The 72,089-nt window shown below is 32.9% G+C and overlaps 6 protein-coding genes and 1 long non-coding RNA gene across 11 annotated transcripts in view; 5 read left to right on the plus strand and 2 right to left on the minus strand.

The window, feature by feature from the left end:
- Window positions 1-4,608: 4,608 nt before the first annotated feature.
- LOC133667918 (sucrose transport protein SUC8-like) lies at window positions 4,609-8,515 on the plus strand. The gene is made up of 4 exons (XM_062087629.1): window positions 4,609-6,210; window positions 7,089-7,152; window positions 7,262-7,305; window positions 8,105-8,515. The coding sequence occupies exons 1-4, from the start codon at window positions 4,891-4,893 to the stop codon at window positions 8,282-8,284; spliced, it is 1,608 nt and encodes a 535-aa protein (XP_061943613.1). The 5' UTR covers window positions 4,609-4,890; the 3' UTR covers window positions 8,285-8,515.
- Window positions 8,516-11,600: 3,085 nt separating this feature from the next.
- Window positions 11,601-18,697, plus strand: LOC133706190 (uncharacterized). 2 transcript variants are annotated; one of them, XR_009844466.1, is made up of 4 exons: window positions 11,601-12,479; window positions 13,078-13,175; window positions 13,270-13,355; window positions 18,504-18,697. It is a non-coding gene; the product is annotated as an uncharacterized LOC133706190 (long non-coding RNA). The 2 variants fall into 2 exon arrangements; XR_009844465.1 differs by lacking the exon at window positions 11,601-12,479 and having other exon boundaries at window positions 12,792-13,175.
- Window positions 18,698-25,732: 7,035 nt separating this feature from the next.
- LOC133668806 (GRAS family protein RAM1-like) lies at window positions 25,733-27,410 on the plus strand. The gene has a single exon (XM_062088815.1). The coding sequence runs from the start codon at window positions 25,933-25,935 to the stop codon at window positions 27,322-27,324; it is 1,392 nt and encodes a 463-aa protein (XP_061944799.1). The 5' UTR covers window positions 25,733-25,932; the 3' UTR covers window positions 27,325-27,410.
- Window positions 27,411-29,661: 2,251 nt separating this feature from the next.
- On the plus strand, window positions 29,662-32,073 carry LOC133667842 (uncharacterized). The gene is made up of 4 exons (XM_062087517.1): window positions 29,662-30,003; window positions 30,097-30,202; window positions 31,456-31,604; window positions 31,699-32,073. The coding sequence occupies exons 1-4, from the start codon at window positions 29,863-29,865 to the stop codon at window positions 31,798-31,800; spliced, it is 498 nt and encodes a 165-aa protein (XP_061943501.1). The 5' UTR covers window positions 29,662-29,862; the 3' UTR covers window positions 31,801-32,073.
- A 4,387-nt stretch (window positions 32,074-36,460) lies between these two features.
- LOC133667843 (putative 1-phosphatidylinositol-3-phosphate 5-kinase FAB1D) lies at window positions 36,461-40,141 on the plus strand. Its single transcript, XM_062087518.1, has 5 exons — window positions 36,461-38,121; window positions 38,229-38,262; window positions 38,350-39,049; window positions 39,228-39,372; window positions 39,456-40,141. The coding sequence occupies exons 3-5, from the start codon at window positions 38,823-38,825 to the stop codon at window positions 39,750-39,752; spliced, it is 669 nt and encodes a 222-aa protein (XP_061943502.1). The 5' UTR covers window positions 36,461-38,121; window positions 38,229-38,262; window positions 38,350-38,822; the 3' UTR covers window positions 39,753-40,141.
- Window positions 40,142-54,595: 14,454 nt separating this feature from the next.
- On the minus strand, window positions 54,596-56,724 carry LOC133706341 (protein SENSITIVE TO PROTON RHIZOTOXICITY 1-like). Its single transcript, XM_062131852.1, has one exon. The coding sequence runs from the start codon at window positions 56,312-56,314 to the stop codon at window positions 54,794-54,796; it is 1,521 nt and encodes a 506-aa protein (XP_061987836.1). The 5' UTR covers window positions 56,315-56,724; the 3' UTR covers window positions 54,596-54,793.
- A 10,566-nt stretch (window positions 56,725-67,290) lies between these two features.
- Window positions 67,291-72,089, minus strand: part of LOC133706228 (tetratricopeptide repeat domain-containing protein PYG7, chloroplastic-like) — a 4,829-nt gene continuing 30 nt past the window's right edge. Inside the window, exons 1-6 of one of the 4 annotated variants that reach the window (XM_062131714.1) lie at window positions 71,790-72,089; window positions 71,436-71,522; window positions 70,099-70,141; window positions 68,700-68,992; window positions 68,289-68,435; window positions 67,291-67,764 (exon numbers count right to left, since the gene is read on the minus strand). The exon at window positions 71,790-72,089 is cut by the window's right edge and continues 30 nt beyond it. In XM_062131714.1, coding sequence (XP_061987698.1) covers window positions 67,483-67,764; window positions 68,289-68,435; window positions 68,700-68,992; window positions 70,099-70,141; window positions 71,436-71,522; window positions 71,790-71,912 — 975 coding nt within the window. In that variant the 5' untranslated portion in view covers window positions 71,913-72,089 and the 3' untranslated portion in view covers window positions 67,291-67,482. Of the gene's footprint in view, window positions 67,765-68,288; window positions 68,436-68,699; window positions 68,993-70,089; window positions 70,146-71,435; window positions 71,523-71,789 lie in introns of all 4 variants that reach the window. The other 3 variants (XM_062131713.1, XM_062131715.1, XM_062131716.1) reach the window with 3 other exon arrangements.

The following is a 72,089-nucleotide window of genomic DNA, read 5'->3' on the forward strand; positions in this document are numbered from 1 at the left end:
TAATGAAAATATTCTCCCACATAAAAACTTCATTTGTAATGAAGTGGAGGAGGAATATTAAACCCTGATGTATCATCACTTCGATCAAAGTTAATTAAAAAACATTAATTAATTATTATCCTGATAATTAAATTTGTCATTAATTGATCATTTATTCTGAGGGTGATTATCATCAGTACCCAAATTAAAAAAAAAAAGCCCTAAGAATTAAAAAAATAATTAATGTTCTTGTAAGTCGTCACCATATTCAGCACTACATAACAACACATCCATCGAAGGTCCACAAGTAAATATCAAAGAAATTAATCAAAATATATACACACGTAGTTAGTCAACTATGGTATATAGCTTGCATAAACAGTACCAATTTGTCTTCACCTTTGAAGAATGTTGGTCAGAATCATCAAAAGAAAAGGAGAATGTGGGCTACATGGAATAATTTTTTTTTATATACAATATTCTTGCTGAAGAACATTATTGAAGGGAAATCTCTCCCACTCGAGCACCTCGTGGCATGAAACTATATATAAATAGCATGGGCGCATGGAGAGATTTGGTTTTGTAGGGTCTAATTAAGATGGTTACATTTCTTTTTTTTTTGCCATTATTAAACTATAGCCAGCACGTGTGCTGTAAATCTATTTGTTCTAGAATGTATCTAGATCATTAACCCGTGCTATTTGCAAGTCGGATTAATATTTTTTAACATAAAAAATATTAAGATATTAGTAAGTTTTTTTAGTAAAAAAAAATTAAATCGTATGAGGGTTGACTTGATGTTATTTGATTGACTTAGCAAGTCTTAAAGCAACCTGAACGGCCCATAACAATATAGTTTGACTCAAATTTCTTTTTAAGATGACATTTTTTTTAACATTAAGATAACAACATATTAGATTGACTTGGATCAACCCGAGTTAACATGTCAAACCCGTAATCTAAGTTATGAGATTATGATAATCCATATAAAACAAATCAAAATAAATTATAAAGTTTAAGTTTCAATCAATCCAATGTTGAAGGATGAAATAAAAATTAAAAAATCAATTAAAAAAGAACATAAGAAAGCAACCCAGGTTAACCTGTCAAACTTGCGACTCGGGTCATAAGATCAAGATAAACCTATAGAAAGAAAATCGAAACAAATTACAAAATTCAATTCTCAATCAGTATAATATTAAAGGATGAGAAAAAAAATTAAAAAATTAAAAAATAACCCAAGTCAATCCACCAAATCCATAACCCGGGTTATGAGACTAAGAAAACCTTATAAAAAAACAAAAAAAACAACCTAATTTAATACGGATTAACTCGCCAAATCCATGACTCTAGCAATGAGACTACGATAACCCTATAAAGAGAAAATAAAAAAATTTTTATGAAGGTCAATTCTCAATTGATCATGTTAGATCCAATGTTGAACGATGAAATTTATAAAAAAATTTAATTTAAAGATGATACAAAAAATGAGTCAAGTCAATATGGGTTAACCCGTTAAGCACTATTCTTGGGGCCAAAATAATATTATAAAAATCAAACCGAAATAAATCATAAAATTCAATTCTCAATCAAACATAATATTAAATGATAAAATTTGAAAAAAAATCAATTAAAAAAACTGAGTAAACTGGATTAACTTACCAAACCCGCAACATGGGTCATGAGATGAGAACAATCCTATAAAAAGCAAATCCAATGTTGAAGAATATGAGACCAATATAACTTTTAAAAAAAAATTAAAAAAATAACCTGATTTAACCATGATTAGAATACCAAAACTCGCGACTTAGATCATGAGACCTAGATATCCCCATAAAAAAATCAAAATAAATTATGAAACTCAATTTCCAACCGATTCAATAGTGAATAATAAAATTAGAAAATAAAATTAATTAAAAAAAACACAAAAAAGCAACTTGAGTTAACTCGGGTTAACTCGTTAAGCACTATTCCGGGGTCATGAAACTAAATTAACCTAATAGAAAAAAAATAGAACAATTATGAAGCATAATTTCTAACTAATTCAATATTAAAGGATAACATTGGAAAAAAAGTTAAATAAAGAAAAAAAAACCTAGCTAACCGGGTTAACCCGTTAAACTCGTGATCTGTATCATGAGAGTGAAATAAACAAATAAAAAAAATCTAATATTCAAGGACAAAATAAAAATAATAATTAAAAAAATAAAAAATAAAATAAAAACAAAAGTATTATTCATTGCTACAGTACTTTAAAATTTTAATGTATTGTTAATGTTTTAATGTGCTGTTAATGTTAATTAATTAATTAACAATAATGGGTAACAATGTAGCATGTGTGTAGAACTAGTAACACATTTTCCAAAAAGTGGGCACGAGTCAAGAACCAATAAGAAGCAAGTGACTCTCTCTCTCTCTCTCTCTCTTATCCGTAACGGACGTTGAATTTCTTGCTCGCAAGTCAATGAGATTTCTGACCACTTTCTCTCTCCACTTTGAATTGCTGCAATTACAGTCTTCGGGGTGCGAAACTCTCATACAAACTGGATAATCTCAAACAATTTCACCATGCTAGATCTCATCAGCATCGTCATCCATGTGCGCGCGCGCGCGCGCACACACACACTCGATGATTCTTCGTAATCCTCTACCTGCCTAACTCCATGGACAAGAGAGATATTCATCCATTTACATCGATCAGTGTTTCTCCATATTCGTTAATTTTGGTGTTGAATGAGCTCAACAAATGGATCAAAACCCTTTAATTGATTCATTTACGTCTTGGGAAATTGATTTTAAGTGTAATGGGAATAAAGCAACCCTTGTGGATAAGGCATCTGGATGCTCATATTATTGCATTAATTCGTCCCACTCTACATTACCTTGGAGGAAGCTGGAGAACTACGCATGAGAGTACTGTTGTTTACTTTGCATATTATCATACAAAACTTTGCTTCCTTCAAATCAAGTTCAGCAGGAAGAATATATTTCCCATTTAAGCCTGTCTATCATCCGTTGGATATAGTCTTTGCTTAGTCAAGTCTACTTCCTTAATCCCAAATTAATTTCCCTTAATCATTAGCAAGAGCATACTTGTATAAATATTAGTATCATATATTAATTTTAGGTTGAAAAGGTTTTTTAACATAGTATGATAGTTTTCACGATTAAATAATCACGAGTTCGAATCTTATTATCTCTATTTATTAAAATTAAATAGAAGGTGGTGTAGTTTTATGCAAGTTTTAAACTCAAAAAAATTTCACTTGAAAAAATATGTTAGAGAATTATATAAATTATATTCTAAAATTTTATTTAATAATTTAAATTTTTAAATTTAAATGATTTTTTTACATCTTAGCTTCAAAATGGAATATCATGTTTGATTTGCTGCGGTGTTGTAATGCACATAACGACGTATAAGAAACAGACAGGACGAATTAGCGAGGCTATCTTGCTCTGATTCTTCACTTCTACCTAGGATTTGTCATGTTCTACATTGGACACTTGGACCCTGGATATTGAATCTTACACCCCAAATATATGAATGAAGAAATTAAATCGAAGAAAGTTGTAAAAATAACCAAATTCAAAACAACTGTATGAACATTGAACAACACCCGTGTCAGATATGGATCCTCAAATCCGAGCAAGAGGCAAAACGTTCAAGGTATACTATATGAACAAGAATGCGTGCGATTATTATAAAATTATATAGAAAACAACCAAAAAATATTACATGATCATATGTTATGTTGCGTTTAAATTTTTAAATTGAAATAATTTTTTAATATGAAAATAAAATCTGAATAATTAAGTGATCACGAGTTCGAATTTCATTATTTGTATTTATTAAAATTACTTAATTTTAAACAATAAAAATATTAATAGGAGATTAATGAATTGAATGAAGCAGATATATTACCTAAATCGTGATATGATTTTGAATTATACCAACTCTTCTTATGGATATACATGAAAGTTGAAGCGAACAGGGTTTTTTTTAGATCTGTGATGCTGTCCATTTTACCAAACTTTGAAAGCTAAACATAATCAAGATGCTGAAATATGTTTTTTTCTTAATTATTACACTTAGGATTAAAATTGCACCTAACTATTTGGTGAACGAGACAGTCGACATACATAGTACTGTGCTAATTTTTTTAATTAACTCAAAAAATTAATTTCTAAATTAATTTATTAGAAATGTTAATAAATAGGAATTAGCAACCCCAGAAGCAAAATATCTTGAATAAAGAACAGACGTAGCTTGATAATTATAATTTAGAAATGGCAATATATATATATATATATATATATATATATATATATATATATATATATATATATATATATATAGAGAGAGAGAGAGAGAGAGAGAGAGAGAGAGATCTGATGCAAATGCTTTTGTAATCTGTTTAACGGCGAAAGCTTAATATAGTGCTGCTGTACACGTGTCTCCAAAAATAGGATTCCTCATGCATGTTCTTCCATATATCCTTACGAAAAAAGACAATAAATGACTGAAAGTCTATGGAAGAAAATGTGAATTAATGAGCAAATGACAGAAACAGAAAATTAGCAATGACTAAACCCTAATAAGGTAAAGAGAATTTAATGGCAGCAACACACTTGGCACCAAAGAATCTGCACTGTACAGTCACATACAGAACTGAGACTGGAGAAGACACGATCTTAAACGGATAAGACCATATTAATTTACCCACTCAAACTCTTCGTGCAAGTTGCCACAAGCACTCTTGAAATCACCCCTTCCTCCCCCTCTACCCCTCACTTTCTCACCTTATAAATTCCCATGCAAACCCACTTCCCTTTTCATCTTCAAAACACAATCTCAAAAACCGCTTGTTGTAAAACCAAGAAATATTTGAGAGTGAGTGAGCTAGCAATATGGAGAGTGGAGTTAGAAAAGAAGACAAATCCCCTTCCTTCTCTCTCAATCTTCAACAACAACAACAACTGCCCTCCTCAGTAAAACCTGGCCCGTTAAGAAAGATCATACTGGTTGCATCAATAGCAGCTGGGATTCAATTTGGTTGGGCACTACAGCTCTCTTTGTTAACCCCATATGTGCAACTTTTAGGCATTCCTCACACATGGGCAGCTTTCATTTGGCTCTGTGGGCCGATTTCTGGTATGTTAGTCCAGCCAGTAGTTGGCTACCACAGTGACCGCTGCACATCTCGTTTTGGCCGTCGCCGACCATTTATCGCGGCGGGGGCTGCTTTCGTCACCATTGCCGTTTTTCTCATTGGCTATGCCGCTGACATTGGCCACCTTTCTGGTGATTCCCTAACCAAAACAGCTAAACCACGAGCCATTGCTGTGTTTGTTGTAGGGTTTTGGATTCTTGATGTTGCTAATAACATGCTTCAAGGTCCATGTAGGGCATTTCTTGCTGATCTTTCAGGGACGAATCAGAAGAAGACACGTACATCCAATGCTTTCTTCTCTTTCTTTATGGCTGTTGGCAATGTTCTTGGCTATGCAGCTGGGTCTTACACTCACTTATACAAACTTTTTCCATTTTCAAGAACCAAAGCTTGTGATGTCTACTGTGCAAACCTCAAATCTTGCTTCTTTATCTCTATTGCCTTGCTTTTAACGTTAACAATTCTAGCTCTCTCTTACGTACGTGAAAAACCCTGGTCGCCGGAGGGAAGTCCCGGTGAAGGCGGTGACGAGGAGGAGGAAGAGGAGGCGATTGGAGAAGCCAAAGAGTCGGTGCCAATGCCCTTTTTTGGGGAAATATTTGCTGCTTTGAAGAACTTGCAAAGACCGATGTGGATCCTACTTTTGGTGACGTGTCTAAATTGGGTTGCTTGGTTCCCTTTCCTGTTGTTTGATACTGATTGGATGGGGAGAGAGGTTTACGGTGGTGATTCAAGTGGAAATGCTGATCAACTCAAGATGTATGATCGCGGGGTCCGTGCAGGTGCATTGGGGTTGATGCTTAACTCGGTGGTTTTGGGAGTTACTTCGCTTGGTGTGGAGGCTTTGGCTCGTGGGGTTGGAGGGGTTAAGAGGCTGTGGGGGATTGTGAATTTTGTCTTGGCTATTTGTTTGGCTATGACTATTTTGATAACCAAATTGGCTCAGTCCAACAGAAGGTACACCACCGTGAATGGAGGAACCCACCTCTTGACGCCGCCGCCTGGTATCAAGGCTGGTGCTTTAGCCCTTTTTGCCGTTATGGGCATACCTCAAGCTGTAAGTTTTTGTTGGGCTAGCTTTAATTTCTTTTCAAGTATTGTTTCGTGAGTAAACTTGACATTATGAATTGAAATTTCAACATAAATTTGACTTAAAAATTAGTTAATTCAATTTCCATATAATACTTACACTTTGATTTTTTTTTTTAAATTTGTTGTCATATAATTTTTAACAAACTGATTGCTACATGAAAGGTGTTTTAATATATTTTTTAATTTTAATTTTAATTTTTTCATAATATGTTCATTTTGAATTTGAAATACTGTAATCACAGTTTTATAGTATAACTAGATAAGATAAGATAAATAGGTTGATCATATTATCAGAGACATAAAGGAGAGGACAGTGGACAACACTCCCTATGACTGCAAGTGTGTAAAATCTTCAAAGTCTCTAGGAACCTGTACCTGCGTGGAGCCACGTTGTTTACAAATGGCTAGTTTTTGAGTTTTGATTCCTTTCAATGGCCCTCCAATGCATGGGCAGCAAACATAAACTGCCCTCGTCTGAGTTTCTTCTTGAATGTGTTTGTTTGGCTGGATTAGGCAGATTATGATGTTACCCAGCAACACTTAATTAATGAAAAGCCAAAGATTATCAATATTTTATTAGGGGCATGGATTTAGTGAAACGTCCAAATTAATGGAAATATATCCAATATTAATGTGAGTCAGTGTGCATTTAATGAAAATTGTGGTAGCTACCGCTGAGATTGTTGTTGGAAAAGCTGCAACTGCTGTTTTAATGGAACTTGAAGAACATATCTTTAATTCTTTGAAAAACATTAATTTGATCATAGTAATCTTAAGTTATTAATTAGTAAAACAAGACTCGAAGATTTTCATGATTAACCAACGATGGCTAATGTTTTGCAGATAACTTACAGCATCCCTTTTGCTCTGGCATCAATCTTTTCTAACACCTCTGGTGCTGGCCAAGGTAAATTTTTAAATTCCAACCCTTTTTAAAGAAAATGAAAGCAGTACTTTTGGTGATTCGTAAAGTACCGTCCTAAACTGTTAATTCCCTTGTTCCAAATTTATTATAGGGCTTTCTCTGGGAGTTCTCAATCTGTCAATAGTTATACCACAGGTCAGTGCTTCATGCTGTTAATGCATACTGCTGTTATAAATTCACCCCTAGTGATTGTTTTTCCAAGCATAATGCCTCTACAAGTTTATGCCATATATTTATTTGATGATGGTTTCTTGGAGTGCATTCAAATTGGATTCATCTTGAGCCCTGGCCTTGTAAGTCCTTCAGCACTGGACAATGCCACAGTAGTGATCTGTTGGCTTGAACATAAAAGGAAAACAGTATTCCACAAGTATTATGCTTCTTTAATTAGATAAAGAAATCGTAGTCTGACAACTATGACCTATCTTTTTATGTAATGGTTTATTGGAATGTATGGAATGCCGCATCTAGACATGTTAGTATGGGCTACAATGTCTGCTATTGAATTGTTGAACAAGTCCACAAACACTTCTCCACTAAAAGCACTCAAGGGCAAGCATTATATTGGTTTCGAAGTATGGGTGTAATGCTGGCTTATGAAATTATTGGAAAGGTTGGAAAGGTTGCATAAACTTTTTCCAGACAGAACAAGGTTACATCTTTGTTCTTCTCTGACTCATGATATTCTGTGAACCCCAAGAATGATAGACTGACACTTCAATTATGCGATACCGTGCACCAAAATACAGAACATGAAGAAGAGAAGAAAAGAATCTTATTCAAATCATGGAAAGGAAAAAGAAGAAAAAACAAAGGGGATATAATATGTTGATGGAAAGGAAAAAAAAGAAAAAAGAAAGGGGATATAATATGTTGATTTAGAGATGCTAAAGGATGATTTAACTCAATTACTGGTTTAATTATATTTTTGCAGATGTTGGTGTCTGTAGCAAGTGGACCTTGGGATGCCCTTTTTGGAGGAGGTAATCCACCAGCTTTTGTAGTAGGAGCTGTTGCAGCCGCAGTTAGTGGAATATTGGCATTCACCATGCTTCCATCTCCACCTCCTGACATCCCCTCAAACAAAATGGCTGTCACTGCTGCATTCCATTGACTTGCAAAAATGTAATAATAGCAGTCTGCCTTTTCTTTTTAACTTCTAAAGACCGGTGCCTGGTCTATAATGGGTCCTTTTTTTTTTGGAGATGTATCAAAGGCCAAAATGGCCAAGTGTTTGTCGTCATAGCTTAATCAAATGGGCCACAAATGGCCATTTGAGAGTCATGTCCATATGGCTGTGCGAACATGCTTGTCTAAGTGAAATATACAGTCATGGTTTATCCTATTCCCAGCTCTAATTATCTAATAACAATATCGTAGGGAAAACTTCATTTCCAAAGTTTTGTTCTGGCGTACTTATTTTTATTATTTATTTGGCGTACTTATTTTGTCGAAAACATGTACTGCTAACATAGGACAGACACATCCAGGGGGAAGCTCTGTACCATATCCAACATCTAGGCAATATTTTTTTCAGTCTACTGTGGTGTTGATGAATATTTATAACCTGTGATCGTGCTTTGAGTTCTGTTGGAACTTAAACCATGAATTTTATAACCTTTTTCCTTTCCTTTCCTTTTTCTTTCCTTTCGTTCTTCTTTTTTATTGGGGTTTGGGGGAGGGGGGCCTGTCAGCTGAACTGCTTAGTTTTTGTCTGATCAGCTTTTTGCAAAATGATGTTGCCATCATAAGAACTTGAAGAATGATTCGAAATGCTGGCATTTGAAAGATTTTGCAAGCACACTTTGAATTCATATCCATTGATGCTTCTCTTTTTCCACTTTTAAAATCTGTTCTCCCGTCTAATTTTTGTACTCATATTCCTGCCACTTAGTGCTTGCAGCCCTTATCATCTCGATTTGGGTTGATCGTATTTCACACTTTCATGTTGTTGTTTTGTTAATTGGAATTTGTCTGCTGAGATATACACACATGAGTAGCTTATATACAAGGATGGATCTATAAAAACCACAATCCAATAACACAAGCTTTTGGATTGAAAGTGGTGCCCATTAATGTACATTAGCCCTTGTGTGCGCAGGCCTGTGAAGGGACTCGCAGACTCCCCGGTGTGGATTAACTTGTTTGATGTGGAAACAGGGTTGGCTTGAAAATGATTATGTACTCCTGGAAAACATTTCATGTACCTAAATGTGATGAGTAGATGGGCAAACCCTTGTAGTCTTTTAAGGATCTTGGCTGATGATTCGAAAACTATGTCAAGAAACCAAGACTCCAAACCTGAATGCCTGAATCAGTATAAGCCTAAAAGATCTGATGGAGAGACTTTTCATTCATGGTGACGTTGAAATATTCTGGGAACTTATTGCAGCAAACTTTCCAGTGTGCACAGAAACTTGCTGCTGTTGCTGGTCTCTCCACCACAAATGAATCAAACGACTGGACTTCATCCAACACTAACATTCACTTATTAGTTATATTGCTTTCTGTTTTCAAAGTTTGTCTTCTCTCAAACAGAGTTACATGCAGGACAAGCAGAAACAGTGCTGATAGAGCCAGGACTCAATGCTTTAAAGCATTGAGCAGTACCCCTTTATCCTTCTAAATGCTTTACCAGCCTATCAGAAACTTGATATGTTAGTTTTGTGCTGTTGAAGCTTGATGGACTATGTTCAAGTATAGAGACATGGATGCATGCCGCATATTTTCGTATGCATGATTCTTGCATGCTTGTGTGTGTGTGTGAATATTCACGTGTCTGAAGTAGGACAATAATGGATCTCTTATTTGTTTTGAATTTTAGTATCTGAAGAATCTTGCCTTCAACATGGCTAAACATGGATGGAATGTTGTTGTCGGCAACCACTGAGGAGTAGGCGGTGTTTCAATTACTGCAAGTTTCTTCTCTCTTTTTTGCTGAATACTTGTGTAGAGCTGAGAAAGATGAAATATAATGTGGGATTAATATTGGTTTACTTGACAGTCGAAACTAGTTGCTATATAATCATCTTATACTTGTTGTTTTCTCAGAAATGAATTCTGTGTTGACAGCAATTACTTGCCGACTGTGATGTTTTTCTGCCTCACATATCAATTGCATTGGCCGATTATTTGCCTAAAACTATGACCATGAGCATTATTGTCTCCAAATTATTGCCGTTTTGGACATTCGTAGATGAAGTTACTTCATCTTTAATTTATCTTCTGTCAAATAAAGCTATCAAGACAAAATGTAAAGTTCCTGGTAAAAGCCTTGAACTTCTTAAGGGTCACATATATATCATGTGCTTCTATCCCTTTAGATTTTAAACATGTACTTTACATTGGAGCGCCAACAAGAAGTCAATAATATAGAACCACTGCATACGGTTGAAATTCTGTCTAAAAAGAAGCAATCTACTGGGAAAATATGGTCAGATCACATGACAACATTTTTGTGTGTTGTCTCTTGTACATGCATTCCTGCTTGCCTCCTTTTTAGCTTGCTGAAAGTTGTTTGGGCTACCATTGGTTATTCTTGCTGCTATATCCTTCCTTTCACTTTAAGTTAAGAGTGTCAGAGATTTGATTCGAGTGGTATTCTACTATGGGAATTAGAAGAATTTCCTCAAGGAATGAGATACAAGAGCCTTTGAAGGATTGAATTTATACTAACAGAGTATTTTGGCACTGTTTATAATTGGAGAAATCTGAATTCCTTGAATATCAGAGTACAAATTCTACAATATAAGGTCGTTTCTAAATTCAAATCATAATCATCAAAATTGAGATTTACTGACAAGATTAATGGTAACAAGAAAAAGAAATGCAGTTCCTCGGTTTCTACTGTCCATTCAAAGTTATCTGGATCTTCTGGTTACTTTCTGTTGTTTTCAAATCTTGTGTCACTGTAGCTAAGATGGCTCTTCTGTGCTTATTTTGTTATTCTGTAGGTCATCTGAATCTGAAAAATGCCACTTTGGTGGCCTTGAATATAGCATCCAGGTTCATGAATTTAGTACTTGGTTGCCAAATATTTGCAGTCTCAATTCTGCTTTAGATTTGTTCAACTGCGTTTTCATTGCCAAGTCAATCATTGGAGTGAAATCTGCTTATCATTTTGGTACGTTAATTTTCTTCCATGCAAGAAAAGCTGGAAAGAGATCCATTTTACCAGTAATCTGGACTAAGTTACTGTTTAGATTGCTTGCTATACCATGGAAGCAAAGAGCAGCCTTTTACTATGTAAAAGAATCAAAATTAGCATATCTGATTTCATACGCAACAAGCTTCCCTTTTACTTTTTTGTATTCTGTATGGTCAAGGATATCGCATTTCATCGTCGCTTTTAATTAATTTGGTTGTTGAACCATGGCCATTGAACAGCTTGATGTTCAGTCCTCGTGTGTTGTTATTAGTTATTTGTTTTCAGGCGAAATATCCTGGGGAAGATGGAGAGAGGACTCCTGCTGCAGGGGCTACAGCGGTTTGCAATCCGAGTAGCTATTTTGGTTAGTGTTTTTGCTGAATAAAGTAAAAATTCAAGTGATTTAATTTTTCAAGTGGAACTAATATCACGAGGGCTGAAGTTTCTTGTCGTCAGCTGGTAATTTAGTTTCCAATTCCGAAAGGAAAATGGCTATGCCAAACTTGGAAGAAGTACTTGTCATGTGGCTTCTGATACCTTTCACCTTTACCTCTCCTTAATTTTTCGCATACGCAGCATTTCACTCCTTCTCAACCAATGTTATGCTGCACAAAAAATCCATCCTGTTTCCTGTAGCAATCAAGGGCAGATTTTGCTCTGGAATAGTTGAAAGGCTTGCAGGAAGACATTCTTTCTTTTATTTCTATTCGCAGCACAGCAAGATAGCTTCAGGAAAAAAAAACATTTCACTTCTAATCTTGTTCTCAACTGCTCTATGTTGATAAAATATTATTCTGTTGTGTATTCTTTTGCCCTTCATTCTGATGTCTTTCCTCCTTGTCCTTTTATTATTTATGGACCAAACCAATGCTCTAGCAGGTGGGATTTCAAAGGCTAAGGATTCATCAAGCTTTATCTTTGGTGTTCTTTTGGCATTAAAATTTGGTTTTGTTTCATCCTACTAATTGTATAACTGTATGTCAATATTGTATGTTTCTATATCAAAATCAATAAAGCTTAACTAAAACTTGTGCTTTTGAAATCTGAAGATTCTGATAGATTATTTTGGTATTATGAAATCTAGAGTCCATGTGAGCTCAGTTGTCAAGGGGATGATGAGATTACATAAATGCCTGAAATGTGAAGAACAAAAGACGAAGAGGTAAGAACAGGGAAGCACTTGAAATGTCAGCACAAAACAATTGCATGAAATGTCAACAAATCTAAAAGAGGATAACTAATGAGATATCATCAAATAGTATGGATCTAACATTGCAACCAAATTCACATGGTTTTCTAGAGGTCGATATCATTAGTATAAAATGCCCCACTTGCCTAGTTTGGTGGTCTTACTAGAGTATCAGATAGAGCTTTCTGTGCTTATATTCCTTGGTGAAAGATCAGCATAAGAGCCATTTGACATAGTGATTTCTTGATCTAATTATCATATTTTGCATCTTAGAGTGTAGCTTTCATGTTATTAACATGTTTTACTTTGTTCTTCATTTTCTACAGCTAAAGAATTATTTCTTCTGCATAACCTGAAAGCCGATAAATTTGAAAATAGCAGAAGTTTTCGCTTTAATATGGCATTTACATCATAAATTTGTGTATAATATTTCTCCTAATGCTTTCTGGGATCATTACAAGTATGCAACCTGCCTTACTGGAAAATTTGAGGTGTCAGTAACTGACATTTGCATCTCTTCCTTCTCACTCGCTTGTCTTCTAAGCATCCAAAAGTATCATATATTTTTCAGACTACCATGTTGGGGAATGTATCGGTGCCACGACTATGCATTAGTGCTCTGGATGATCCAATCTGCACTGGAGAAACCATTCAATGGGATGAATGCAGGTGGATCCTCTTCTATGATACTGAAATAAATTGTGTCCTTAACAACCCACTTTCGTGTTATTCTGAGATTTGAATTCTCTTTTGACCATTTCAGAGAGCAAACCCAAACACTGTGTTGGCTACACCACAGCATGGAGGGCATCTAGCATTCTTTGAAGGATTAGCGGCAACCAGCTATTGGTACTTCTTACTGTTGAAGTTTGGTACCTAAGCTAGAACAGATTACTTAGCAGTAATCTACTGCATGATTATCTAGTTGTTAGCTGAGATTACTATCTAGATTAGGATATGTTTTTAATTCTTTTGTTAAGTTTATCTAGGATTAAACTAACTTGTAAACATCTCCTTAAAATAAAGGAGAAGTTGGCTGGTACGTTTCTAGAGTTTGTTTTTTCTTTATAATTCTGTTTTCTTTTCCTATAAATAAAAGGGCATGGGATGGCAGTAACCAATAACTCAATTCTGCTCTTTGTTCTTTATACTTAACTACCAAGTTCTGTGTTCTTGCTGTTTTAGTTCTTTCCATCGTGGACTTAGTTCTTTGTTCTTTTCTCTTTTATCAGCAAACATAAGGTTGTTCTTTATATTACTACAATTGGTATCAGAGCATCCTTAGGATCTTTGAAGGGTTTTTTGTGAGTGAGAAACACGAGAGTACAGTGAGGATAAATCAAAGTTTTACTTTGAGGGTTGGTGAGTGAAAAACACGAGAGAATAAAGTGAGTTTTTTTTTAAATGGATTCTGCAAGCTTTTCACCAAAAACACCATTGTTTACGGGACAGAATTTTGGTGTGTGGGCTGTAAAAATGGAAACCTATCTCAAAGCTCTTGATTTATGGGAGATAGTGGAAAGTGATAGGCAACCTACTCCTTTAGGTAACAATCCCACAATTGCACAGATGAAGTTCTTTAATGAAGAAAAGGCAAAGAGATTCAAAGCTCTTTCTTGTCTTCATAGTGCTGTAAGTGAAGACATCTTCACAAGGATCATGGCATGCAAATCTGCCAAGGAAACATGGGATAAATTAAAAGCAGAGTTCCATGGTGATGAGAAGTCAAGAAGGATGCAGATTCTGAATCTGAGAAGACAATTCGAAGGTCTGAAGATGAAAGAAAATGAGAGCATCAAAGATTTCTCTTCTCAAATTTCAAAACTTGTGAATCAAGTAAGACTTTTGGGAGAAGATTTTCCAGACTCTAGAATTGTAGAGAAAGTCCTAGTGAGTCTGCCAGAAAAGTTTGAACATAAAATCTGTTCTTTAGAAGATTCTAAAGATTTTTCTGAAATTAGCTTGCAAGAACTGGTAAATGCATTGCAAGCTGTGGAGCAAAGGCAAGCATATAGACAAGAAGGATCAAGTGAAGGAGCTCTTGTAGCAGTTTACAAGGATAAGAGTCGGGCTAAGAACAATTCCAGAAATAATCAAGAAGGAAAAAGAGAAAAAGGAAGGAACTGGAAATCTGCTAACTGGCAACAGAACATCAATAACAGCTTCATGAGGGGGAAAGAGAAGAAAGAGCATTTTCCTGCTTGCAAATACTGTCAGAAAACTAATCATCTTGAAGCATGGTGTTGGCTCAAGAATGCTCAATGCCGAAACTGCAAGCAATTTGAGCACATCCAAAGATTTTGCAAAAATAAAACAGAAGCTGGACAACAAGCTCAAGTAGCTGATTGTTCAGAAGTCAAAGAAGATCTTTTATTCATGGTCACAATTCAGGACATGTGTAATTCAGCAGAGCAAAAGGACTCATCATGGCTCATTGATAGCGGCTGCACTAACCATATGACAGCAGACTTAAGCTTATTCAAAGACTTAGATAAAAGCTACCTATCTAAAGTCAGAATTGGCAATGGAGACTTTGTGAAGGTTGAAGGAAAAGGAGCAATTGCAGTAGAAACACTGTCAGGTACAAAAATTCTTAAAAATGTTCTTTATGTGCCTAAGATCAACCAAAATTTAGTTAGTGTGGGTCAATTGATTGAATCTGGCTATTCAATAGTCTTTAATGATGGAGTGTGTGACATTAAAGATAAAAATGGAGTACTTTTACTTTCTGCAAAAATGATGAACCGAAGTTTTAATGTTAACTGGAAGGAAGTATGTTTAAGTGCCAATACCTATGAGAACAATGATTCTGTTCTTTGGCACAAAAGGCTGGGACACTTCAACTATGCAACTCTAAAAAGAATGGCTGACCAGCAGATGACTCACGGGTTACCAGATATTCAAGAACAGCAAATTATTTGTGAAGCTTGTCAGTTGGGAAAGCAAACCAGAACTGTGTTTCCTGACAATGCATATAGGGCAGTGTCAAAACTTCAGCTTGTACACACAGATGTGTGTGGACCTATGCACAATGAATCATTAAATGGTTCAAAGTATTTTCTTCTATTTATTGATGACTTTAGCAGGTACTGCTGGGTTTACTTTCTAAAATCCAAAGCTGATGTGTTTGCTGAGTTTGTTAAGTTCAAGGCAGCAGTTGAACTAGAAACAGGAAACAAATTGAAGATATTGAGATCTGACAATGGAGGAGAGTATACCTCTCGACAATTTGAAGCATACCTTGCTAAAGAAGGGATTAAACACCAGCTGACTATTCCCTACACACCACAGCAGAATGGTGTAAGTGAAAGAAGAAACCGAACATTGATGGAGATGGCAAGATGTTTGTTATATGAGAAGAAGCTGCCATTGAATTTCTGGGCAGAAGCAGTAAACACAGCATCATATCTTATAAACCGAATGGCTTCAAGAGTTTTAGCAGATAAAACTCCTTATGAACTCTGGTATGGTTTTAAACCTAGTATTGATCATTTAAAGGTGTTTGGTAGTATTTGTTATGTTCTGAAACCTGAAGTTGGAAGAAGAAAACTTGATCAAAAGGCTGATATAGGGATCTTTATAGGCTATAGTACAACATCTAAGGCTTATAAAATTTATGATATGAATTTTAACAAAGTTGTGGTTGCTAGAAATGTCAAAGTTGTAGAAAATGCTACTTGGGATTGGAAAAATTCATCAGGTGAAGGATCAAAACAGATACAACAAATTGAGTGGGATGCTGTAGAGAATATTGATGATCAACCAGTAAAGGGGACAAGATCTCTATCAGATATCTATAGCAGGTGCAATGTAGCTGAGGCAGAACCTGTAGATGTTGAAGAAGCTATGAATTCTCAAGTTTGGATAGCGGCAATGAAGGAGGAGCTTGCAATGATTGACAAAAATCAAACATGGATGCTAGTTGACAGACCACCTCATAAGAAGGTAATTGGAGTGAAATGGATTTTCAAAACAAAATTAAATGCAGATGGTAAGATCAACAAGCATAAAGCCAGACTTGTAGTGAAAAGATATTCACAAGAGGCAGGGATCGACTTCACAGAAACTTTTGCTCCAGTTTCCAGACATGAAACAATGAAGCTCTTGCTTGCTCTAGCAGCACAAAACGGTTGGTATATATTTCAATTGGATGTTAAATCTGCATTTTTGAATGGTGTGCTAAAAGAAGAGATTTATGTTGAGCAACCTGCTGGTTTTGAAAAATCAAATTCAACAAACAAAGTTTATTTACTGAAGAAGGCATTGTATGGATTGAAACAAGCTCCTAGAGCTTGGTATAGCAGGTTGGATAATCATCTTTTAAGCCTGGGATTTAACAGGAGCATGAATGAGGTAACTTTATATGTGAAGCATGCTGATGGACATAAACTCATTGTATCAGTTTATGTTGATGATTTGCTAATCACAGGGGACAAGGAGCAGCTAGTAGAGGAATTCAAAACCAATATGAAAGAGATGTTTGAGATGAATGAACTTGGTTTGTTGACATATTTTTTAGGAATGGAAGTAACTCAGTCTGATCAAGGTTACTTTCTTTGTCAAAAATGTTTTTCCTTGAAAATACTGGACAATTTTGCAATGAGCAAATGCAAGCCAGTAAGCACACCTATGATACAGGGGCAGAAGCTAATGAAAGAAGATGGATCTCCAAAAGCTGATGGGAAAGTCTACAGGAGTCTAATTGGGAGTTTGCTATATTTAACAGCCACACGTCCTGACATTCAATTTGCTGTGAATTATCTTTCCAGGTTCATGCAAGAGCCAAGTCAAAACCACTTTGTAGCAGCTAAGAGAGTATTAAGATATTTGAGAGGGACTGCAGGTTTTGGCATACATTTTGTGAAGTCCAGCTCAATCAATCTTGTTGGATTTTCAGACAGTGACTGGGGAGGAAGTGATGAAGGAATGATGAGTACTTCAGGCTACTGTTTTGCTGTGGGAAAGAGTGTGTTTTGCTGGAATTCAAAGAAACAATCGGTGGTGGCACATTCTACAGCAGAGGCTGAATATATAGCTGCTTATGTAGCAGCAAAACAACTTATATGGCTGAGGAAGATGCTAAGTGACTTAGATTGCAATCAACAAAATCCCACAACATTGTTTTGTGACAACACATCAGCTATAGCCATTTCTAAAAATTCTGTTTTTCATGATAGAACCAAGCACATGAAAATCAAATATCATGCAATCAGGCAGTTTCAGCAAGAAGGAGAACTGGAACTATGCTACTACACTTCTGAAGATCAACTAGCATATTTTTTCACCAAACCGTTGGCTAAAACCAGGTTTGAAGATCTGAGGACAAGAATTGGAATGACTAGCTTTGAAACCAAGGAGGAGTGTTGAAGTTTGGTACCTAAGCTAGAACAGATTACTTAGCAGTAATCTACTGCATGATTATCTAGTTGTTAGCTGAGATTACTATCTAGATTAGGATATGTTTTTAATTCTTTTGTTAAGTTTATCTAGGATTAAACTAACTTGTAAACATCTCCTTAAAATAAAGGAGAAGTTGGCTGGTACGTTTCTAGAGTTTGTTTTTTCTTTATAATTCTGTTTTCTTTTCCTATAAATAAAAGGGCATGGGATGGCAGTAACCAATAACTCAATTCTGCTCTTTGTTCTTTATACTTAAATACCAAGTTCTGTGTTCTTGCTGTTTTAGTTCTTTCCATCGTGGACTTAGTTCTTTGTTCTTTTCTCTTTTATCAGCAAACATAAGGTTGTTCTTTATATTACTACACTTACCTTTCTGATAGTAGAACACTAGTCTCTAATCAATTCAACACTCAGATGATGTTATGACTATAAATGTATGTAATAGTTCATCTTCCTCGATTTACAAGTCTTGTCCTGATTTGGAGATGTCATTCTTTGGGGTAGACAGATGGATAGACCTTATATTTTAATGGGATTAGCTGTGGCGTTTCCTTAACTTTCCTCTGGTAACCCCCCCAAATCTCTTCTAATTCGCAGGTGGTCAAGGGCTGTAGATGAATTTCTTGGTGTTCTACACTCTAGTCCATACATGCATTACAGAAGGTGAACTTTCTGTTAATTACTCCTACTCTTCTCATCAAACTGATAACAAATTATTATCAGATATGCGTTGGTGAATGTAAATCGTTGTTTTCGGACCTTGTCTAATTGTGGAAGGATATGATCTTCAAGGTTTTGTTCTCTTTTCTCCACTTTAATCAACATGCTAATGTTTCTGGAGGTAACGTTGTTTTCCTGTAAGAAAATTCTTAAATCAGATTTTGCGACAGAAACGCATATCAATGTGGTTTCTCGCTTTCATTGCCATTAGAACAAAGTGGCCACTGCTAGGATCAGCCCTTAATCTTATCTTTAGAAAGAAAGAGGTCAAGAAAAGTCATGCCCGCAGCTTAACTGGTCTGCAAAAATGTTCTTCAATAACTTTGTTTCTTCTTTTTTCTTGATTATAGGCTAACGAGAAGTATTTCACTTGTACATATTATAATTTAGAGAAAAATCCAACTTGTATTAACATATAATTTAATAATATTAATTCAAGATAATTAAGGAAATAGAGATATCTGTGTTTTGTCTTTATTCCTTCTATATTTTCAGTTCTTTATTCATACATTAAATGCTAACAACTACTTTTTAATAAATCCATCAACGATTATATATATATATATAAAGGTCTTCTAAAATGTCTGTCATTACCTGCCGAACTGCACTATAGCAAAAGAAAAAGAAAATCATGTGTCTCAATCTCTGAACTTAATTATTGCCGCCAATTTGGATAACCTCTAAGAGGAGATCGGGGTGTGTGTGTATGAAGTTTCAGACGGCATACAAGGTGACATTTTTTTTCCTGACCTTTGCTGGTCGATAGGCTTAGATTACGCCACCGTGTGGGGCATATTTTGGTGTTTGCACTTGAAAATCAACACCATCTTTTATCAAAATTCTAAAAACTTCACTGTTCTTCGAGAGGAAGTTTTTGAGTTAATTTGGATAACCTCTAAGAGGAGATCGGTGTGTGTGTGTGTGTATGAAGTTTCAGACGGCATACAAGGTGACCTTTTTTTTCCTGACCTTTGCTGGTCGATAGGCTTAGATTACGCCACCATGTGGGGCATATTTTGGTGTTTGCACTTGAAAATCAACACCATCTTTTATCAAAATTCTAAAAACTTCACTGTTCTTCGAGAGGACGTTTTTGAGTTAATTTGGTGCATTCTCATTGAGGTTAGGCAATGATTAGATCACGGTCTTTTTCGAAGTGACATAGTTTTACGGGGACATTAAATAAAGTACTTATCAAATTCTAAATTTGAAGGCGCCATTAATACCCTCCGGTGGCTGAACGGTGCCATATCTCTCTTCCGTCCCTATATATGTTAGTTTTTAAGAGCAAAAGGGTGTCCTCTGGCTAGGAATTAGTGCTTGTGAATCCATGTGTGTGTGCATGAAATAACGACTCATGCCGATATCTCACAAAAAAACATGAATATCGGCCGCTGCCATGATTCTGAGGACAAAGGGTTTTTGGTAAGAAATGACCTCCATCATCATTAGGAAGCTATCATTTCAACTTTTTTTAAAATCAAAAGAATATATCATTTCCTCCCTTTGTGATAAGCACATGAACGACCAATTTTCTAATTGGAAAGAATATTCAAACCATTGGAAACAAGAAAAGACCAAAGGTAAATCCAAATCACGTTCATTTTCCTTGTATTCTTAGCCTTCATAGCCGTTTATATTGATATATGCAGTTTATCCTCCGTTCATTTTTTTTTCCGTGGAGTAACTCGCACATGATATCTTCATTCAATCTTAATTTGAGTTAGATTATTCTGGTATAATTATACTTATACGGATAAAAATAATATAATTTTTTTTTATCAAATAAAATCATCACACAAAAATTATAATTTAAAATTAAATTTTATAGTTGTTTCAATTTTTTTTTCATGTCTCAACTAAAAAATCTTTAAATTTAAAAGTTGGATATTAAATTTGATGTTAATAATTTCAATTTCATACACTATTCCTATCATTCTAAACTTGTAGTTCAGACTTGTAACTATATCTCTTTGATACAAATTTTATGATATTTTATATGCAAAAAGTATATTAAAAACTTGTAAAGTAATCAAATAACCTAAATATTTTGAATGCAAAAGCTTAACTTAATAGCTCAGGATATGATTCTTCAATTGATTATAAATATGCGCGAGAATTTCTTGTCAGCAAAACATGAGCTGATTTGGTAATAAAAATTGCAAGTTTACTTGATTATAATTGAAACTGCAAGCCTACTATTATAAACCTAATAATTATTACATATAAATTATCACTCTACAAAATATTTACCTAGAAGTTATATGCCTACTTGATTACAAGCTTACTAATAAACATGTTTTGAAGATCTTGAAATCTTAGTTCAATTGCAAAACAACTATTGTTGGGTTTTTTTTATTATCTTACATCATTCTTCAAATAAAGAATTTTAAGGTAACTTGTGGTAACTACTCATTCACCATATTCCATTTAAAGTAACTTTTGGTAACTAATTCATTTTATTCCATCGAGGTAGCTTATGGTAACTACCCACTCATCATATTTCATTCATTCCTTTAAGAATCTTACACCATGTAGTCTCTTTATACCTTTCTTTCATCACCCATATTACTTTCATTTGCTCAAAACTGCTTAAACCCGCTTCTTTAGCATGTTATTACATGTTTGAGGTGACCTATCATTTATGCAAGTTTGGACTTTATCAAGTATGGCCTGCAATTAAAATTAACTTGTTCTTAACCCTGAGAGGTGTAGCTCAACTGGCAGGTCTTGAGTTTGCTCTCTAGAAGTTACTAGTTCAAGTCCCATAAACCTCAGGGCCACTAGAGGATTATATGGTTGTTAACTTCAAAGCCCGTATGATTAGTCGAGGTACACGCAAGCTGGTCCGAACACCCGCATTAATAATAAAAAAAAAGATTAACTTGTTCTTTTTGGTCCAAACTTCATAACTCTTTGGTCAATTAGTGTATAACAATGACTAAATATTTTCTCTTCAAATAATAAGCTTTTTTAAGAAGTTTACAAGTCCTTAAATAAACTTAAAAAACCAATTTAAAGAAGGTAAAAAATTAAAAGTCCTAATAAAAAAGAAAAAAAATCTTAAAGAAATTAGAAAAAAAAAAAGAGACAAAACTGACATAAACAATAGCTTCCAAGTCTAATTTAGAGGTATTCTAGACCTCAACTAGTTACAATATCTATAAAACCAAATATTTGAAATCTTTTAGTAAAATTTAAGCATAATCTAATAATTGAATAGAAAGTCAAGATTATTTTTATCAAAACGGTTATTTTATGCAATTGAACTCTTTTTAAACTAAGCATTGTACAATTAATCTACAAATACTTCTACAAGACTATCCATGTATATGTATGATAGGTTTTTTTTGGTAAAAATACCTGCAACAAATAAGTGATATATTTACATTTTATTAGCTATTTTATCTCAATTTTTTTAATTCGGTGTAAGTGAAGGAGCTAGAGACTTCTCTGAATATGTGTGATGGAAAGACACAATCAACCTATCTACACCTCTTACTAGAAAAAAGAAATATAAAGAGATATCCATCTAGGTGGTGGCCCAGTGGTAAGAGCTTAGGACTAAGGGGTTTGCTCCCTCTTAGGTCTCAGGTTCGAACCCTGTGGTTGCTTATATGATGGCCACTGGAGGCTTACATGGTCGTTAACTTCAGGGTCCGTGGGATTAGTCGAGGTGCGCGTAAACTGACCCGGACACTCACGATAATAAAAAAAAATAAAAATAAAAATATAAAGAGATATAATAAGATCTTTGTACCAAAATGAGTTAGGATTTCACATTAGTGCTTGGAAAATAAGGGATTCTAATACAATAATAAAACCATAATTAATTAATACCGATTTAGATTTTTTGGATTAAGAATGTGTTAATGTATATTGTAATGAGATGATTATTATTATTATTATTATTATTATTATTATTATTTATGAAAATGAAGATGTTTGGTGTTCATCTACTCAACAAAAACTATTTGTTTAAGCCCATAATTTTAATGATATATATATATATATATATATATATATATATATATATATATATATATAATCTTGCTAGGAGCCCAGTTTACTAATTCTTTGACTTCTGACTTTGTCTTCTCCAACATCAAATTTATAATTACCTTCTCAGCTAGTTTCTTAAAAAACCAGTATTTGATCATGTCCTCTTCAAAGCCATAAAGTTTATAATTTCCCCATTTTCAAGAATCCTCTCATGACCTGGAGAATTTTCTAAAACAAATCTGATGCCTTGAATATGAGCTGGGGTAAATATGCTGGGACAAGGAACCGAGTTGACTTGGAATAATGTGAGATAAAATCATGTTCATATTGAGCATATGTATACACATGAATATGTTGATGCTGTCAATGATTTTTCTCCACCAAAAAGGTGATCAACAACTGTGATGTGGTCGTGGGAGAATTATAACAAAAGGGATAAGATAATCAAAAGATAGAATGATTGCCTTCTTGAACTTATTTCTTCTACAGCAACAGCTATATATCTCTGCAAACGAATAGGGTTGCCTTTTCACACTTGTAATGTTCTTTTTATGTGTTTTGAAACTCCAGATGATTGAGAAATAGAAAAAGACCTAGCAATTTGCAAAATATCATTATAAATAGTCTTTTTACAATTAATTTGTGTGGCCTTACTGTTGAGTACTGTACGATGATCATAAAAGTACGTACTATTATCGAAGAAAAATACTTCCTAGTGTTTTTAAATCATCTCAAAATTGATTCTGCAGGACAAAAGGTATCGAAACAAAAGATTAGTTGCTTGATGATGAAAACAACATCATTACCAAATAAAAGAAGTAGTGGTGATGATCATCAAATCTACTGCAACCCAAATTAACTGTTGTCCCAATTATATATATATATATATATATATATATATATATATATATATATATATATATATATATATATATATATATATATATATATATATATATATATATATATATAATATACTCACGCTGTGAAAGGATCGATTCTTAATTAATATCATATCTTCAGCATATTCTAAGAAATTGGTCTTTTGGATAGTGAGTGCCTGTATCTACATTGATAACTAAGTCCGGAAAATGGTCTGCATATTGGATGACTAATGGACTGCTGCTATATATCACATAAGGAAATTATCGCCACACATTTAAGGGATCCTGTCCTTCACTGCAGATTTCCAAGGTTTATCAAGCTAGTCATGTTCTTTGCTTAGCGTCGCCAAGAAGTCGCCATATGTCGGCTTCATGTATATACTGCTAGGGTTAGTGATACCTTGCATTTCAAGCTTCGTCAGGCAAATTTATATTAATCAGGAGGGGTTTAAATATAAATAATTGCCCCATGTCTTGCATATACAAGACAATGAAGGCCACAAATCTACATCTACCCAACTACGCCCCCATCATTCTTTATGTTGTTCAGGTTCAAAAATGTTTTCTTGGACTCATTCAAACGGAATTTTCAATGTAAAGACTAAATATAATTAATATTCCTTAAAGCAACTTGCTCAAATCCTTGGACCGAAATATATTCTTTTTATCCATTTAATTTGAATTTTGTAGAATAGAATAGTAAATGGGAAACAAGGAGCTAGCTGCACCTGGAGTTTTAAGAGTATACGAGTAAAGTACTAACTACTACATATATTAGAGACAAGAAAATAAAGACAAATGATGAAATACATGGTCATACCACCAACATACGTATTTCTCAAAAGTTTGCTCATATATACATCAGCATTGCGTGTATAATTTATATATTAATCCCGTGTGAAACCTCTCATCGGCGTCCTTAATTACCCGATAATTAAGCTACCATGTTATGCTTATAAAATTTAAAGATATGAAAAGTGTTTTCCGCCAAAGTTGAAGTTTCCATTATATCTCTACTTTTGCTGGTCCAGATGCATTGATGTTTGATGGCTTGGGGAGTGATTGTGGGAAGCGTACGTGGTTGGACTTGATATTCACATACCGGTCAAGAGGATTGAGTGTTTGTTCAGAAGTAAATAATAAAAACAAAATGGTGTGGAAAGATTAATGTGGTCTCTCATTGTCTGCGGACCCCTTTAGATGTATTCATCAATGATGAAGGAGAGAGTCTATGACTTTTTCGACAGAGAAGATCCGTCGGCTTCTATCAAAATTAATTTTCCTTGGTTATAATGCTATGAGATTTTATAAGAATTAAAGAATGTATATTTTATAGAAGAATCATTTCAATTCAATAGTTTAAATTAGTAATTGAAATTTTAAAATATAATTTATATTATTTTTTAATACACACCCTCAAATAAAAACTTTTTAAATTTGAAACTTGTATAGATCTACATTACTTTGTATTTAATTTTTATTAAATATATAGGAATGGTGAGATAATTCGAACTCGTGATTGCTTGGTCATCAAGGTTCAAGAACCATCTCAACTCAATAACTTAAATTGTTAAGTAATGTTCCAAGATATAATCTATATTATTCTATTTGAATATCTATGTTTTGCAATTATAATTTTATGAATAATCTCAATTAATATAAAGATTCAAATTCAAGACTGTGAGCTTATCAGGCTTGCAATTATGTTGTATAGAGGTGTGGTAGATTCAACATTAATTTGTGAATTACCATTTTCCTGCCAGAATGTGGAAGAGTGCTTCCAAAAATTATATATATATGATTCAAATACATAATAATGTATATAGAAAGCTTAGAACATTTAAGGTACTGTCCAAGTTCAACTCCCTTTTCAAGCTACAGTGCGTAAGAAATCTAAGACAAGATTTTAAGCAAGAAAATTAACAACACATGCATATGGCATCTAGAAAAGGGAAAGAGAGGACAAGTCGTCGGGGACGGTAGGTTGGGATTCCCCATTTTCCCCGCTGTTTTTTGTCGGCTTCATGATGTCTTTTATAGCAACTTCCGAACTACCAAATTAGACCCCAAAAAAACGATTCCAATTCCTATGGTATTTTCAAGCATCGCATTGGACAAGCAGAAACGTTTCGAAATGTTTTCTTGACCTATGACATCAATTCTTCGAGAATAAAGAGATTACCATCTTCTGTCCCTCCCTTCCTTATTGGTACGAGAAACTAAAAAAATATATCCTATCTCTTATCCCTCTAGTCTTTGGTTCTATTCACTTGTAATGACACATTGGAATATTACCACATGATTTATTACAATGCCCCGTTTCTTGCATAAAAACTCAACCATGACCATCTTCTTTTGCTTGTCCTAAACTTTATTCATCTTGCCTTAATATTCCTTTTCTTTATTTCTCTCTTACATTGATGGAAGGCATGGAAGATCAAGAGGAACTTTTGAATCTTAGCCTAGCAATTGTTACAGACTCCAATTGTGACATGAAAAGGAAGAGAAAGAGATCAAGGGCAGATGTTTTCAATCCTTTGATGAATACCTATGAGGGTTCTAGTGAAGGGAAGATATTTAGGCTACTCCAAATGAGGGAACAAATGCTAAAACTAGACCATAAGAGGAAAGGAGCTGTTGAAGAAAATGGCAAGGGGCTTCATTTGATTCACTTGCTTCTTATAGCTGCCACAGCACTTGACGAGAACAATGTAGGCTCAGCCTTGGAGTATCTAACAGAATTGTATCAAAGTGTCTCCTTATCCGGTGATTCGGTGCAAAGGGTCGTTGCTTATTTTGCTGATGGATTGGCCGCAAGGCTCCTCAGCAAGAAATCTCCCTTCTATGATATGATCATGAAGGAACCAACATGTGAAGAAGAGTTCTTGGCGTTCACAGATCTTTACAGGGTGTCTCCTTATTACCAGTTTGCTCATTTCACTGCAAACCAGGCAATCCTTGAGGCCTATGAGAAGGAAGAAGAGAATAACAACAGTTCATTGCATGTCATTGATTTTGACGTCTCCTATGGCTTTCAATGGCCTTCTTTAATACAGTCTCTCTCCGAAAAGGCAAGCAGTGGCAACCGAATTTCTCTGCGAATAACCGGATTCGGCAGAAGAATAGAAGAATTGCAAGAAACTGAGAGTAGATTAGTTAGCTTTGCGAAAGGGTTTCGCAATCTAGTCTTTGAGTTTCAAGGGTTGTTAAGAGGGTCTAAGCTCTTCAACCTAAGGAAAAAGAAAAATGAAACAGTTGCTGTGAATTTAGTCTTTCATTTGAATACTCTGAACGATTCTTTGAAGATATCCGACACATTGAAATCAGTACATTCGCTTAACCCCTCCATTGTTGTCTTGGTGGAGCAAGAAGGTAGCAGAAGCCCAAGAAGCTTTTTGTCAAGATTCATGGAGTCTTTGCACTATTTTGCAGCAATGTTTGATTCTTTAGATGATTGTCTTCCTCTAGAAAGCTCAGAGAGATTAAGCATTGAAAAGAATCATCTTGGTAAAGATATCAAAAGGATGCTCAACTGCGACAAAGATGATGCAAACTGTCCAAGATATGACAAGATGGAAACATGGAAAGGAAGGATGGAGGGCCATGGATTTGCAGGCATTAAACTTAGCTCCAAGTCCTTGATACAAGCCAAGCTTCTTTTGAAAATTAGAACTCATTATTGTCCTCTTCAATTTGATGGAGATTTTTGTGGTGGGTTTAAAGTTTTTGAAAGAGATGATGGGAAAGCTATTTCTTTAGGGTGGCAAGATAGGTATTTAATTACTGCCTCTGCATGGCATAGTTGTGCATGATAGTTACTTTGTTGTTCCCATTTCCAGCTAACATATTCATGATTTTTGTAACTTGAATCAAATAAGAGTACTTAGTTTTGACATGATCATGTTGTAATTTGTGCTATTTAGATTAAAATTAATTTAAATCTTGCTTGCTAGCCTACTATATAGTACATATTGTTCACTCATTTCTCTAACGAAAAAAAAATTATATTGCCCTATTCTCAAAATCAAGTTCTAATTAATTTGGACATGAAAGTTGATTCAATTTATACTAAAATCACTAAACTCGGTCCGGCTCAAGATTTAGTTTATGAATTAGATGAATTAACCCGAGTTAATTCAGATATTATTGTTTCAATTTTTTTAGTTAAAATGATATATAATTTTTTTTAAAAAAATTTAAATAAAACCAGGTTTTAACAGGGTTGATAATTAAACATTCAAATCAATTTTAAATTGATTTTTTTAAAACCAAACATAGACCAAGAACCAGATCAATTAAGTTGTGTATCCACTTATCAAACTGATTTGAATTTAGTAATTTTAGTTTATACATAATTAATAACACGTATATATTTAGAGATTATCTCATGGGATTGAAAAATCCAAAGTGAAAGTGGATGCCTTCAATATGATTGTCATCAAGCCAACTTTGGAGTGAGCTTCTCTTCCCCGCAAACTTCTGATGGTGCCATTTTGCCAACTCATAATATTCCAGAACTTATCCATTCATATGGTATCCTTTTAATGATCATAAGCTAATTTTGGCCTAAAATTACTAACAAATCTCAAGTGTGATGACCAAGCAAACCTCGTTTCCTAGCATTTTGGTGCATTAACTTGCATAAAACATGCATCTTGCTTAACCAAACCAATGAGTGTCAAGAATTTATTAATAAGATGATTATGAAAATTTCTGTATAATTTCGAAGCTGTTAATTTGGCCTAAAGCTGCCGCAGCCACGGTTTCATAACTTATATATATATATATATATATGCTTGTGGCAATATCCTAATTATTGTGATAATCACTTCCCTCGCTAGACCAATATTAATTAATTCTAAGTTATAATAGTTCAAATCTCAAGTCAAGTTATAATTAAGAGGTAATTTTTTAATTATATATAAATCTTAGTTTTTAACATGAGTAAGAATAAATATTAAAAAATTATGATACGAAAAGGCTCTAAAAATGTATATGGATCGTTAGAGCAGCGAGACATATAAATGAATTCTACTTTAACGACGATTCATGAATATTCTTATTATATTTATATCATAATTTTTTAATATTACTACAATCCTACAACCTCACGTACGGCACATAAAATTTTCATTTTCTTCTCCACATATGATTTAACATCCAAGTTTTAGTATATACATAAGCAGAAAATGAAAGATTAAACTTGCCACATATACATTAATTTTTTTTTAAAAAAAACCAAGCAACTTGAGAAGGTAATGTGACCCTCCAAGATCCGTGTGGATTATAACAATAATCTACAGTTTTTTTTTTAAATTGATTTTTTGATTTTTTACATTGTTATTATCCGATTTCTTATTTTTTTTTCTCAATTTGATTTCTTTATGATGTGTTAGTTTGTGATTGGACTTGATAATTTATTTTAATTATCTAGATACGGGGCTGACAATGTTTATAAAAATATCATCACTCAGTTAATGCTTTGTTTAACGGGATAAAATTTAATTTTATTAATTTAAAATAATTAAAGTTTTGAGGATCAAATTTTAAATTTAAATAAATATTTAATTTTTTTGTTTTGGTAGCATCAAGGACCGGATTGCATGGGTAAGGAGGAAGTTCCTCTCCTTTTTATTGAGTTCATTTGAAATTGAACTTGTATATTTATTTTTATTGCCTAGGGGATTTAACAATATTGAAAAAAAATTAAAACGCTTAACAATGCTTGGTTTCGTAAAATAAATTTAAATTATATTGATCTAAACTAATTAAGGATTAAGAGACCACATTACACACAAAACTTTTTAATTTAAAAAATACTTTAGAAAATTTTTACTAATTCTATTTGAGAACTTATTCTTACAAAGTAATTTTATTGAGATGAAAAAATCTGGTATCATAGTCATCAATCCTGAATTATTAAATTGTCGGGTGTTAAGGTTATTTATTTTTTAATAAAATAATACTATTTTTTCTAAAATAATTCTTTGATGTGCTATTTTTGAGTTTAGATTATGTTGGTCAGTTGCAGCAAGTAACAAGTTAACTCATGAAATTATTCAAGTTTACCTAGGGTAATATTTTTTTTAATTAAAATTAAAATCTAATTTAGAGTCTTAGACCAGACATTAGATTGTGGATTCTTCAGTCCGGGTTTACCAAGTCGTACAGTGCCTGGAAACTACAAGTCGTTCGTCAAAGATTTCACTGGTAAACCAGCATCAGCTTGGCGACGTGACGTGGCGAAATCTAAGTTGTAATTGGTCACAGAAATAGACTTCTACCGTAGGTCTCTCTAGATCACCACTGCTAGAACTAGAATCCTGTGTTAGCAGAGTGCGGAAAAAAAAATGGAAGAGCTGAAATCTGCAATGGAAGCTCACTTGGACCAAATGGCGGATCTTGTCCAGAAACTCTCCTCGGAGCTCCGATCCGGATTCCGACCCGCCATCGATAATTTTATCGGTTTCTTCCATGCCATTGACTGGACGGTACTCTTTTTTTAAGACTTTTCCTTTTTCTTTTTTTGGGGTTTTATGATTAAATTAAATAAAAAAGAAGTTTTTATTTTTTGTTTCGGACAGGAACCTTGGCTGATGGGGCTAATAGGATTCCATCTCGTGTTGCTGGTACTAACAGTTGTTTCAAGGAAACATATTAACTTCCAGATGTGTCTGTTCCTTGTAGCTTGTAAGTTTTTTTTTAACTTAATTTTGTAGTAATGCTGTAAATGTGAGTGAAGTAGATTTTATTTTATTTTTTATTTAGGGACTGTAAATTTGGGTTGAATGCGGTAATGGGTTGTCAGATTTTTTTTTTAAAAAAAGAGGACTTCTTTTGAAATTTAAGTAAATATTGAAGCTTTTTTTTGTTGTTCTGCGCATTTTTGGAAATTGCGGGTTAATTTTTTTGTTTGGTCTTAGATGGACATTTTGGGATTTAATGTATTGGGCAATTGCAATTGCAATTGTTACTTTAGGGTTTTCTTGCTTTGTTCTTATATGATATGACATGAGTTGGTTCTTGCTTGTAATGTGGCTAAAATACTGTGCTTGTGTATAAACAATTGGTTTCTGTAGTAATGTGGCTAAAATATTGTGCTTGCATATAAACAGCGACTGTGTGAGAGATAAAAGATTGATGGCCTTGTATGAATATTTGGTTGAATTTAGTGAAGCTAATTTGTTTTCTGAAGTTGTGGATGGGTGTTAAGCATAGTGTATTAGTTGTGCAACATGGGAATGGCAGTTTAATAGTACTATGCTAGTCGGTTAACTATTGCGTTACAGTGTGTTGCCATCCAATAATGATAATGTAATTGTGTAAAGATTCTCAGTATAGAACTAGCATTTTAAATTGTAAATGGAGTAATCTATCATTAACTACCTTTTCTGCAATATGATTGCTGTGTGAATTCTGCAATATGATTACTGTGTGAATCTTATTAAATTGGTGTCTGTGTGTGTGTCTCTAAATGTTAGAAACTTTGTGATTGTCTGTGTTGCTTTTATGGAAGTTCGACTGCTAAAATTATTGTTACAGGCTTCAAGAGCTGTCAACTCAATACCAGTTTTGTAGTTAGAAAGTTACCTAGATTCTAGAATCCTGTATTTATTTTGTGAATTAATTAATATTGAGCCACAAATGTCACCTAAACTCTTAAACTCTTAAAGCTAGTTTTTGGGTCATAACTCAGTGTTTCCTAAAATCAACTTTCTAACACTTGACCAACTAGTGCTTATGGTTCACAATGCCAAAAAAGAACTAATTCACTTTACTCTCCAATATAAAATTTTTATCAGCTTGTATTTCTGTGGGTGATTTCTGTCCTGGAATCTGAGTTCATGCTAGCATGCATTGATGTATTCTTCTACTGTACTTTCCATTCTCACTGCTGAAGTCCTTGGATATCTGATTTCATTTAATCATTTCATGTCATGTAGTGGCTGGTGTATACTTAGCAGAGAGGCTTAATAGAGTCATGGGTGACTACTGGAGGAGCTTTGCGAGCCAGAATTACTTTGATCCACATGGACTTTTTCTTTCAGTACTCTGGTCTGGGCCTCTTCTTATCATTGCAACCATTATTCTGGTGGGTGTTTGCCGTTACCCTTTTCATCTGCTTGCATTTTCTATTTTCTATTTTTTTTCTGCTATTCATTCTGACCCTGTTATCTTTTTTGCAGATAAACTCCCTCTTTTCCTTGTGTTACATGATTGTTCGGTGGAAAAGGGCTGAGCTAAGACATCGCGCTAGGCTGGCTCGTGAAAGTAACAAGCAGGATTGATCTTCTCTTGCCTGCTGATCTGTGAGAAAGATGGTAGAGCCTCTTCTTCCCTTAAGGCAGTTTTTGCAGTTACAAGTTATATTGGGGGTATGTATTTTTCCGCTATCCTACAAAGTCATTTTTTTCTCCTCTTCTTCAGCTTCGAATGGTGTAAAATATAACCTGGGTTCTATAACCCTGCCATGGACACCAGTGCATTTTACGGTCAGTGGATTCAATTAGTTAACAAACTTAAACTCTACCTCTTTTGAATGCTTTGCAGCCATTCACAAATCATTTTGAGTCCTAATTTTCTTTTCTTAGATTTTGAGGTATTCGGCCTTTTCCATCAGTGAGAACTGTGAGCTCATAAAATTGAATGTCAGTGTCCAAAACATTCCTCATGAATATACCAAAACGTTCATGTCAATTGTTTTTAACGTAAAAAATCATAGGATGCTAGGGTGATACAGGTGTTTTAAAAAAAGCAAAAAAAAATTGATATTTAGGTTATTGACTTGATTGGATTTAATAAATTTAAATAATATTAATTAAAAAATACAATGACTATAAATAAACTAGCATGAAAAAAATAATAATAAAAAAAAGTTATGAAGCTTAATAAAAAAAAGTTATGAAGTTTAATTATTAAATATATCAATATTGAAGATGAAAATATAAAAAAAAATTTTAAAAAAAAAGCAACGAATTTTTTTTTTTGTAATTTGCATACTTTAACAGAACCCAGGACCCAGTCACCTGTAATTTGCATACTTTAACTTGCTGACAATGAGGATAAAGTTTGTCTCTTTGGTTCTTTTCATGCGCTAATATTTCGTAATCTGTCTCTTCGGTTCTTTTAACTCCTAGCGTATATTATGATTACAAATTATATATACACACACACACACACACACACACACACACACACACATGTACACACAAATACAGAATTCTTGTTTTCAAGGTAACATTTGAAGTTTCATTGAGGGTTTTTTTGTTATTTTAATTAATTAATGTGGGTGTTTGGATTAACTTGTATATATTTTAATTAATTTTATAAGTTCTAAATTAATAACTATATAAATCTTTAATAATCATTATATTAATAATAATAAAATACAAACCTGAAAAAAACAAACCTCATCCCAAATTTTTACTTCTAATTATCTACTACATGATTTCATAGATGACTGCATATCGATAAACATTGCTGTATCCATATCCGCATTAAATGTGTAATTAAGATCACATCAAACATAAATAGGCAACAGAGTGGCCAGACCCAGTACAGCTCGAATACACCCAAAGAATTTGCCAGACCTCATGTGTCAGTACCAGAGCTCTCACTTAATTTTGTTAAAAGCAACAGAGTTCATTAAGCTTTTTCTTACTCTTGATTCTCTGCGATCCTATTCTGCATCTCCTGTATAGACAGATTAAAAAATTGAATGATCACAGAACATAGCACAGCTCCACCTATACCACCCACAGTACTATTAAGCCAGTTGATGCTTTCCTGACAGGGGAAAGAGACAGATTAAATGATATTATTAAAAACTAAATAAAGTAATTGACAAATAATAAAAATTATTACACTATAGTTTAAATCACGTGGAAAAATACTATATATTTATTGTGGATATAAATTTATTATAATGTGGATTACAATATAGATGTAAAGTATTTACACTATGAATGACACTATAATACCAGAAGATATTATCTTTTTTTTTTAGTCAAAATATTATTAGATCTGATTTGGCAATCTAAAGCTGTTAAGTTTGTCTTTTTAGATTTTTTTTTATTTTCTTTTATTAAATTTTTTTTTCATACAGTAAAAAGAAAATAAATTTATAAGATTTTTTTTTATATTATACAAAAGTTAGGAGACATTTTTTTTTATTTAATAATATTTTTTTTTATTAAGGTTGAGTTATATTGAAAAAGTTATGAAATTTTTTTTTTCATACAGTAAAAAGAAAACATAAACATGTTTGTTTTTGTGTTTTAAAAATGTTTTTAAAAAATTTAATTTAATTTTTTATTTTTTTCTTTAATACAAATTAATATTTTTAGATGTTTTTATATTATTTTGATGTAATGATATAAAAAATAATTTTTTAAAATAAAAAAATATTATCACTATATATATTTTTTAAAAATATTTTATAAAATAATTGTTATGTAATAATATAATACCTAGCATATTGACCCATGCTCCACAACATGTTAATAACAATTATTGTTTTAAATATAAAAATATTTAAGTTAGGTTATAAAAATATATTTGAAATATTACCATATTTAAATAAATTATTTTTCCCGGTAATGGATAGCATATAGCTGAACTTTTTTCTTTTAAATTTTTTTCCCCTTTAAATTTTTTAGAAACACAAATAACTGTATCATTGGATTTAAAGATTGTTTGGAAGTGTGGTTGTTGTTGTTTTTTAAAGTGTTTTTCACTAAAAAAAACATGCCAATAATATATTTTTATTTTTTAAAATTTATTTTTTAAATTAGTACATAAAATAATTTAAAAATATAAAAAACATACTAATTCAAAATAAAAAAAATCAAAATTTTTTAAAAAATATTTTTCCACCGCACTACCTAACAGCTTCTTGTTAGCTCCACAACAGCGATGAGAAATATTGAAGAAGAGTATACAACTTCAAGAAATAAAAGAAGAGATTTGTTTTTTGCCAGCTTATCTCAGGATCGTCCTTCCCTTATTATCACAGTGGATCAAAGATATCTGGCTTCAGAGAAGTGGCAGGGATATTAAATGATTCCTACTAATAACACGCAATGGCATGGAACTCGTCTCCTTGCCAGAATTTATTCATCACGGGGTCCCCGTGAAGGGTCTCAGGAAGCAGGACTCTGGCGATGTGATCATGTCTTGTGACTCTCTGCACCAAAATTTTACAACCTTGCACTGTTTCCCATACATGACATAAATGAACATCTACATATATGTCGCCAAAACCTTCCTATAAAGAACCGTTGTCACTTTCTTCCCCTTAGGTGCGTCCTGCTTGGTCCTTTTCTTTACTCTGACAAGTATTCTTCCTGGAAAAAGAGTTCAGAATCGTCCTTGAAAGAGTGCAAAATCTTCCTTGAAAGAGTTCAAGGGGAAAAAGAAGAAGATGAAACTAGAAAAAAAGGATTTTACAGATCGGAGAGACAGAAAACAAGAGCCATTTAAAGCAAAAAAACGAATCTATTGCTTCACGGGTTTGCTAGCCAGCATTGCGTGCTGTCGTGCTAAATAATTGAAAACTGTGTGCTTCATGAAATCTATCCGCACTCTCTCTTCCAGCACTGCGTTCGACGTTATTACCAGATGTGAGCCTGGAGAGAGAAACACAAAAACACTTCACTTTCTTCACTCTCTCCAGAAAATATCTGTAGCTGCTATAGATTTGGAACAAGAACCCCTTTTTACTAGTACATTTGGATCTTGCTACTGCATATGGATGCGAGTAGCGGGAGTTAAGTACGAGTATTAGATCGGAGGATATGGCGGGGGTTTACGGCGAGGGACTGCGGTTCTCGAGGTTAATAGTGGAGGTACGGCCACGACGCTGACGCCTCTTACTGTATCAATGTAAAGAGTGGCATGAAAAGCCTCCTATATTTATCATTTTTATTTGCTGTCGCTATAATATACAACAGACTTGAAGGCGATAATCCTTCTATATTTTTACTAATTTATTACTAAGTTAATCATAAGAGGATTCCTAAACCACACTTAAGACTTGTTTTACAGGATTTCTTAGACTACTGACCAAGCTTTTTTCCCATAATCTTTAAAGCCCAATAATCACTGTGGAAAAGCCTAAAATTTATTGTTTGATTTAGACTTTATTAAGAGTATCGTTGGTAAAAAATCGAACAAAAACTAGTTCATTCTTTTCTAGTGACAATTCAAAAACATTAAAACATATAAGAGTCATCCACCTTAATACTCTTATCAATTTTTTTTAATCTACAACAACTTGAAGATTATGGAATTGAATGATCACAGAAAATAGCACAGCTCCACCTATACCACCCACAGTACTATTAAGCCAGTCGATGCTTTCCTGACAGGGGAAAGAGACAGATTAAATGATATTATTAAAAACTAAATAAAGTAATTGACAAATAATAATAATAATTATTATACTGTAGTTTAAAACACACAGGAAAAATACGGTATATTTATTATGAATATAGACTTATTGTAATATGAATCACATTATAAATATAAAATATTTATATTATGAACGATACTATAACACTAGAAGGTGATGTTTTTTCTGTTTTTTAATCAAAAAATATTGTTGGGTCTGATTTGGCCGTCGGAACCAAAGCTGGTAGGTTTGCCTCTTTAGATTTTTTTCTTTTCTCTTATTGATTTTTTTTCATATGATAAAGAGAAAATAAATTGATAAAACTTTTTTTTTATATTGTACAAAAATTAGGTGATGATATTTTTTTCATTCGAGGTTGAGTTAAATTTTCTTATTAAAACATGTTTGTTTTTGCGTTTTAAAAATGCTTTTAAAAAAAATTAATTTTTTTTTATTTTTTTCTTTAACTCAAATTAATATTTTTTATATTTTTGTATTATTTTGATGTGATGATATAAAAAATAATTTTTAAAAATAAAAAGTATTATCTCTATATTTTTTTAAAAAATAAATGTATGTAATAATATAATAACTAGCATATTAGCCCGCGCTCCACGGTGGGTCAATAACAATTGTTTTTTCAAATGTAAAAATACTTGAGTTAAGTTAAAAGCACGAAATATATTTATACTATTACAATTTTTAAGTAAAATATTTTTTAAAGTAACATCATGAATAACAGATAGTTGAGTAGCGCCCAATACACCGGTAATTAATTTTTTTTCCTTAAATTTTTTTTTTAAATATTTCATTTTTTTTCCTTTTAAATTTTTTTTCTTATTGAATTTTTTTTCATACTACAAAAAGAAAATAAATTAATATGAATTTTTTTATATTGTTTAAAAGTTGGGTGTTTGGATGCTATTATGGATATGCAGTGAGTCCCATTTCCTTGTCACAGTGATAGATGCGTAATGGCAGAGCTCAATTCTTGCTATACGCCTTCTATCGATTCAAAATCCAGTGAAACGTATCTTATTTTTCATCCTTATATTTATTAGCTCCACCACAGCGATGAGAAATATTGAAGAAGAAGAGTATACAACTTCAAGAACTAAAAGAAGAGATTTGTTTTTTGCCAGCTTATCTCAGGATCGTCCTTCCCTTATTATCACAGTGGAGCAAAGATATCTGGCTTCAGAGAAGTGGCAGGGATATTAAATGATTCCTACTAATAACACGCAATGGCATGGAACTTGTCTCATTGCCAGAATTTATTCATCACGGGGTCCCCGTGAAGGGTCTCAGGAAGCAGGACTCTGGCGATGTGATCATGTCTTGTGACTCTCTGCACCAAAATTTTAGAACCTTGCACTGTTTCCCATACATGACATAAATGAACATCTACATATATGTCGCCAAAACATCATGTAGTAAGAACTTTCACCTGGGACAGCTTGATTTAAAGGATATTTCTGCCTTTTCATTTGTTATAGAATTGGCTTCACCCTAACAATGTGTTTTACTTTTTCCTTGTAATTTTCCCCTCCAAGCCCCCTGCTGAAGATTTTGAGTCTGTACACCCTGTTGTACGCAACCTTTTGGTTCATGTTCATGTTAGATGAGAAGTTTTTCTCATGACTTTGAGATTTGGTGGAGTAAATCATTTTTTTTGAGGTTTTCTACGAGACTTTGTTTTTCTATCTTGGGTAGAAGAGATCTGAAATTCGTTGGTTTTTAGTTAAAGACGAGGAAACATCATTTATGTGTTTCTTTCTTGTTTTTCCTTTCCTTTCTTTTCTTTTTTCAATTCACATTTTTGTTTGAACTACTGCTTTAATATTTGAAAGTGTCTTCTATCCCAGGAAAATAATTACTTATTTTGAATTAGTTAATTTTGTGATTGAACCTATAAGGTGATCGAGGGTGTACACTATTTGAAATAGACTAAGCCGTTTTACTCCTTTTGGATTTGGATGTGTAGCATGTGTCATTATTGTGGTGCTGATCGGACTAAGTTGAAGGATGAAAAGAAGAAACTAGAGAATGGAGGCTGTTTAAAACTAAAGTGGTGAAGAGCCCATTTGGTCTTGCCGATTTTGTCAGGAAAAGCAGGAACCAGATTTGATGAACCGTGATGGTTCGAGTCATTCTATATCACCGATGATCAGTCCAACTACTACGTTGCCTAGCAGTGATAGATTCATGTCTAGCTGCAGTAAATTTCTGCCTCTCATTGTCATTCAACCTATTTATTTTTGTGACACACTAGCATCTTGTTCTATGATTCTTATGATTTTTTCCTTTTGTTATCTGTTTGTTTAGGCGATCTTAATGTCGATGTAAACTCGCATGACGGGTATGTATCACATCTTTGAAATGTAGTGCAGTCACATACTACTAGATGGTTGTTATTAAAAACGATTTATCTTCTGACTTTTATCAGGGTTCATCAAGAGGAAGAAGCAGCACGCAGTGCTCAGAAGGATCTCAGTTATGGGATGAATGACCAACTGCACAACTCAAGATTGGAAGCTCCTTTAAATAGAGTGGATGGATTACTTAAAGCGACAGAAAACAACTTGAAGGATAGTCATAACGGAACTGATAGAGAGACAGTGAGAAATTGTGGTTCTTCACGGTGAAGAAGCAAAAGATAATGCTTTTGAGAAATGTGTTGGATCTTCAAACGAAGGAAATGATGTTTCTCAAATCAGTGATGATGAAGTAGATGCGCAGGTTTGGGAGCCTCCTGAAGCAGAAGATCCAGAGGATGATTTGGATGGTAGTGTGGCTTTTATCGATGACGATGACGATGAGTGTGGTGACAGCACAGAATGGGGTAAACCTAGTTCTTTGAGTTACTCGAGGGATGAAGGCAGTCGGAGCTTCAAGTTCAAAGAAGAAAAACAAAAGGCAATGGACGAAGTAGTTAACGTGAAATTCAAGGCTGTCGTGAGTCAACTTCTTAAAACTGCAGGTGTTGCCTCTCTGATGAGAGATGGTGAAAGTTGGGTGGATATTGTTACATGTTTATCATGGGAAGCTGCTTCGTTTTTGAAGCCTGAAGCAATAGATCGGAAAGCAATGGATCCAGATGGCTATGTGAAAGTGAAATGCATTGCAACTGGTTCTCGTAGTGAAAGGTGATATCTCTTTGATATATTTAAGTTTATTATTTTTGTGCATTTTTAATGCCTCAGCCTCATATAGTCTCTTCTACTTATTGTACCTATTCATGCCAGTCAGCAGAGTAGCGTTAACTTTTATACACCTTCCAATCCTTGAGTAAGTTTTTTCATTTTTGTTTGTATTTTCTTGCAGTGAAGTAGTGAAAGGCTTGGTCTTTAAAAAGCGTGCTGCTCACAAGCACATGCCCACTAAGTACAAGAACCCAAGGTTGTTGCTGATCCAAGGCGTGCTTGGTCAGTCTTCAAGTGGATTGTCATCGTTTAAATCAATGGAGCAGGTATGTGGTCCATATCTATACTCCTATTTGTTTTGATCACATATATATGCTCCTATTTGTTTTGATCATTTTCTCATAAACAGGAAAAGGATAATCTGAGGGCTCTCATTGAGACCATAGAAATGTGCCATCCAAATGTAGTTTTAGTAGAAAAATCTGTTTCTCGTGATGTCCAAGAGTGCATCCTAGCAAAAGGAATGACACTGGTATATATTGAATCAAATATTAGATTATCTGGATCCAGTTGGTCATGTCTATTCAGAAGCACTTTGGAAAGCAGGCGTGTTCCCGAATTATCCGAGAATTTGCTGCTCTCGAAAAAGTTTCCCGAGCATTTAAGTAAATTGCATCTTGAACAAGAGTTTTCAGTATTCTGTTAAAAGAAATCTTGTTTTGTCTTGTTGGCTGATAGATGAGCTATTTAACGTATGAGAAATATGTTCAGGTTGATAAGGTTGCTTTGGATGCTTTGAATGATGGCGCAGAAGCTCATTTGCAGGGTTTGGAGCCTTGGGTCCAGGTATGGAGTCGGTTTTCTGCCGCACCCTTTTCTATTATGTGCATGTCCAATGCTCAAGATCCCAGGTAATCATTACATTTAGTGAATACTGTAGGAGATTTAGGGCTAGGCCTTTGTGGCTGATTGAACCTCTGTCATAGTTAAATATGTGTTGGTTAATGTATTGATGGTGCTCATTCGTTTAAATTCTGTATTAGGCCCTAGAATCCTTGATATGCTTTAGAATAATAATACTTGCTTTATATCGAATTGTAGTTCTATTGAGGTCAAACCTTAGTCACACATAAACCACAACAATTAGAATTAATAATGGCTTTTTACAAGGCATATATATTTTTTTTAATTATAATCATTTCTTTATCATTGAAAATCTCATGTACCTTTTTTTTTTCTAGTATTCTAGTATAAAAATGTATAAATATAGAAGAACATTTAAGGTTGAATATTTATATACTAGAAGATTTGAATATTTAAAAGAGCAAGTTAAGGTTGTAGAAGAACATTTATATTGATTTATGGACGTTCCTGCATAATTATTCTAATCTTCTAGTATATAAATGTAATGAGCAAAATTGCTCTTTTTACATGTTTTTTTTTTCTATAGCTTGTTTTTCATTCTCCACTAATAGCCTTTTCGTTCGCAATAACACAAAACAAACGACCCTTCTTTCTAGTGAGACCACCTTTCTTCCTTTCTCGTTTTCCTTCATCTTATAATTTGTTTCTCTCCACAAAAAACTCTTTCATTCTTAGAATATAAATAATCATAACATGTATTATCAAAAAAAATATTTTCATACTTTAAAAAAACTCATAGGATTTGTACTTAGACTTGTTTTTGCTAAAATGTCTAAGATATAACATGGGTTGTTTAAAATGTAAAAATATTTTTTTAGATAATATGTTTATGGTTGTTTGTTTTCTAAAAATGAAAAAGCTTTTTGTGGAGAACAAACTATAAAAAGAAGGAAAACGAGCAAATAAAGAGGAAAGTTGGTCTTTCTAGAAAGAAGTAAAATGTTGAGTTTATTAGTATCGTCTACCTTAATTAACATAGAGTATATTCATAAAATTAAATATCAAGATGACATAAATATTAAAATTCTAAAAACTAAAATAAACAAGGCACTTTAAACAATTTGTTGACAATATATAGACCTTGAATATATTTTCCTTGACGGCCATAAAATACTTTCTTTTTTTCTAGTAACCTATTAAAATAGCAAAGTGTAGTTTAATAACCCATCAAAACCTCTATCTATATATTTAAAACACCCTCGACTGTTATAAAAAAAAATAAGATACTAAGATGGACAATTATGTTGGTTGCAATGCTGTGTTACATAGTCTACATTGCATTTGAAATGTAATCATATCAGCGTCCTTATCTATCTCATATAAGCTTTTTTACATGGTTTTGTTTTTCTATAGCTTGTTTTTCATTCTCCACTAATAGCCTTTTCATTCGCCATAACACAAAACAAACGACCCTTCTTTATATTAAGACCAACTTTCTTCCTTTCTCGTTTTCCTTCGTCTTATAGTTTGTTTCTCTCCACAAAAAACTCTTTCATTTTTAAAAAATAAACAACCATGAACATATTATCTAAAAAAATATTTTCATACTTTAAACAAACTCATAGGATTTGTACTTAGACTTGCTTTTGCTAAAATGTCTAAGATATAACATGGGTTGTTTAAACTATGAAAATGTTTTTTTAGATAATAGGTTCATGGTTGTTTGTTTTCTAAAAATGAAAAGGCTTTTTGTGGAGAACAAACTATAAAAAAAAGTAAAACGAGCAAATAAAGAGGTAAGTTTGTCTCTTTAGAAAGAAGTAAAATGTTGAGTTTATTAGTATTGTCTACCTTAATTAACACATAGTATATTCATAAAATTAAATATCAGGATGACATAAATATTAAAATTCTAAAAACTAAAATAAACAAGGCACTTTAAACAATTTGTTGACAATATATAGACCTTGAATATATTTTCCTTGACGACCATAAAATACTTTCTTTTTTTCTAGTAACCTATTAAAATAGCAAAGTGTAGTTTAATAACCCATCAAAACCTCTATCTATATATTTAAAACACCCCAGACTGTTATAAAAAAAAATGAGATACTAAGATGGACAATTATATTGGTTGCAATGCTGTGTTACATAGTCTACATTGCATTTGAAATGTAATCAATTCAGCGTCCTTCTCTATCTCATATAAGCTTTTTTACATAGGTTTTTTTTTTATATAGCTTGTTTTCCATTCTCCACTAATAGCCTTTTCATTCGTCATAACACAGAACAAACGACCCTTCTTTCTACTGAGACCAACTTTCTTCCTTTCTCGTTTTCCTTCGTCCTATAGTTTGTTTCTCTCTACAAAAAAACTCTTTCATTCTTAGAATATAAACAACCATGAATATATTATCTAAAAAAATATTTTCATACTTTAAACAAACTCATAGGATTTGTTCTTAGACTTGTTTTTGCTAAAATGTCTAAGATATAACATAGGTTGTTAAATATAAAAATGTTTTTTTAGATAATATGTTTATGGTTGTTTGTTTTCAAAAAAAATAAAAGAGCTTTTTGTGGAGAACAAACTATAAAAAGAAAAAAAACAAGCAAATAAAGAGGAAAGTTGGTCTCTCTAGAAAGAAGTAAAATGTTGAGTTTATTAGTATTGTCTACCTTAATTAACATATAGTATATTCATAAAATTAAATATCAGGATGACATAAATATTAAAATTCTAAAAACTAAAATAAGCAAGGCATATTATACAATTTGTTAACAACATATGGACCTTGAATATATTTTCCTTGATGGCCATAAAATACTTTTTTTTTCCTAGTAACCTATTAAAATAGCAAAGTGTAGTCTAATAACCCATCAAAACCTCTATCTATATATTTAAAACACCCCAGACTGTTATAAAAAAAAAAATTAGATACTAAGATGGACTATTATGTTGGTTGCAATGCTGTGTTACATAGTCTACATTGCATTTGAAATGTAATCATATCAGTGTCCTTCTCTATCTCATATAAGCTTTTTTACATAGTTTTTTTTTTCTATAGCTTGTTTATCATTCTCCACTAATAGCCTTTTCATTCGCCATAACACAAAACAAACGACCCTTTTTTCTATTGAGACTAGCTTTCTTCCTTTCTCGTTTTCCTTCGTCTTATAGTTTGTTTCTCTCTACAAAAAAACTCTTTCATTCTTAGAATATAAACAACCATGAACATATTATATAAAAAAATATTTTCATACTTTAAACAAACCATATTATATTTTAGAATTTTTAGCAAAAGCAAGTTTAATTTCAATTTCTATGAGTTTGTTTATGATCGAGTGAGTTTTCAAGTTTATTTTATGTTCGGTTGTGTTTTATCATTTAATTTTCTCATTTTAAAATAATTATTTTCTTTCATATTAAACGGAGGATTAGTAGTTATATAGATAAAAAATTTCTTGTTACCACCTATATTTTAAAAGTACGAAAACAATTTTTTTTATTTTCAAGGTGGATTTATATGGTATTTTAAAACAAACTTCTACATATGTGTAAGAACCTGTTGTTGATTTTCTTAAAAACTGAAACATCAAAGTAGATTATCTTTCTTACAAATACAGACTAATGAGTTTTATTTCAAAAATACAGCCCCCCTCGTCCAGAACCTGGAAGATACTTATGATTTGTTATTGTTCACCGATGGATCGAGTTTATCTGCTGTTTCTACCAAACATGCTTTTAACCTGTACTAGAATACGACACGTGAAAAATTTATAGTAGGTCAGAAATTATACAAGCAGATGTCATATCAAAAGCTGAGGTTATAGATGGGAAAATGTGATTAGATTTTGCAGTGGAGATGGGGTTTGAAAAAAAAAAGGAATTTCTACACTGTTTGTGATCCATTTTACGTAAAACTTTTTTTAAAAAATTTATCGATATTGAATTTTCAAAGTTTAATTTTTACATGTAAATAATTTCTATAATTAATTATGTTTATTTTTATATTGTGTTTTTATTTACAATTTATTTTACAGCAAATTGTTTGATTTGATGGACAAGTTTGAAAAACTATGTCCTGAGTTGATCATGAGGGAAAACAACATTCCTCATTACATTTATATATTAGAAGACTTGAATATTTAAAAGAGCAAGTTAAGGTTGTAGAAGAACATTTATATTGATTTAAGGACGTTGCTGCATAAATATTCTAGTCTTCTAGTATATAAATGTAATGAGCAAGGTTGCTCTCCCTCATGATCAGTTCAGGATATAGCCTTTCAAACTTGACCATTAAATTAAATAATTTGGTGTGAAATAAATTGTAAACAAAGATAAAATATAAAAATAAACATAATTAATTATAGAAATTATTTACTCGTAGAAATCAAGCTTTGCAAATTCAGTATCGATAATTTTTTTAAAAACGTTTTATGTAGAATGCATCACAAACAGTGTAGAACTTTATTTTTTTTTTTCAAACCTCATCTCTATTGCAAAATCTAATCCTATTTTCTCATCCATAACCTCAGCTTTTGATATGATATTTGCTTGCATAATTTCTGACCTACTATAAATTTTCAAGTTTCCTATTTTAGTACAGTATAAAAGCTTCTAATGCATGTTTGGTAGATACAGCAGATAAACCAGATGCATCGGTGAACAATAACAAATCATAAAGATGTTCCAGGTTCTAGGGCTAAGGGGGTTGTATTTTGTAAATAGAGCTGATTAATCGGTGTTTATAAGAAAGATATTCTCCTTTGATGTTTTGGTTTTTAAAAAACTCAACAATAGACTCTTACACATATATAGAAGTTTGTTTTAAAATACCGTACAAAATCCACCTTGTAAATGTAAAAACTCTTTTCGTAGTTGTGAAATATAGGTGGTAACAAGAAATTTTTATCTATATAACTATTAATCCTCTGTTTAAGATGCAAAAAAAATAATTATTATTTTAAAATGAGAAAATAAAACGATAAGAGACACTCGAACAAAAAATAAACTTAAAAACTCACCTGATCAGAAGCAACCTCATAGGATTTGTACTTAGACTTGCTTCTGCTAAAATGTCTAAGATATAACATGGGTTGTTTACAGTATGGAAATGTTTTTTTAGATAATAGGTCTGTGGTTGTTTGTTTTCTAAGAATGAAAGGGTTTTTCGTGAAGAACAAATTATAAAAAGAAGGGAAACGAGCAAATAAAGAGGAAAGTTGGTCTCTTTAGAAGAAAGTAAAATGTTGAGTTTATTAGTATCGTCTACCTTAATTAACATATAGTATATTCATAAAATTAAATATCAGGATGACATAAATATTAAAATTCTAAAAACTAAAATAAGCAAGGCACATTATATAATTTATTGACAACATATAGACCTTGAATATATTTTCCTTGATGGCCATAAAATACGTTTTTTTTCTAATAACCTATTAAAATAGCAAAGTGTAGTCTAATAACCCATCAAAACCTCTATCTATATATTTAAAACACCCCAGACTGTTATAAAAAAAAATTAGATACTAAGATGGACTATTATGTTGGTTGCAATGTTGTGTTACATAGTCTACATTGCATTTGAAATGTAATCAGTTAAGTGTCCTTCTCTATCTCATATAAGCTTTTTTACATAGGTTTTTTTTCTCTATAGCTTGTTTATCATTCTCCACTAATAGCCTTTTCATTCGTCATAACACAAAACAAACGACCCTTTTTTCTATTGAGACTAGCTTTCTTCCTTTCTCGTTTTCCTTCGTCTTATAGTTTGTTTCTCTCTACAAAAAAACTCTTTCATTCTTAGAATATAAACAACCATGAACATATTATATAAAAAAATATTTTCATACTGTAAACAAACCATATTATATTTTAGAATTTTTAGCAAAAGCAAGTTTAATTTCAATTTTTATGAGTTTGCTTCTGATCGAGTAAGTTTTCAAGTTTATTTTATGTTCGGTTGTGTTTTATCCTTTAATTTTCTCAATTTTAAAATAATTATTTTCTTTCATATTAAACGGAGGATTAATAGTTATATAGATAAAAAATTTCTTGTTACCACCTATTTTTCAAAAGTACGAAAACAGTTTCTTTATTTTCAAGGTGGATTTGTATGGTATTTTAAAACAAACTTCTACATATGTGTAAGAGCCTGCTGTTGATTTTCTTAAAAACTAAAACCTCAAAGTAGATTATCTTTCTTACAAATACAGACTAATGAGTTTTATTTCAATAATACAGCCCCCCTCGTCCAAAACCTGGAAGATACTTATGATTTGTTATTGTTCACCAATGGATCGGGTTTATCTGCTGTTTCTACCAAACATGCTTTTAACCTGTACTAGAATAAGACACGTGAAAAATTTATAGTAGGTCAGAAATTATACAAGCAGATGTCATATCAAAAGCTGAGGTTATGGATGGGAAAATACGATTAGATTTTGCAGTGGAGATGGGGTTTGAAAAAAAAAAGGAATTTCTACACTGTTTGTGATCCATTTTACGTAAAAAAATTTTAAAAAAAATTATCGATATTGAATTTTCAAAGTTTAATTTTTACATGTAAATAATTTCTATAATTAATTATGTTTATTTTTATATTGTGTTTTTATTTACAATTTATTTTACAACAAATTGTTTGATTTGATGGACAAGTTTGAAAAACTATGTCCTGAATTGATCATGAGGGAAAACAACCATCCTCATTACATTTATATACTAGAAGACTTATATTTAAAAGAGCAAGTTAAGGTTGTAGAAGAACATTTATATTGATTTATGGACGTTGCTGCATAAATATTCTAGTCTTCTAGCATATAAATGTAATGAGCAAGATTGCTCTCCCTCATGATCAGTTCAGGTTATAGCTTTTCAAACTTGACCATTAAATCAAATAATTTGGTGTGAAATAAATTGTAAACAAAGATAAAATATAAAAATAAACATAATTAATTATAGAAATTATTTACTCGTAGAAATCAAGCTTTGCAAATTCAGTATCGATAATTTTTTTAAAATTTTTTTTATGTAGAATGCATCACAAACAGTGTAGAACTTTTTTTTTTTCAAACCTCATCTCCACTGCAAAATCTAATCTCATTTACCCATCCATAACCTCAGCTTTTGATATGACATTTGCTTGCATAATTTCTGACTTACTATAAATTTTCAAGTTTTCTATTTTAGTACAGGATAAATGATTCTAATGCATGTTTGGTAGATACAGCAGATAAACCAGATGTATCAGTGAACAATAATAAATCATAAAGATCTTCCAAGTTCTAGGGCTAAAGGGTTGTATTTTGTAAATAGAACTGATTAGTCTGTGTTTATAAGAAAGATAATCTCCTTTGATGTTTTGGTTTTTAAGAAAATCAACAACAGACTCTTACACATATATAGAAGTTTGTTTTAAAATACCGTACAAAATCCACCTTGGAAATGTAGAAACTCTTTTCGTAGTTGTGAAATATAGGTGGTAATAAGAAATTTTTATCTATATAACTATTAATCCTCTATTTAAGATGTAAAAAAAATAATTATTATTTTAAAATAAGAAAATAAAACGATAAGACACACCCGAACAAAAAATAAACTTAAAAACTCACCTGATCAGAAGCAAGCTCATAGGATTTGTACTTATACTTGCTTCTGCTAAAATGTCTAAGATATAACATGGGTTGTTTATAGTATGAAAATGTTTTTTTAGATAATAGGTCCGTGGTTGTTTGTTTTCTAAGAAGGAAAGGGTTTTTCGTGGAGAACAAATTATAAAAAGAAGGGAAACGAGCAAATAAAGAGGAAAGTTGGTCTCTCTAGAAAGAAGTAAAATGTTGAGTTTATTAGTATCATCTACCTTAATTAACATATAGTATATTCATAAAATTAAATATCAAGATGACATAAATATTAAAATTCTAAAAACTAAAATAAGCAAGGCACATTATATAATTTGCTGACAACATATAGACCTTGAATATATTTTCCTTGATGGCCATAAAATACTTTTTTTTTTCCTAGTAACCTATTAAAATAGCAAATTGTAGTCTAATAACCCATTAAAACCTCTATCTATATATTTAAAACACCCCAGACTCTTATAAAAAAAATGAGATACTAAGATGGACTATTATGTTGGTTGCAATGCTGTGTTACATAGTCTACATTGCATTTGAAATGTAATCATATCAGCGTCCTTCTCTATCTCATATAAGCTTTTTTACATGTTTTTTTTTTATCTATAGCTTGTTTTTCATTATCCACTAATAGCCTTTTCATTCGCCATAACATGAAACAACCAACCCTTGTTTCTATTGAGACCACCTTTCTCGTTTTCCTTGGTCTTATAGTTTGTTTCTCTCTACAAAAAACTCTTTCATTCTTAGAATATAATCAACCATTAATATATTATCTAAAAAAATATTTTCATACTTTAAACAAACCATGTTATATTTTAGAATTTTTAGCAAAAGCAAGTCTAATTTCAATTCCTATGAGTTTGCTTCTGATCGAGTGAGTTTTCAAGTTTATTTTATGTTCGGGTGTGTTTTATCGTTTTATTTTCTCATTTTAAAATAATTAATTTTTTCATATTAAACGGAGGATTGATAGTTATATAGATAAAAAATTTCTTGTTACCACCTATATTTCAAAACTACAAAAACAGTTTCTTCATTTTCAAGGTCGATTTGTATGGTATTTTAAAACAAACTTCTACATGTGTAAGAGTCTTTTGTTGATTTTCTTAAAAACTGAAACCTCAAAGTAGATTATCTTTCTTACAAACATAGATTAATGAGTTTTATTTAAAAAATACAGTCCTTCTCGCCCAGAACCTGGAAGATACTTATGATTTGTTATTGTTCATCGATGGATCTTGTTTATCTGTTGTTTCTACCAAACATGCTTTTATCCTGTACTAGAATAGGACACGTGAAAAATTTATAGTAGGTCAGAAATTATACAAGCAGATGTTATATCAAAAGGTGAGGTTATGGATGAGAAAATGCGATTAGATTTTGTAGTAGAGATGGGGTTTGAAAAAAAAATGAATTTCTACAATGTTTGTGATCCATTTTACGTAAAACTTTTTTTAAAAAAATTATCGATATTGAATTTGTAAAGTTTAATTTCTACATGTAAATAATTTCTATAATTAATTATGTTTATTTTTATATTGTGTCTTTATTTACAATTTATTTTATAGCAAATTGTTTGATTTGATGGTCAAGTTTGAAAAACTATGTCCTGAATTAATCATGAGGGAAAAGAACATTTCTCAATACATTTATATACTAGAAGACTAGAATAATTATGCGGCAACGCTCATAAATGTAATGAGCAAGGTTGCTCTCTCATATGATCAATTCGGCATATAGTTTTTCAAACTTGGTTTTTAAATCAAACAATTTAGTGTGAAATAAAGACAAATAGAAAAATAAACATAATTAATTATAGAAATTATTTACTCGTAGAAATCAAGCTTTGCAAATTCAGTATCGATAATGTTTTAAAAAAAGTTTTATGTAGAATACATCACAAACAGTATATAACTTTATTTTTTTTAGACCTCATCTCCACTGCAAAAGCCAATCTCATTTTCCCATCCATAACATCAGCTTTTGATATGACATCTGATTGCATAATTTCTAACCTACAATAAATTTTCAAGTTTCCTATTCTAATACAGAATAAAAGCTTCTAATGCATGTTTGGTAGATACAGCAACTAAACCAATTGTGTCGGTGAACAATAACAAATCATAAGGATTTTCCAGGTTCTGGGCGAAGGGGTTGTTTTTTTTAAATAGAGCTGATTAGTCTGTATTTGTAAGCAAGGGCGGAGCCATGAATTTTTCCTACCTTGGGCTACAAAGCAATTATACATAAATTGTTTTTCAAAATCAATCATTAATTTGTATATATAAATTTGTCAAGTTAATAATAAAGTTTTAATCCAAATACATAACATAAAATATAAAATTCAAAGTACATAAAATTGAAAAAAAATAAAAATTAATTACACTATCGAAGTTGCACCCTTTAATGTTTTGTGAAATAGAATTCATTTATGATCGAATCTGAATCAATATCTTCAACAAACTCTCGTTCGATGTAAATCAACATAGAATTTGCTAAGAACTCTTCCATTTTATTTCAAAGCATAGTTTTAACATGTTTCATAACTGAAAATACCTATTTTGTTATGGCATTGAAAACAAGTAAGGTCAAAACAAGATAAATCAACCTATTAATCAAATGATAGAGCTGCGACTTATTTGTTTCGACTAATCCTCGATATAATTCAGAAATGGTAGACATATTCTAAAAACTCTTATGATGAATCACATCAATCTAATAATGCTCTAACTGAGATCTCAAAAAATGTATCTTTTGTTCATTAAAATCTTCAGAATAAAATTTGAACTTATAAATTTTTGCATGAACATTATAATGCAACTTTACCTAATTAATTAACATTCTAACCTAATTTTAACCCTCATGGTTAACCATACGAAGAATAAACATATCACACAACTTATAAATTTAACCCTCATAAGTAATTCGGTTCAAGAACACCAAATTACAAGCAACCAAATATTATTTATGGGATACCGCTTCAGTTCATGGTAAACTAAAAACCAAAGAAATTTTATGTATGTATATCTTGTATTAATTTCTTGGAGATTCCCATTTTAGTAAGAGTTCTATTTACTTTCCATGGACAAATTTGCACTAAATTATCTTTCTTTGGATAACGATTAGAATGTTTTCTAACCATGTATTTAATAAAGTCCACAGAAATGCCATCAACTTGTTTACCTCCTCTCCCTCTATTCTATTCAATTTACCATGTCTCATATGCACTAATTAAGTAAACATATGATTTTGACCTGGGCTACAACCCACCCTAGTCTCCTACACTTCTCCGCCCTTGTTTGTAAAAAAGATAATCTACTTTGATGTTTTGGTTTTTAAGAAAATCAACAACAGACTCTTACACACATATAGAAGTTTGTTTTAAAATACCATACAAAACCACTTCGGAAATGTAGAAACTCTTTTCGTAGTTGTGAAATATAGATGATAATAAAAAAGTTTTATCTATATAACTATTAATCCCCTGTTTAATATGTAGAAAAAATTTTAATGAGAAAATAAAACGATAAAATACACCCGAACAAAAAATAAACTTTAAAACTCACCCGATCATAAGCAAACTCATAGAATTTGTACTTAGACTTGCTTTTGCTAAAATGTCTAAGATATAACATGAGTTGTTTAAAGTATGAAATATTTTTTTAGATAATATGTTCATGGTTGTTTGTTTTCTAAGAATGAAAGAGCTTTTTGTGGAGAGGAAAACAAACTATAAGAAGGAAAACGAGAAAGGCGAAAAAAAGAAGAAAGTTGGTTTCACTAGAAAGAAGGGTTATTTGTTTTGTGTTATGGCGAACGAAGAGGCTGTTGATGAAAAACAAGCTATAGGAAAAAAAAACATGTAAAAAGCTTGTTTGAGATAGAGAAGGACACTTGTATGATTACATTTCAAATGCAATGTGGACTATGTAACACATCATTGCAACCAACATAATAGTCTATCTTAGTACCTCATTTTTTTTATAACAGTATGGGGTGTTTTTTGCATATTAAACAGAGGATTAATAGTTATATAAATAAAAATTTCTTGTTACCATCTATATTTCATAATTACGAAAAGAGTTTCTTCATTTTCAATGTGGATTTGTATGATATTTTAAAACAAACTTTTATATATGTGTAAGAGTCTGTTGTTGATTTTCTTAAAAACCAAAACATCAAAGTAGATTATCTTTCTTACAAACACTGACTAATCAGTTCTATTTACAAAATACAGCCTCCTTAGCCCAGAACCTATAAGATCCTTATGATTTGTTATTGTTCACCGATGCATCTAGTTTATTTATTGTATCTATCAAACATGCTTTAGGATCTTTTATTGTGTACTAGAATAGGACACGTGAAAAATTTATAGTAGGTCAGAAATTATGCAAGAAGATGTTATATCAAAAGCTGAGGTTATGGATGGTAAAATAGGATTAGATTTTGTAGTGGAGATGGGGTTTGAAAAAAAGAATTATATACTGTTTGTGATGCATTTTACGTAGAACTTTTTAAAATAAAATTATCGATACTAAATTTACAAAGTTTGATTTCTACATGTAAATAATTTTTATAATTAATTATATTTATTTTTATATTTTGTTTTTATTTATAATTTATTTTATAGTAAATTATTTAATTTGATGTCTAAGTTTAAAAAACTATATCCTGAATTAATCATGAGGAAGAACAACCTTGCTCGTTATATTTATATAATAAAAAACTAAAATATTTAAAAGAATAAGATAAGGTTGCAGAAAAACATTTCAAACAAACAATTACCAATATTTTTATTAATTTATGGACGTTGCTGCATAATTATTCTAACCTTCTAGGACAACTTTACGTCTTTGTGTCACTATAACAACAAAGACTTAGAGGTACCGATACATCTAAGCAGAATAGCCCCTGCTCATTTCATAAGTATCTAGGCCCAAACATTAGACCAAGGACCATAGTTTTGAAACCCAACCCGGTCAAGTGATCGGGTCACGGGTCAGATAGGTTGACCCGAGTTAACCCGGGTCAATCCAAAAAAAAAAATTTTCTAATTAGCCAACCATTTAAACAAAGGTCCAAGAACCTGCAGATATGCTAAGAGAAGATTACAGAAAATTAATGAGCTGCTCATACCTCTCCATTCACAAAAACAACTCGGTTCCAACAAATTAATTATTTCAACAAAATTTGAGCATTTATATATAGTTATGGATACATTTGTGCATGAGTGCACACATGAACACACACTTTGGTGCGCATTCACATCATACCTCAACTAAACAAGGAAGAACTGCATGGACACCACTGTATATTAAGTGGAAAATTCAAAAGTCCAAGCATCATATAATTAATTGATAATTTCTAACTTTTGAAGCCAGCTGCTATGACAGTACCTAGAACACCACCATCATTAACTTGGTGTGATCCAAGTCCATCACCCTCTACTGCCAAACAGCGAAGAACAATTGAAATGGTAACATTCAATTGCAATAACAACTCAGGTCATGAGGAAAGGACAGAAAATTAACTGAAAAAAGGATGACACAAAAAAGTGTGGAGTACATTATTTCCCCCATAATCTGTAAAAGGTAGAGCCCCAGGTGTTGCTGTTTTCCCCAAGTTGCTGTTTTCCCAGTGCACGGAGCCCAGGTGTTAGTTGGGTCAATAGTACTAATCCCTCTTTTTGTGCTTTTAGGGCGGGAAGAAGAAAAGAAAACGCAAAGCAATTTACACTTGTCTCAATCAAGATGAGCTGCAAGACTTCCTTCATTTCCTAATCGTCCGATCCTTAGCATCTCGGGTGCCAACGAATGCCTTTGCTTTCGCTTGATTTGAATCATCTCCGTCGAGCCTCTCTGGACTAAGGGGCGAAGCGACTCGACGTCAAGAGAGGGGTAGAAAGCTAGAGGCCACAAAAAACAGAGAGTGAAAGAAGGAGATTCAAACCTTTTTTACAGAGAAACAACAGCGATCAATAGTTAGACGTCCCTCTCTGCTCCTCAACTAGGTTTCAAAGAATTAATTAGGTTACTAATTTTGCTTCATTCTTCTTCACTCTTCAGTCTTCAGCGTTTTGGATTTTAGAAAGCCAAAAACGACGTCGTTTAATGACAGTCAAAATAAAAAAAATTTGACCGGTTCTCACCCGGGTTTGACCGGGTGGACTGGGTCCCGGGTCGACCGGGTTTTCTCGGATCAATTCCCGAGCGGGTTTTTACCTCCACCCAGACCGGTCCTAGGCCCGGGTTGGCCGGGTACCGGATCGACCTGCCGGGCCGGTCCGGATTTTAAAACACTGCCGAGAACCCCTTCTTCCTTGATCCCTTCGATGCGCTTCACAAGGCGTGGTATAATGCTTAGGGTAATCATAAGCTTGCCTCCCATCCTAGTTGGGCTAGGAAACCCAAGGTTATTTCTTGGCCTCGTTTTATTTAAGATAGGGTGATCCATGCCTGAACCCAAGGCTATCAGCTAGGGTAAGTTATGCTTGAATCCAAGGCCATCTCTTGAATCCAAGGCCATCTCTTGGCTTCCTCTTTGTTGGGCTAGGACAAGTTATGCCCAAACCCATAGCAATCTTTTAGACTTTCTTCTAATTGGGCTTGAGCAAGCCATGCCTCTCCTAGTTGGGCTAGAACAAACCATGTCCAAGCCCAAGACTTGTTTTACAAGAGATCACGAACCACTATCCGTAATTTCTCCAACAATTTCAAAGCCCATCAACCAGCGGTGAAAAAAGCCGAATATCTGTTGAAGTTGCTCTAGACTTCAAACACTTTCGCTTTACCAGATTTGAAATTCTTTGGGCATCTGAAAATGTTGTTTACTAAATAGTGAAGCCATCATCAGTGAAAGGCCCCGTGTTCCAAATTAGTCAGAAGTATATAATGAATGATCACGAGTGTATCTTATAATATCTAAGACTATCACAGATCTGGCTGTTATCAAACTAAAATTCATGTTGATATAGCATGGGGCTTCAAGAAGTATGAACCTGTGATAAAGCTGCAGTATCAAAATTTACTATTAAGAAAATGGCTAAAGAACAAGCATTTATTTGAACTCATGAAATTGCATTGGACAGCCTCACCTTACAAATGTACTAGGATTTGAAATCTGAGATCCATGATCATGAGCTAATAGTAAAAGCTAATACTAAAATAACTACATATGTTATTGAAGATTATTACAAGAAGTAGACTCCCCGCCGGTTTTCTGACTGTAATTATGGGATCAAGAAAGAAGAAAAGAGAACGAACTTTCTGAATCATCAAATGGAGGTCGAGGAAACTCATGGAACCCACCAAAATTACATGTATCGAAGTTCAACGGCGAGAAACAACTGGAAGGATCATCAGCATCGTCGTTCACTTCCATAACATTTTGAGCCCCACTTCCGGTAGCGGCATGAGAGCCAAAGCTGAAATTTATGTTTCCGACCTTATTTGATGCTTCGTTCCCGTCCACTTTATCAGATGACACAGCTGGTCCCTTAGTTTCCTCGAGAGGAATAGCAGGAGTATGGCCTTGGAACAGAGCAATGTGTCCAAAAAGCTTGTCTTTCCTCGAGAATGTTGTGCCACAGGAACAAAGCCATTTATCCTTGCCACAATGCTTCTCATGAGTTTTAAGATCTGCAGTCACTGAGAATTTCTTGGTGTTGCATCGGCTGCAAGTGTAGCTTTTGTCACAGTGGGTTCTCTTGTAATGGTTTTTGACGCATAAAATAGACTTCAAAGGCTGAAACTTCTTGTGATCCTTGTTTCGCTTGCAGCCAGAAAAAGGGCAGGAATACCTCTTAATAACCACTGGATCTGAGCTGGATTCCTTGTTGGGTTTTGCAAGTGCAGCAGGGGTTTTGTACTCATCACCATGGCCTCTCATATGCATCCTCAAATTTGCATCCCGCTTGAACCCTTTCCCGCATATTGTGCAGAAGTGGGTGTGTGGTGCTAGTATTTCCTCTTTTTCTAGTTGTAATATATCATAGGAACCAGGTGGAAGGTACTCTCCTTCATCAGCATCTTCTTCCTCTTTCATTTCATGTTCTTCAATGAAGTGGTTCTGGTCAGTCCCACAATTACCAGTAACATCCATCTTGTCGGACTGATCAGAAACTTTCCTTCCACTACCATGTTGCGGCTGTGGACTACAATTCATGCCCGCCACAGGAGGAAAAATAAGTCCTCCAAGCTGCCTAAGCTGTCCATTAGGAGTGTCTGCAGAAAGTGTATGTTTCACAGATGGGAGAAGGCTACCTGCAGTAGAGATCAGCTGAACAATAATTGAAGTGAGATCAGCAGTTATGAGAAACTGCTGTTGCTGAGTTACGAGGTGATCCTGTCCCCCAAGAACCTGACCTTTGCGGTCAACAAATAAATGCACCAAATCTTGAAGATGATGGATCTTTTGCTCTAGAAAAGAGAGATTACTAAGCATGGCTCTTGGATCCCAGTCTTGGACTTTGTTTGTTTCAAGTGTCTCAATACTTTTTCCATCTTCTTGATGATCCAGAATTTTGGTTTGATTGTTGCGGTTGGAAAGAAGCAAAAATCCAGATTCCGATGCTTGGTTGAATCCTCCGAAAGGTGGTGATATTATGTTGTCCTCCCACTTTTGCTGCTGCTTCTGCTGTTGCTGTAAATTGAAATCGGTGAAGGATGGATTCTCCGAGGACATCCTTCTCGGCAATTCATTACCGGAGGATGAAGTATCTGCCCATACATCTACAGATAGCCTATCCTTAAGATCCATATATCCTCTCCTCTCCTCTCCACACAGTATGGGGAATCAAAGCGAACAAAAAGCTGGGATCTTAGCAATACACACTTTGACCTTGCTTCAACTCGGCTGCTCCATATATTTTGAGAAAGAAAAGGTGTGCTCTAACAGCATCGATGTTATACCAGCAAAGGTCTCTGCTACCATGGAGGGTACAGTATCACCAAAACTAAATCAAACCCATCAGTCAGGACTGTTATTTGTAGCAATTTGATTTGATTTGATTGATGGCACCCCATTAATCAGAGCCGTTGGTTGGGTCACTCATGGTATAAGTGGCACATTGACAAAAAAAAGACAACTTTTGTGAAGTTTCATTGGACTAAGGAAGATTCTCACTGTGTCTCTTTAGAGTTGAGATGCATCTGCACTCGTGTGCATTGCACATGACTTGCTCTCTGCTTGTGTTTTTTACCTTTTCTTTTCTTTCTCTTTCTAGGACTTCAACAATAATGTCAATAATTTAAGAGAGATTTAATAAATATATTATCTGGCTATTAGATTTATGTTTATTGGGGGAGGGTTAACTGGGGGAGGGGGAGGGAGGTGACCCGATTACCAGGAAGCTATACCACCTTTTTTTTTATTATTATTATTATTTATTATTAAATTTCATAAATTTTTAGTTTTCTTAAGATACAAATGGTAACTTTGCGAGTAAGAAAAAGAAATTGAATAGCAAAACTACACATAACACCAAAAAAAAAATGATATCATGAAATTGAAAATTTAATCAATATTCATAAATAGTATAATAATGTAAGAGAGAAATATGTCTGCATTTTGGATGTGTTTTTTGATATCATAGAGTTTTGTTCATTGAGAAACAAAAAGATAATGTTTCTCTTAATAAAATAAATTGATAAATATATATAAATTGATAAATTAAAAAGTTGTTGTTAACACTAATTAAATATTTAACCATGAAATTGATCTCCCTTTCAAAAGACACAAGATAAATGCACATGGAAATAATTTACTTCATCTATCCTTTTTTATTTTCATTTTTCTTAATAACTTATCTTATTTTGCAAATGCAAGTACTTATCTTTCTAAATTAAGAGGACAAAATTTAAAGATAATTTATAATAATCTTTTTAAAGTATTATGAATTATAAAAATAATTCAAAAGATTAATTATAATCATTTAAAAAAAATAGTTAAGCCTAATAATTTAAAATATGAAAGAGAGAGTATTAATTAAAAAATATGAAAATTAAAAAAAAAAGATTAAGCCCACAACATGTCATTGTTTATTCAAAGATGGAAAAACGCCAATGCAACTAGTTTATTATTAAAAAAAAAAAAAAGAGTGGATCACTTTTTATCTGTTCTAGTCTTTTTATATTTTAACAAACATGTCATTCGCCGGAGCATTTATGCCCATATCCGATGATTGGAAAATCACATTTCATATATTTAGATTTAAAAAAACATATTTTTCAATTTGTTTTTATTTAAAAATATCTTAAAACATCGTAGAAACTTCAATAAAAACATTTTCGATCCTAAAGCACCTTCTAATTAGTTCAAAACACACAAAATCAAATCAAAACAAAACTTACATGTCATGATCTACTTTCTTTTAATAAAAAAATCACCTCGAACTTTTCTTTTTAAAATGAATTTATTAACATCAAGTTTGGTTTTTTTTGTTGGAATGTGATCGGTTGAGTACTTTCTCTCTCTTGTTCTTTTTTCTATGACTCACTGTCTTTCCTTAACTTTCAATGAATGAAACGCGATAAAAATAAAATTTTAGAATAAAACATTAACTCTTTAAACAATAGAGATCAAATATCTATGATATCAAACTTGAGGGGCTAAATAGAGGTTTCTGTGTCTTTTCAAAAAATAGTTCTATTTTTTTTAGTTATGTTTGGTCCTTAGTGTAAACTCTCGTGTAAATATAAGATCGATTGTAATATGAGTTCGATGTAAAAAGAAAACTTGGAATTAAAAAAAACGGATAAAATATGTTATTTTTAACGAAGGGGATAACCTCCATAAATAAATTTAAAGGTATTAATAAAGTTAAAAATAAAATCATGAATTTTGGGTACAAAATTCATAATATTGATGGAATTAATAACGAGCTTCGATGAATAAAAGAATAAGAAAAATGATCCCAAGAAATTAGTGTGGTAATAAAGAATAAACTATAATAAATAATAATGCAAAGAAAAGGCAAGAATGATGGTAGAAGTGCTATTAAATATATATAAAAAAATGTTACCATGAAACAGTAATAAGCCTGATAAAAAATAAAAGTCAGGGATATAAGTAAATATATTTTGAAATAAAGAAATGGTCCCAAGAATTTATTGGAATGATTGATACCATTTATGCAAGGATAAAATAAGAAAATCCAGATTTTTCAAACCGACTAGTTTTATACTATTATACATAACTTTCAATTCAACTGTTAGATCAGTCTAAAATTTTATATGATATATTATCCTACTTAGATTAACAATAATAAGTTCGATAAAGAAATAAAAGTAGGAGATATAAAGTAAATATATTTTGAAATAAAAAAATGATCCCAAGAATTTATTGGAATGATTGAAACCATTTATGCAAAGATAAAATAAGAAAATTTGGATTTTTGATAAAAAAAAATTCACAAACCAACTAGTTTTACGCTATTATATATAACTTTTAATTTAACAATTAAATCAATTTAAAATTTTACGTGATATATTATCCTCCATGAAATTAAAATTTCATGTTAATCAAGATTTATAAAGGTCTCGTGTTGACAATTAAGGATTAAAATGACTCGAATGTTATGTTTAATGAATGTGTAAATGATCTTAGCCTTGCTTTCTTTGTAATTATGGATGATTTGGAATTACTGAACTAGTTAGTTTATGAGTTTGAGATGGTAAGAATGCATCCCGCCACTCGTACCGTTTACCATTTACTAGTTATTAGGGAGAGGTTCGTGTTCGAGGGAAGTATAAACCTCCTCTACATATACTGTTTGCGATGCAAAAGTCTTGATATTAAAATATAAAAAAATAATATCTTGATATTAAAATAATTTTTTAAAAATAAAAAATTATTATTTTAATGTATTTTCAAGTGAAAAATATTTTTCCTAATACCCCTTACTATATTCATATATTTATGTCATTGTAAGAATTAATAATGAATTTATTTTTAAAATATCATATATTAAATTGTTAAGTCAGATGAATTTATGTTGTGTTAAATTCATGTTTTTTGAATAAATTTAACCTAATCCTATATTAGGTTATCAAAGGTTTCTTCCTTCAGATCAACTTATATACACACAGTAAGCATCGACTAAACAATTCAGTACCATAAAATAAAAATTAACAATTCAGTAAAAATAAATTATATATGTGCATGGAGACTAGATTTTTTTTATTAAAAAAAAAACTTTTCTTGACCCATCTCTAAAATGTTAGTAAGATTAAAATGTGTTGCCTTCTGCCTTTGCCTTGGAAGAACATCCCCAGCATAAGATTCATCTGCAACATAAAGTGGCTGTCACTCACTTTGCTAGAAACCATGAAGCTATCGCGCCTCCGCGTAAAAGAAAAAAAAGGTAAGGATTTCTGTCAATCACTTCATTTCTGCTATGCATGAACCATTTTTTGTTTGCATTTGGCTAATATTTCACGACAGATGAACATAAAAAGGATACGATACATGGTTTTAAATCTTGGTTTGACCTACATACAGGTCAACTTAAAATCTAATTGATTTAAAATTAAAATCGAACCAGGTTTAAAAAACCTAAAAAAAATCAAAAGTTTGGGTGACTTGACTGACTCGATGGATTAATCTGGTGACATGATAAGATCTAGTAAAAAATCCAGTTGTAATTTATTGACTTTTTTTAACCAAAACAACATCGTTTTGATTTATAAAAAAAGTTCAGGTTGATAGTTGCAATTGTATCTTTAATTAACTCTAAACTTTTGATTTAATGTAATTTTACTCCTACCAAATTTCTACATTAGCCCCCATTTTTTTTTTGTCTTGAATTTATGCAAATTAATTTTTATTTGACCATTAAATTTTTAATTCTCTTCAAGTTTACTCCTGATTTCAATTAATTAAATTTCAGAGTTCGGCTTTTTTAAAAAAAAAGAAATTTCTTAAAAATGGACCATAAACTTTGAAGTTCTCCTTAACTTGTTTTTATCATATTACCGGTTTCTTTGTTATTATTATTTATTTTAAAATTAAAAAAAATAAATTTTAAAAAATAACTCAAAAATATATCATGTCACAGACCATCCAATTATTCAAATGGGCACAACATCCCTATCAAAATTGCTTCTATTTTTTTTATTTTTTTTTAATTTTCCCTCTTTTTAAATTCAACGCACCTACAAACATTATTGAGTTGTGGGCCAAAATAAAAAGAGACATGGCTCCAACATATGGCCATGTAATTGGTACAACGTGACATATATATTAATTTGATAGACGAATCCTGCTTATGATTTCATAGAATGACCTATGCAGTGACGGGAAGCGGATGCTGAATAATGCATGCTGCTGAATGCTGATTGTAAGAAGAGAAAGAGAATCAAATATTTGAAAACGAAGTCCATGAAAAGAGAAGGGACCTTGCATGATCTTATTAGCCGTTGGTGCTTCCTTTTGAGGAAAAAGAATGCGAACCCATAACATCAAATAAAAGCACCTTTGGCTAGCATAATTCCTAGTGTCCTCTTGGCATCTCCACAGAAAGAGTCAAATGGAAAGCCAAAATGATTATTTTTTGGCTTTGGTCATCAATGATTCTTTAGAGTTTTAGGCTAAACAATGTCCGCCGACTATATATATATAGTCTTGATTTTTAAGTAAATTTTTGTATCTATCTGCCAAGTTTCAGAGTTTTCAATTAAATTCCCATCCGTATTTGATCATGGATTCTATTTTATTTAAAAAATTAATGAAGATAATGTCTGGTAGGAATTTAAGGACTTTTTGTAATTGTAGAAGATAGTTTTTCATTTATATATATATATATATATATATATATATATATATATATATATATATATATATATCTTCAGCTTTCTTTTCCATTCTCTCTCGGAAAAGAGGAGAATATATCCAATATTTGGTGTTTTTGTAAAACTTTTGAAGTCTTAAAAATTAGAAACATGTTCAAATGAAAATTATTTTTTGAATGTTGACATATATATATGGTTATTTATTTAATTTTTTTCTTGACATCGATATTGATTAGATATTATATATATATATATATTGATAAATTAGATATATATATATAGGTATAACCTAAATATTTAGCTAAATAATAATAATAAAAATGTTTATTTGTTAAAAGTTATAAAGATGAAATTGTGTGTTTTCGTGGAAAACCACATAAATTACAAAGATAAATCTTGAAGAACACAAAAGGACGTTCATGGATATATATATATATATAACATAATATAGAAAATTCATGTTTCCCAATTTAAATGACTAATTAATTTTCTAAATAAAATCTTATTTAAACATAACATTCTATTTTTCCTTCTTCATGGATATAATATTCTAACAAACAGAGATGTTATTTGAATTTAAACATAAAATTCATGTTTCCCAATTCAACTTCGGCTTTTCGATCTTGCATTTTATTCATAATGCCCTCAATCTTTTCTAAAGCAGCATTTCTTGCATCCAAGCCATCTCGTTGTTGTTTCTTCACTCTAAATCTAAAAAGGGAGAGACTCACTCTGAAGCTTGGCGTGTTTCTTTTGGGAAAAGTCTCTTTGCTGCCTAAAAAAAAAACCAACTTCTTAATTTAATTATTCCCCCCCCCCCCCTAAATACCCATATTTTCTAGCTAGATTTTCCAACTTCATTCACTATATACAAGCAAAACTAAAGCTAAAACCCGCCAAGAAAATCCTCTCTCACCTTGTATATTTGTTCTGTGTTGGTAAAGAGCATCTCAACTTATCTATAAAGCAATGGAGGAAGAAGCGTCTTGGAAGCCTTTTAAAGTAAGCTAATGCGGGCCTGAAGTTTCTCACCTATGCTTTGCATATGACATGTCTTTATTTACTAAAGCTAGTGAAATACAAGTGTGATGCAATGATTGAATATGTCCAGTGCTTCTTCTAGCTAGAAGGTGAGGACTGCAAAGACGATGGTATTTTTTTCCAAAAATATTGTCTCATCCAATTTGGCAAGAATCATCAGCCGTAAAACGGAGGACCAGCGGAGTAATAAACAAACCTATGCTTATATTATTGAGAACAAGCATCAGAAATTGGCCAGTTGAAAATCGAAGAATTTATCTCTAGCTGGGAGAATAACTCTTTGTAAATCAGTCCTAGCAACAGTGCCTTTGTATCCCATGCAATCTTCTCTTATCTTGAAATCACTCTGTATTGACATTGAAAGAATACGCAAGGATTTTATGGGGAAAATGAACATAGAAAAAGACCTCACCTTGCTGAATGGGAAACAGTATGTCACTCTAAATTAGATGGAGGGATAGGTCTACGAAGGAATAAGGCATTTATCATGAAACTAGGTTGGGGAATTATTCATGACAGCAACAGTCTTTGGGCAGGTGTTCTTCGAGGCAAGCATAGCAGGATAAAGGATTGCATTCCTCATGTACGTACAGGCTAAAGGAAAAGATTCTTGCTATGGAAAGCAATCTGTAAGATCTGGCCTCATGTGATTGATTGGTGCATGTCGGACAGTCTATGGGTAATGGATTTGAGGATGGACAATTGGCTATGGCGAGCTATCCTCCTCCCTCTGTAAAATGGAAGTGAGAATCTTTAGCTCATTCATTATTACCCGTGCAGATGTTAATGGTTATGGCGAGCTATCCTCCTCCCTCTGTTGATATGGATGGTGATTCGATTTATTGCATTGGGCCTCTTCACAAAGTGGTAACTTTTCTATACAATCAGCATATGCCACCCAGATTGAAACTCTTAGACACCACCATGATCAAGCTTCTCTATGGAAGTTGATTTGGAAATGGAATGGCCCAGAAAGAATCAAGGCATTCTTATGGATCGTAGCTCACAATAGTCTTATAAAAAATGAGACTAAAGCGCGTAGACACTTTGCTGAGGATCCATATTGTCACCATTGTCCTCTTGTGGCCAATTAAGGCCAATAATTAAAATGTAAAAAATAATAACATTATATTAGAATTTATTAATTAATTATAACTAAAACTAGTAAGTAAAACACTGTAGCACGGTCTACTGTGCTGTGCACTATGAGTGTATTTATTGTGGATTGCACTGTAGTTGTCTTATGAGTGCTTTTACTGTGGACTGCACTGTTTGTTCAATGTGGTGCGGGCTACTGTGCACTGTGGGTGCTTTCACTGTAGATTGCACTGCACTGTTCTGCACTGTAGCTGCCCTGTGAGTGCTTTCACTGTGAACTGCACTGTTTGTTCACTATGGCGCGGGCTACTGTGCATTGTGGGTGCTTTCACTGTGGATTGCACTGTAGCGGCCTTGTGAGTGTTTTCGCTGAGGACGGTGAGTGCTTTTATCGTGGATTGTACTGTTTGGTTGTGCGGCCAACTCCTAGTTGGACCTCGACGCATCCGCGCCTAACCCCACATTGGCTCTGGACGTGTCCACGCCCAACCCCACGTTGGACCTGGCACCTTAGGTCTGGACACGTCCCCGGCCAACCCAAAGTTGGCCCTGGATGCGTCCACATCCAACCCCACGTTGGACTTGGCACCTTGGGTCTGGACGCGTTCCCGGTCAAATCCAAGTTGGCCCTGGACGCGCCCACACCCAACCTCACGTTGGACCTGGACGCGTCCACACACAACACCAAGTTGGACCTGGACGCGCCCACGCCCAACCCTATGTTGGAACTGGCACCTTGGGTCTAGACGCGTCCCTGACCAACCCCAAGTTGGACATGGATGCATGCACGCCCACCCCACCTTGGACCTGGACACATCCACGCTCAACCACACGTTAGCCCTGGACGCAACCGCGCCCAACCACACGTTGGCCCTGAACGCGTCCCCGGTGAACCCCAAGTTGGACCTGGACGCGCCCCCACCCCACCCATGTTGGACCTGGACGCGTCCACGCCTAACCCCATGTTGGACCTGGACACGTCCTCGCCCAACCCCAGGTTGGCCCTCGACGCGTCCACACCCAACCCAACATTGGACCTGGACACGTCCACGACCAACACCAAGTTGGACCTGGATGCATGCACACCCAACCACATGTTGGACTGGACATCTAATTATTAAATTGAAAACATATTATTATTTATATTATAAATTTTTATGATATTTTTTATAAAAACAAAAAAGTGAGCCCACAACGTGTATTATTAAAAATATTCAACAATTCTAAGTATTAATATAAAAAATATTATAATTTGTGTTGTAAATATTAATATTTTTCTTCTAATACAAAGTATTCATATAAAAAATATTATTATTTATATTCTAAATATTATTATTTTTCTTATAATTCAAACTATTCATATCAAAATATTATTATTTTTGTTTTAAATATTATTAATTTTTTTATATTTCAATGTATTCATATCAAAGATATTATTATTTTTATAATAATTCAAAGTTTTAATATAAAAAATATTATTATTTGTGTTCTAAATAGTCTTGGAATTAAAAATAGTATTATTTATGCTATGAATATTATTATTGTTACTATAATCAAAAGTATTATTATTAAAAATATTGTTTTTTATGTTATAAATATTATTATTTTTATAATAATGAATATTATTAATAAAATAATTACTAAATTAGAAAAACATTATTATTAATATTGAAAAACAACCATAGATTTGATTTGAAAGTTAAAATTAAAAATTACTATTATTATTATTATTATTATCATTAATAAATTTTAAAAAATTGTTATCACTATTGGAAAAAAAACTATTATTATTATTTATGTTCTAAATATTATTATTTTTCTTATAATTCAAACTATTCATATCAAAATATTATTATTTTTGTTTTAAATATTTTTTTTATATTTCAATGTATTCATATCAAAGATATTATTTTTTTGTTATAATATTATTATTTTTATAATAATTCAAAGTTTTAATATAAAAAATATTATTCTTTGTGTTCTAAATATTCTTGGAATTAAAAATAGTATTATTTATGTTATGAATATTATTATTTTTACTATAATCAAAAGTATTATTATTAAAAATATTATTTTTTATGTTATAAATATTATTATTTTTATAATAATGAATATTATTAATAAAATAATTACTAAATTAGAAAAAAATTATTATTAATATTGAAAAACAACCATAGATTTGATTTGAAAGATAAAATTAAAAATTATTATTATTATTATTATTATTATTATTATTATTATTATTATTATTATTATCATCATCAATAAATTTTAAAACATTGTTATCACTATTGAAAAAAAAACTATGTAGGCACACGTGACGCTTGGGTTGCTTGCCTGCGTGGCAGCAAACCAATCGCACAAGTGGTGCTTCTACTACCTGCTGTGTGCTAGGCAGACCGCAGTGCACACGTTGTGTTTGGGCTACGCCAAGATCCAATTATCCTTGGGTCTTGCAGCTGCAGAATCTAAAATAACCTTGAGTTATTGGTTATGCAGGACCCAAACTAGCCATGGGTTCTGTTAACATCAAGACTCAAATTTTTTATGAAAATAAAAGGTAAACCCGTAGGGTAGCGCGGGCCACTTAACTAGTTAAATTACTAAATCAAGTCCTTGTGTTTTTTTTATGTTGAATCATTGGTTATTGTCTTACATTATTTTTTTTATATTTTTAAACAAAAAAATATTCATAATTTTTTTTTACACATTGTCATTTTGTCAAGCATCTTGACTCTGACTCAATGTTGTTAGGTCCAGATGGGTACCAGATGCTGGGTTATTTTGCCAAGCATGACTCAATAATGTTGGGTCCTTCTTGCAAGCATGATCCAATGATGTTGGGCCCTGCCGCCCAGCAAGACCCACCACTATTGGGTATTGCTGTCAGCAAGACCTAGCAACTCTGTCGTCGAACCCAATGATGGTGGGTGCTCAGTATTGCTGTCAGCAGGATCCAGCAGTTGTGTCAGACCCAAGTTTATTGGGCTTGGCTCTATCGCCAAATCTAATGATGTTGGGTCTGGGTGCCAGCAACAATGGGCCTAGCTGAAGCAAGATTGGGTCCTGGTGGAGCCTAGCTGCCACTAGGACCTAGCAGCGGTGGGCCTGCTCCCACCAGAACCTAGTAGGGTTGGCTGAGTTTGTTTCATTTGAAATCCGGGCCTGCAATTGAGTCGAAGAAAACCAATCGACCTGACAAAAACCCGATAGAATCTCTTTTTTTTTAATTTTTTTCTCCTTCCTAGAGACCCCTCTTTTTTCATATTTTTCAATTGATTGTTAACTCATTTCAAAGTTCACTATATAAATATTAGAAGAATGTTTTATTTTTTCAATGTGAAATTTGAAACCCTTTAGCATATATGCTCTATGTTCACAAGAAAAAAGTTATGTTTTTTTTTTATTTTGTGAACATCACGAGTTTAATCTGAATCAACCCATGTAACCTAGGACCCGACTCCTTGATCGGGTCAACCCCAAGGTTGGATTTGATAACTATGGTTGTCATGAAAATATATTTTTTAATTTGTTATAATTTTTGAATTATCAAAATGCATTAAAAAATCTACATAAATAATCTTTTATAAAAAATAAAAATATTTGACTCGCGAAACAACATGTTACATAACTGGCTATAATCCAAGGCATGTATCGTCTTTTAAGTTTTTGTAATTTCCTGTCCGTGATGTTTTTCCTGGATTGTTTCAGCGGTGATGTGAGAAAAAAGATGAAATAAGGACCGGGATGGTTCGGGGTTGTGAAAATAGTTTCATTATCGTCGAAAAGAGGATTTTTCATTTGAAAAAAAATAACAATTTCTGAAAATTATATATTCAGTCATCCAGATATAAAAGCAAAGGATGTTCGAGTCTGGACATGTAATTTTTGGAAAAGGTTCAAAAATTTCCTAGAGGAAGAAAAGTTCAGCATTGCTTAAGATGACAAAATTTATAAAGAAAGAAAAAATTGATAATCTTATGACAGTAGCTAGTAGATTCATCTATCCTTAGACTTGATGGGAACTCCTCTGTACATTTGTACCTTATCCTTCAAGGCATCTCTTCTGGGTCTTGCCACCTTATTGTTAGGATCAAAGAGTAGAACTTCTTCGAATGCCTTGAGAGCTGACTTCAGGTCTTTCTTCTTTTCATAGGCATCACCGAGGTTGTTCCAGGCTGTGACATAACCTGGTTGAAGCTTCACGGCAGCTTCAAACTGTTTGATTCCCTTGTCAAGCTTCCCGTCAAGAACATAGCTAACGCCAAGGGCATTGTAAACCTATCCAAATATTTGGCAGGCAGAAAGGAACTCATCATCAAAATCATGCACAAGAATTGTTATCATGTTGATTCGAAAGACAGACTAGGGTGCTCCCTGTCTTATCTTAATTGCTTAAGAAAAAAAGATATTCAGTTCTTATTTCTAGTCTTTGTTCATAATTTGCAAGTTGATTACCCACTCCTGCAAGGGGTTAACACCAAGACTAGATCCTGACAACTTTCTCAGTGTATCATGCAGGCAACTTTCTTGGTGAGTCAGTGCACACAGGCAAAGGATTGCAGTAACAGACTGCAGTGATTCCAAAATACAGTGAACCAACATCAAACCATTCGGTAAATGTATTTGTAGACAGTAATCTAAATATATGAACTTGACCATCAAGTAGGATTGAGCATATGAAATTTTCTTTTTCCTTCTTTTATTAGTGAAAACAAAAAAAAATGATGTTGCTTGGCATTTCCCAAGGCAATACACGAAAGTGTTAGGTCAAATCAGAAGCAATTACCCCAAGGCAATCATACCTGGGCAAGATCTTGAACATCACCATCCCATTTCTCAATTGCCTGAAGTAAATATTTAATAGCAGCCGGGTAAAATTTTCTCCTCAGCATTACTGCACCGAGTTCAAAAAGCCCAGTTGCAGTGGCATCACCACTTCTTACTTGCTCCTGAAATTAAAAGGGGAAAACACAACAAGATAATAAGATTGTATTAAACAAAATGCAGATGGCCAATGCCTGTTATGACTATCAAACAAGAGATGGGAGTGCTGGGGAAGGTGAAAGAGAAACTAAATGGATCTATTTTTCTAAACAAACTGACCTCTCCATCTAAATATCTAAGAATTTCCAAGACAGTTTTGTAATAAATGTCAGTGGCAGGAAGAGTGAACTCTTGGAAAGCATAATACAGATTAAAAAAGGGGAACTTGCCTGCAATTCTTTAGCAGAAAGGTCGAGCTCTCTACGCGTTAGGACTTGACGAATAACAAAGAAAGTTCCAACCCCAAGCAAAGCTAGTAGTAAAAGCAGATAAGAGAGCTGGATTCCCAATTCAAATAACTCCCCAACCTCATAAATTGCTTCTGGTTTGATACTTTCTCCTGCATGTGCCACTTGAGCAGAAGTTAACAATGAGATTTGTCCAAATGAGAGCACAGACGCCCAAACCATCACTCTTTTCATGCACACATTATCCTCAATATTCCAAAGATTGCTCGAGGATTCTGCAATAAGTTATGATATTAAGAGGATGGGAAACAAAAAGAAAAAAGAAATCAGTAGGAAAAAGGCAAATAGCATGTCCAAGAAGCCGCAGATGTTGCTAAAATTAGCCTATGAATATAGATCCTTCCTCCCACTGAAGGTAGTAAACAAAAAAAACCAAAATTTCATGCAGCTCTTCTTGAGGAGTCCGAACATGATGAACTCAAATATAAACAATTATTTCTGATAGGCTGTTAACAATACATTATCAAGTATAGCTACTTCAGACATCTTTGATTTGACTACATGATCACTTATTGAAATAGGAAAAGAATATGTAGAAAGTTGAATTGGCTTCATTGGATGTGCAAATCAATCACCAAACAATGACCATTGTTAGTATGATGTTCTTCGACACTTCAATTTCGAAAATGATATGGGGTGGCGGGAAGCAGTCACTGGAAGGAAAAATAAACCTAGGATACAATCTGCAGAGTTGCATTTGGAAGATAAGAATGGAATACACAATCCAGCAAAGCAACATTGTTGAAGACTGAAATTGTCAACAGAACCAGATGAAATCTGTGAGCGTGCGCATGAGTGCACATGACTAGCAGTGTCCATTATATTTCAATTAGAAATTCCCAATCTTCAAGAAATTATTAACTCCTGATTACTCGGAATTGTGCCCACCTTTTATAGAACATTTGTTCACACACCCGCACACATACATATGTCTAGATGCATTCCATTTACAAATTTCCTTAGTGGGTTTTTTCATCACCATGATTACGTCTCAAACAAGACTGATATATCTGGATCATCATTCAATTAGCTCAGGACACGACTCAAATGATAGTACGTTTTAAGAGGATCTTAACTGCTAAGTATAAGGGCTATTCTGCAAGCAATTAACAAAAAACAAAACAAGGAGAGGCTTCAAATTACATGCCAGATTAATGATTTTATAAGAATAGTACAAAATAAGGATATGAAGTTGTTGACAAAACTTCTACAACATTTGATGTAAGAGATATATCGCATCAGCTACACATAAAATTAATTGGCCACTAAAATCAGACTGAAATAAAAGATTAAGGTGAGAAGAGAGCACTACTCTCAGTACTTGTTAAGCTATAGGATCTGATTGCCAACTCCTTTCCATGTATCTGCCTTCACCCACAAGAGAATGCAAAATGAGTTGTGAAAAATGTATGGCACCTTATTGAAGAAGCTTTTATTGAAAAAAAAAATGAAAGAGAGATGAAGAAAATCATTCTGCAGGTTCACAGCATAAGCCAGAGAAGAAAGAGAGGAAATCATAATTTGTAAAGAAAAATGGTTCTCTGCTGATATAAAAAAAACTTGCATTGCACTAGTTGACCATGATTTTGGTTACACACTCAGACATGTCTTTGTTACAATAGCGAACTTTTGTATGATTAGGTAACAATCTTTACCCTATGGAATGAAACATATGAAATGAAGGCAGGTGTATGGAAGATGAGAACTGCAAAGAGATCTACACCCAGGAGCTATTGTACAAAAATAAATATTAGATACCAATACAGTTCAAATACAAGGTACAAATCAAACATGCAATAGAAGGAAATGTTTCTGAGGGAATCAAAGTTTTAATTCTCAAGTCTGCTAGCTCATCCTTTCTAAATCACTTCTCTTCATCTCTTACCATGCACTTCATGTTGAGCACATAGATGCAGTTTTCTCCAATTGTACTGCTACAACTTCAAGCTCAACTCCGACAACCGTAGGCCATGCTAGGGAGTATTCATCTAATTCACTCCAGTCCAAGAGAAGTCTAGTAATCATGACGATCACAGACCCATCTTCCAAGGAAATCTCATCCTAAAAAGAAACTTGCAATGCTTCATAATGAGAGCTTCATGTTGGTAGAAAACCAACACATGTCTCACAGATTTCAGTTCCCACTTCTATACCACCATGAGAATCTGGGACTCCAGAATATAACTTTAGTACAATACTAAAGAACAACTAGGCATACGCTCTCTTCCTTCAGCAATGCGGAAACAAGCCCTAGGATGACCTCAACACTACAACTAAGCCGGAGCCAGCGTGGAAATGTGGCTAACAAAGCTACCCACCCTACTCCCCTCCCATAACAAACCTCCATCCTCTTCATTTGTGCACGAGACTCCAATTCTTCTCAGAATTTAAATAAAACTTGTCATATACTGTGTCTGCCTGGGAGACCATACTTTCTAAATCTAACCACTCTTTGCTAACCATGAATTCACAAAGTCTCCAAAGAACCTTCAGTCCTGAGAAGTTCTGTCCTAACGAAGAGGGTAAACTTTATAATAAATAGAGTAAAAGAAAACAGTAAGAGTTGATTTAAAAAGGCTAAGGTTCAGATTACTAGTTGACTTGGTTTCTATACAAAAGTAGCCACCATTGAAGCAAGGAGATTGTTGGAACACATACCTGGAAATCAGGAAACTCTGTGACGTTCAGTCCATGGCCTACTCTGAAAGTTGTCAAATCTGGTGAACTATAGTGCTGAAAAAGGGCCTGAAAAAATATGCAAATTTTTCCCAAGTAATATTATTTTCATATCAATATTTCTACATGTTAAATCATACATTAAATAAACCCTCCATTATCATGGCATGTTCAAAGAAATACAGTAAAAATATACCACCATAATTCAAGACCTATCAAATAGGATGAGCCCTCATGCCAATTTTCAAGAAAGGCAGCAAAATAAGATGAAGAAAGTGAAAAAATTTCAACTTTTGAGAGACCAGGAGGGTTGAAAAAGGAACTGGAAATGTGTACCTGAAGAGAGAGTCTGTGTGGCCTGAACTGGAGAGACCCAAATGAGAGGAGAGAGTGAGGGTGAGGGTGAGGGTGAGGGTGTTGTAGAGGTGGAGATGATGAGATGGTTGCTTGGAGAAGCATTTTCCTTTGATTTTACTGTCTGCGGGAGGTTTCTTTAGAGCAAAAACTGCTGTCTATGTTAACTCTATCTACTTTGTATGTGAAATTAGGTGTTCTATTGAACATGTATGCACTCAACTCTCTACAGAGTTCGTTGGTTGTCGAAGATAAAAAAAGATCACTTGTGTAGAATGTCCC

The sequence above is a fragment of the Populus nigra genome, chromosome 11 (genome assembly GCF_951802175.1).
Source record: "Populus nigra chromosome 11, ddPopNigr1.1, whole genome shotgun sequence".
NCBI lineage: Eukaryota > Viridiplantae > Streptophyta > Magnoliopsida > Malpighiales > Salicaceae > Populus > Populus nigra.

Excerpts from the sequence above, each read along its gene's own strand:
- LOC133667843 (XM_062087518.1), top strand. The coding sequence starts at position 38,823 with ATGGACGAAGTAGTTAACGTGAAATTCAAGGCTGTCGTGAGTCAACTT. Across the intron at positions 39,050-39,227 it reads ACTGGTTCTCGTAGTGAAAG|TGAAGTAGTGAAAGGCTTGG; the intron begins GTGATATCTCTT and ends ATTTTCTTGCAG. Across the intron at positions 39,373-39,455 it reads CGTTTAAATCAATGGAGCAG|GAAAAGGATAATCTGAGGGC; the intron begins GTATGTGGTCCA and ends TCTCATAAACAG.
- LOC133706341 (XM_062131852.1), bottom strand. The coding sequence starts at position 56,314 with ATGGATCTTAAGGATAGGCTATCTGTAGATGTATGGGCAGATACTTCA.
- LOC133667918 (XM_062087629.1), top strand. The coding sequence starts at position 4,891 with ATGGAGAGTGGAGTTAGAAAAGAAGACAAATCCCCTTCCTTCTCTCTC. Across the intron at positions 7,153-7,261 it reads CACCTCTGGTGCTGGCCAAG|GGCTTTCTCTGGGAGTTCTC; the intron begins GTAAATTTTTAA and ends AATTTATTATAG. Across the intron at positions 7,306-8,104 it reads TGTCAATAGTTATACCACAG|ATGTTGGTGTCTGTAGCAAG; the intron begins GTCAGTGCTTCA and ends ATATTTTTGCAG.
- LOC133668806 (XM_062088815.1), top strand. The coding sequence starts at position 25,933 with ATGGAAGGCATGGAAGATCAAGAGGAACTTTTGAATCTTAGCCTAGCA.
- LOC133667842 (XM_062087517.1), top strand. The coding sequence starts at position 29,863 with ATGGAAGAGCTGAAATCTGCAATGGAAGCTCACTTGGACCAAATGGCG. Across the intron at positions 30,203-31,455 it reads GTGTCTGTTCCTTGTAGCTT|TGGCTGGTGTATACTTAGCA; the intron begins GTAAGTTTTTTT and ends CATGTCATGTAG. Across the intron at positions 31,605-31,698 it reads TCATTGCAACCATTATTCTG|ATAAACTCCCTCTTTTCCTT; the intron begins GTGGGTGTTTGC and ends TCTTTTTTGCAG.